This window comes from Cervus canadensis, chromosome 14 (assembly GCF_019320065.1).
Source record: "Cervus canadensis isolate Bull #8, Minnesota chromosome 14, ASM1932006v1, whole genome shotgun sequence".
In the NCBI taxonomy this organism is placed as follows: Eukaryota; Metazoa; Chordata; class Mammalia; order Artiodactyla; family Cervidae; genus Cervus; species Cervus canadensis.
The window spans coordinates 2,322,460-2,394,548 of record NC_057399.1 but is presented as its reverse complement, the minus strand read 5'-3'; the positions used below and the strand labels follow the sequence as shown (position 1 = coordinate 2,394,548).

Sequence of the window (72,089 nt, the reverse complement as noted above, 5' to 3'; positions counted from 1 at the left end):
GGTGGAAATGTAAATTGGTGCGGCCACTATGGAAAACAGTATGGAGGTTTCTCAGAAAGCTAAAAATAGAGTTACCATATGATCCAGCAATTCCACTCCTGGAAAATACCCAGACAAAACTATACTTCAATATGATACATGCACCTCTGTGTTCATTAGCAGCACTTTTCAGAATAGCCAAGACATGGAAACAACTTTAAATGTCCATCAGCAGATGAATGGATAAAGAAGATGTGGTACATGTATACAAATGGAATATGACTCAGCCATAAAAAGAATGCCATTTGCAGCAACATGGGTACAGCCAGAGAGTCATAAGTGAAGTAAGTCAGAAAGAGAAAGACGAATACCATATGATATCACTTACATGTGGAATCTAAAACATGACACAAATGAACTCAAAGACAAAAGAGAAACAGACTCACAGACGTAGAGGACAGACCTGGGATTGCCAAGGGGTGGAGGAGGGAGAGGGCTGGATCAGGAGCTGTGAACCAACTATTACATTTAGGATGGATAAACAGCAAAGTCCCACTGTGCAGGGATTTTAATAACCAGGAATTATCACTCAGCATTCTCTGATAAACCATAATGGAAAAGAATATTAAAAAAGAATGTATGTATGCGTACAACTGAGTCTCTTTGCTATACGGAAGAGATTGGCAAAACATTGTGTATCAACTACAACTTTAAAAAAAAGTCTAAAATAAAAAAGAAAAAGAGAAATCCATCAAGGCAACTAAATTGCAACTAAATTGCCATTTTTTAAACAGTGGTGTGGGGAGGTGCAGCACACTCTGACAAATATTCCGGGCTAAGTCCAACTTCCGTGAGGATCATGCTCGGACCAAGATTCCACGCGCAGAAGTCAGAAGGTTCCAGCTGGTCAGTGTACAAGGACACCTGAAGTGGCTCTCTCCCTTGGGACATTAATGAAGACAACAGAAAGATGGAGTGGAGTCTGACCCGTGGAATAAGGACTGCACAGGTCCCTGTACAGTTAACGTAAATATAATTCTACAAGGGACAACAATAAGAAGTGTACAGCAGACTTCTGATGCTCACTTCCAATCTCCCCTCATTGGAGAACAGGTGAAAAGCCTTCTTCAAAGGTGACGGGAACTGCCTTTGTCTGGTTCTGTGGGGAATTTCTTCTCCTGTGATCCCTGCTCGGCCGATCCTCTGCATCTCAGGCTGTTCTTGTTCCAGGCCATTCTGTGCCGGAATGGTTATTTCCTGATATCAGCGTCATTACCACTAATTTCAGAAAATGTCTGTCTCTTAGCCTCAGGTTTTCTAAAGAGTCTTCAGGTATTGTACTTACAGAAGAGTGCTTGCTTTTCTGCCAGGGCTCTCTGTTGAATGCCTATTTGCCAGCCATTTATCACCACGGGACTGGCTTTTTCTCCTCCATGACTGTGGCTTTCTGTCTCTCCCTGAATACCCCTGTCTGAAACCTCTGGGTTGCCCCCAAAAAAATCCTCAAGAAAGACAGGACATTTAGAAGCTTGCTCCTTTTGATAGGAATAATAATTTTGGTAAATCCACACAGAAATGTTTCTCTTCCCCACCTCTGCAAAATCATTGCTGGCTTGCTACTTCTGGCACACCCTCCTTGCCCACAGTAGCCCTAGATTTGATTCTTTTTTTTAAACATTTTAAATTTTATTTCTTTATTTCATATTTGGTTGTGCTGGGTCTTCGTTGCTGTGAGTGGGTTTTCTCTAGTCGTGGCGAGTGGGGCTATTCTCCAGTTGGCGGCGCATGGTCTTTTCATGGCGGTGGCTTCTCTTGAGAGCGCGGACTCCAGGGCACGCAGGCTCAGTAGTTTTGACGCATGGGCTTAGTTGCCCGCACAGCATGTGGAATCTTCATAGACCAGGGATCAATCCTGTGTTCCTTGCATTAGCAGGTGGATTCTTAACCACTGGACCACCAGGGAAGTCCGCTAGATTTGATTCTTTGACCATTTCACATTCTCTGTTGTGTGAGAACAAATTTACCAGATTTGCCCCCAGCCAAACTGGATTCTCCTTGCATTCTGACTATAGTAAAACACCTCTATTGTATCAAGAACTCAATTAAGAACTGAAACATTTCAGGGATACATGAGCTTTAAAAAACAAATCATATTTTTTTGCCTTTATAGATTTTCACTTTCTAAGGATTGGCTGAGGGTGGGTTACCATAGTTGGAAACTGTATTTGATGATCAAATGTATGTAAATAACAGAACATATTCCCCCTGATTTGGTTTAGATCTCAATCTGAGCAACCTTATTACAAGTTTGGACCCTGAGTCTACAAAACAGCATTTTTATCAAAATACACATGATGGGGATTTCCCTGGAAGTTCAGTGGTTAAGATTCTATGCTGCCAAGGCAAGGGGGGTAGATCCTATCCCGGGTCAGGGAACTAAGATCCCATATGCTGTGTGATGTGGCCAAAAAATATTTTTAAAAAAGAGAGAAACAAAATACATCTGATGTTCCCATAAAAAGGTGAAAGTGTTGGTCGTTCAGTTGTGTCCAGCTCTTTGCAACTCCATGGACTGTATAGCCCACCAGGCTCCTCTGTCCATGGAATTCTCCAGGCAAGAATACTGGGGTGGGTGCCATTCCCTTCTCCAGGGGATCTTCCCCACCCAGGGATCGAAAATGAGTGGATATATGTGTGTATATACATATATATGATTAATTTAGGTGGGCAGCAGAAACTAACACAACATTATAAATCAACTGTACTCCAATAAATTAAAAAAAAAAAAAAAAAAAAAACAACAGAAAAAGAACTGGGCTCTCAGAAAGAAAAGGAAATAATCAAAATGGACATGGCTTGCCAACCACGGAATAGTTCGGCTTCTCTCTTTGAAACATCCAGGGAAGTCTTACACATCCCAGAGAGAGGAGCTGACTTGCCCGCAGGTTCCCATAGGAAACCAGGGATGAGCCCCATCGTGCCTCAAGGGCAAACACCCAGAAGACGCAAAGCCCCCAAATACAAACCAGCTGCAAGGAAATAGTCCTTCAGATGGTGAGATCTAATTATCCAAAGTCTGAGGCAAGTGGTCAAGATCATTCTTCCAAATGAAAAATGTCTTCTCTTTCCAGGCTCAGCCTTTCTGAGGACACGGGCTGGCTGCACAACCATCAGCCAGAATGCTGTCTGATGAGATACTCAACAAATGTTTGCTGAGGACCTACCAGATTGGGGTTTGCCTAGAGAGGTGACATTACCGGCTCCCTTCAGGATTCAACCGGCTTACGCACACAGATGGGGTCACTGAGAACCACTGTTTGCTCTCCAGAGTAAGTTCATTTGTTTCTCCCGGACTGATCCACAAACAGTGGCTCCTTGCAGTGATGAGCAGGGCCTCTGTGCTCCATGACCCAGGCTGGATGCCCTTGGCTCCACCCTCAGAAAGCTCTCATAGAAAGATCTTCAGTGCCAGCCTTCTTTCTCCCTCTGTTTGCCACTGGATCACCAGAAAAGGCAGATGGTGCACTGCAAACACATCCATAAACTAGGCAAATGTGAACCGTGTTGATAATGGAAATCCAGCATTGGGCACACTAGCCCTTGGGGACCGCTGAGTGGGAATGGGAGGCCAGCTTCAGGTCCGCATGAAGAACATCCTCAACAGTGACAAGGATGCCCCACAGAGCCAGCCTCCCCCAGCAGCACCAGCTGTGAAAACTCTCCATGCCTCAATCTCCACATCTTTAAAAATAAATGATGCTTGCTTCATCCTAAGTTGGAGATGAGCATAAAGAGAGATGGATGTTTTAACACAGCGCTTGCCACATAGCGGGGCTTCCTGGATGGCTCTGTGGTAAAGAATCTGCCTGCAAATGCAGGAGACGTGGGTTCAATCCCTGGGTCGGAAAGATCCCCCTGGAGAAGGAAATGTCAACCCACTCCAGTGCTCTTGCCTGGAGAATCCCATGGACAGAGGAGCCTGACAGGCTACATACAGTCCATGGGATCTCAAAGAGTTAGACACAACTGACCAACTAAGCAGCAACAGCTGCAGTCAATAATATTGCAGAGGCGATTCCAACATGGGTGGGGGAGACTCAATTTTACTGACTCCAAAGCCACATTCCCTGCAGGGACTCTGAAACATGGAGTCTAGCTACATCATTTCTTTATGGGCATCTGCATCACCCCATGTCCACTCAGCCAACGTTCACGGGACATGGACCTCGTCCAAAGCATTGGGCACCAAGTGTCAACAGTGGCGGGTTTTAACCACAAAGGCTGGGCAAGTTCATTTATACCCAGCCAGTGTGGCTGTGGCGCTAATGACCCTGGGAGGGGGACACAGAACAGCCTACATGCACTGATCAAATGAAGACTTGTTTTCTGTTTCTGCCTTTGGGGGTTATCTAAGGGATTGGCAGGTCTTTAAACCACTCCAAGCTGCTTGACCATGACGCCAGACCTGCTACCCAAAACACTCTGCCAAGCGTGATGCTTGTTTATCCAAACAAGGTTTTAAAAAATCTTTCCTTCAATTTCCACTCTATTTCCTAATCGAGAAATGCATAATCCCAGGAGAAAGCCAGCTCTCATTTCTCTATCTTTTTCTGTCTCTCTCCCCCCCACCAACCCACTCTGTCTCCTTCTGTCTCCCTTGATCTCCTCCCTCCCTCTTTCCCTCTCCCCACACCCCCTCCAGCTTTTATCATTTTAAGCTGTATGCATGCCATTCTTCAGGGGATTAAAGTCAAATTTAGTCTCCTGCAATTGTTATTACCTACCCCTTGGCTTATGAGATGCATTTGCCTGCATTTGTAATGCATCAATAACTTCCACTCTCCTCCACTTGTAAACAATGCATTATATTAAATAGCCTGTGTCTAGCCTTGTACTGAAACAGACGATAAATTAGGACTTCCAGTTCTTGGTTTTTACTGATTCCTAAACCTGCCAGTTACATGCCTGTCCGCCCCACTGAACATTCTCTCTAAAGCTGAGAATGCACAAAGCCCTTGTTCCTCATTCTCCTGTCTCCATCACTGCTGCCGGCTGTCAGTTTCACACCACCAAGCAGATTGTAATTGGCAGGATGAGGTGCAGAAATAGGGAACGGTTAGGATATGTGGTTCTCACCACACACACACACACACACGCACACACACACAGTCTTTCTGGCTTATGATATTCTGCAAATTCAGGGACGGATATGTGAAGACTCTAATCAGAACCCACAAGGACTGCCCTCATTCGTTAGCCCCTAGGTTGGAAGCAGAGAATGGGAACACGGTGTAATCAACACCTATGCCATCCTAAGCTAGAGCAAGGTCTGTCAGATCCGGATCCCGGATGGATGCTGCTTTGGGAACATGCCCCGCTGGGAGCCAGCCCTGGTGCTTTGTTGGACGGCTGCCCTGGGATTTGAGATCTGCAAGCTTCCTGAGAGGCATAACTGTCTTGCTCATCCTTGAGGGAGGTCCAGGAGCAAGGAGCAGAATCTAGCTTCGGAGAATGCCTTCCTGGATCTTTTCCTTCCCGGAAATGAAAAGTCAACATCAGTCTTCCCCTGAGGTGTATTCCAACACCCACCATTTTTATACAGATCCAAACTTTGCCCAATTGGATCACTTAGAGCAGGGTTTCTCGGGACTTATCCAGCAGTCCAGTGGTTGGGACTTCGCCTCCCAGTGCAGCAGGTGTGGGGTCAATCCCTGGTCGGGGAGCTGAGATCCCACCTGCCTCACAGCCAAAAAAATCAAAACCTAGAAATGGAAGCAATATCGCAACAAGTTCAATAAAGACTTTAAAAATGGCCCACATCAAAAAAATCTTTGAAAGAGCCTCAGCTTTTTCTAGTGATATTCTAAACGAGATAATTCTTTGTAGTGAGGGCTGTCCTGGGCATTTTCAAATGTTGAACAGCATCTCAGGCATCTACTTACTAGACACCGGGAGCAACACATCCTGATTCCAAGACAATCAAAAACGTCTCTAGACCTCGCCGAATGGCCCCTGCAGACAAAATCAGCTTCCGTTGAGAAGCGAGACAACTTACATTTAGTCCTGACATCTGTCCGGAGTTGAAAATTTTCAGACCTAATAAAAACAAGAGAGTTCCTCTACTCCTCTACTTCTCAAAGTGTGGTCCTCCTGATCAGCATCACCTAGAAACTTGTTAAAAATGCAAATCAGGGAGCCCCACCCAGACTGAGTTAAAAACCCTGGGATGAGGCCCAAGCACTCTGTTTTAACAAGACTTCCAGGTGATTCGGGCTAGAGTTAAATGTTGTGGCAGTCTGAACGTGAGCTGGAAAACAATTCCTAGACATGGAATATTGCAGAAAGGAGTGAGTTTACTAAGAACAGAGAGCAGAGATAACTTGGGCGCTGAGAGCCCAGTGGGTCCAACTCCCGACAGATCGGGGAGAGTCACCAGAACACTGTTAGAACAGCGGGTGGCTCATGGAAGAGCCAACGCTTTTCAGGGTTAGTAGCCAGTTTTTATAGCCTCGAGATAGAGAAAATTCCTGCCAAAAGGGTGGCGTTAGGTAACTGGTGAGTACTGGGGGCGGGCATTTTTGACTAATATGGGATCAGGAAACCTGCTGGTGATAATCAGAGGGGCTTTTGGCAACAGTTACAAAGTGGTTCAGTCAGTTCCGGAGATGACCTTCTTTCTGGGCTCAGCTTCTGTGGCCCTAGGGCAAGGCCTCACACTTGTGGCCTTGGCTCAGTTGCTTCACTTATATCCAACTCTTTGAGACTCCATGGACTGTAGACCACCAGGCTCCTCTGTCCATGGGATTCTCCAGGCAGGAATATTGAAGTGTGTTGCCATTTTCTTCTGCAGGGAATCTTCTCGACCCAGGGATTGAACCTCTTACATCTCCTGCTTTGGCAGGCGGGTTCTTTACCACTAGCACCACCTGGGGAGCTCCAGCCTTGGGTTAGGACTCCACATTAAAGTTTGAGAACTACTGTGCTACTTCAACACTCAGCATGTACAGGTAGAAACACTGAGACCCAGAGAGGTGACGTTACTGCCCCGAAGTCACACACTATAGACTCAGATTCAGATCTACTGGAGATTCAGATCTTCTACTGCCCAGACCTTTACTTACTCCATTTGAGAGATTGTCTATTGATTAAGCTGAGATTGGATTCCACTGCTTTTCCGGTGAGACTCCCCTCCTGCCCAGCAGGGGTCTGTGGCAGCGCCCATGGTGTGAGTGTGGGTCTGTGTAGGTTTGCGGGGGATCTCTGTGTTTGTGTCTACATGTGTGCCAGCCCTGTGTGTGTGCAGAAGTCCACAAAGGAGAGAGGGTAAGGTTCCCATCGGGCGGCCCGGCTCGGGCTCTCCGGCTGCCATCTCTGAGCACAGAATCAGTAACCTGTGACAGCCTCTGGCAGCTTGTCCTGCAGTGTGAGGGCCAGTGGCAGGCGTGAATTTTCGAAGGCAGACTTCAACAGGCAGAAACTGACATGTCCCTTCTTTCAGATGGGATGACAATGAAAATTCATCTCTTGGCCTTCCAGAAAACACATATATTAATCCAGGGTCAATAGATTGACTATTTTTGACTGAAATTCAAGGAGCCTTTGTGATTTTTATCCCTCACAGAACCGATCAATTGCTAGGATGAAAAACATTTATTTTTACATCAGATGGACAGAGCCCCTGGCCCCTAGTCTTGTGTAAACATTAATAGTTTGAAAATAAAAATCAGATTTGGGGCATGGGCCACCAGTTCCCCTTGCTTGGCCCTGCAATAAACCTTTCTCTACTCCAATAAATATATGTATATATCAGTTTTTCTAGGTCAGAAGAAGCACTGAACCATTGTCCAATTTAAATCCTGATTTTAGTCAAGCGTAGATGTATTGAGGTGGGGGGCTTTCCTGGGGGCTCAGCAGTAAAGAACCCGCCCGCCAATGCAGGAGATGCATTCAATGCCTGGGTTGGGAAGATCCCCCGGAAAAGGAAATGATAACCCACTCCAGCACTCTTGCCTGGGAAATCCTGTGGACAGAGGAGCACGGTAGGCTACAGTCCATGGTGTCGCAAAGGGCAGGACATGACTTAGAGAATAAACAACAACAGATGTATTGGGGTGGCTGTAGAAGTGTATTCAGGAGACAGGATGGCTCGGGCTGCAAATTCACAACCGTGCTTGGGAGAGAACCTGGATCCCTGACTGCAATAAACACGGTTACCCAGTTACACTCAAAGACTCTCTCTTTGACCAAATTTAACCAGGTTTCTCTGAGACCTCCACTCAGCTAGGCCCAAACTTGGGCTTCCATCTCTGTCCTTACAGATCCAGTTTTAGCAGGAATCCTGCTCCGTCAGTTTGGAGTGAATCCCTACCTTCAAAATCTGATCAAATTTCCTTGTCCCCACCAAGCCCCTGAGTGATATCCGCTCACCCCAGCCTGCCTTCAGCAATGACCCTCTTAGTTCAGTTTAGCAAGAACCCAGCTCTTCCTGATGTTTTCTTTTAGTAATTTTCCTCCCACTGACCTTCCCCATCAACTGTCCTCCTTGGTTAGAAATCTCTACTTCTTCTTGTTTTCAAAGCTGAACCCAGTCTCTCTCTCATCCTGCAAAACCCCACAGTTAATCAGCTGTACCACAATACAAAATGTTTTCGGTGTTAAAAATAAATATATAAGTGGAATTTAAAAAAAACCCACTGTAATAACCCCTTTGAATAAAGCTTTCCTTATCATCACCAACAAGTGTCATGAATAATTTTTCTTTAACAGTTCACATGCCAGTCATGATTTATCCATTGTGAATGATGAAACAGTCTCTTCCTTGATGGATACCTGGGGTGGGGGGAAGGTTGGTCCATGGACTTAGGTTCTGGTAGCAACTATGAAAAGCTTGGCTGCGGAGATAAGATGAGGCCACGCTTCTCTACCCAGGCTTCCCTGGTGGCTCAGTGGTAAAGCACTCTCCTGCCAGTGCAGGAGATGCAAGGGATGTGGGTTCGATCCCTGGGTCAGGAAGATCCCCTGAAGTAAGAGATGGCAACCCATTCCAGTATTTTTGCCTGGAAAATTCCATGGACAGAGGAACCTGGCTACAGTCCATGGGGCCGCAAAGAGTTAGACATGGCTGAGCACACACAGACACAAACACATACACACTTCCCTATCTAGGACTCAAGACTTCTCTGAGCCCCTAGAAATGGAAAGATTCCATTTCTGGGAAAGAAGTACTCAACAGATCAGCTGAGAGAGGCCTGAGAAGAAATGGGTCAAATCTGGAAAACTAAGTAGTACATTGGACCATACAAAATGATCTTCTTATAATCAAAAATGGTAGAAAGTTGGCAAGTTCCTGGGTTCAACGTCTTAGCTTTCTTGAGTCTCTTAATAGTTCACTTGTGAATACCCACTGGGTTTCCAAGGATTCAAGGCATGTCTTAGGAGAGGGAAGGAAGAGGACACAGATGGCGTCAAAGGGCTTAAAATCAAATTCAGGGCTCAGAAAACTGAGTTTGCTCTTGCCTTACTCCTCAGTCAGAAAACTCAGAATGCAGATCTATATTTCCCCTATAGCTGCTGATTTTACAGGGAAGTTTTCTTAACACCAGAAGTTATATCTTGATTTAAGAAAAGAAGAAAATGGTGGTCTCTAGTGATAAGTTTCTGGAGAAGGCAATGGCACCCCACTCCAGTACTCTTGCCTGGAAAATCCCATGGACGGAGGAGCCTGGTAGGCTGCAGTCCATGCGGTCACTAAGAGTCAGATACGACTGAGCGACTTCACTTTCAATTTTCCACTTTCATGCATTGGAGGAGGAAATGGCAACCCACTCCAGTATTCTTGCCTGGAGAATCCCAGGGACAGTGGAACCTGGTGGGCTGACGTCTATGGGGTAGCAGAGAGTCAGATACAACTAAAGTGACTTAGCAGCAGCAGCAGCAGCAGTGATAATTTTCACTTATTAAGTATATTTGTCTATTTTTGAATCATTTCTATTTCTGGCAGGTGAAAGCCATCTATAAGAAAAACAACATTGGAAGGGATAAATGAGGAATTGGAGATTAATAGATACATGATACTATATGTAAAATAAACAACAAGGACCTACTGTTATAGCACAGGGAACTATATTCAATATCTTGTAATAACTTATAATGAAAAAGAATCAGAATAATAGATATGTTTATCTGTAGAGCTGAATCACTTTGCTCATACCTGAAACATTATAATAAATCAACTATACTTCAATTTAAAGAATACAAATGGGGGGGGGGAGAATACAAATGAAAAATAATAAAAGGAAGAAAGAAAGAAATTGGGCTTCCCAGTGGCTCAGCGGTAGCGAATCCACCTGCCAATGGAGACGTAAGTTTGATCCCTGACTGAGGGATCACACATGCTGAGGAGCAGCTAAGCCCGTTGTTGTGGTTGTTATTGGTTAGTTGCTAAGTCGTGTCCGATTCTTTGGGACCCCATGGAACCTAGCCCGCCAGGCAAGATTTCCCAGGCAAGAATACTAGAGTGGTTGCATTTTTCTTTTCCAGAGGATCTTTCCAATCCAGGGATCACAGCCACATCTCCTGCATATATATATTATATATTTTATATATTTATATAAATATATATTTTTTAAGGAATAACTACAGCTGTCAACCAGCTGTACCCAGTCTCTGGAGAGGATGAGCGCCCCCTATCGGAGCAAACAATTACGGACATTCTCCTCCATCAGGCACAGGGCAGGTGGGAGGTCAGAAAAGGATTCCAGAGTTTCCCTCCATTGCTCCAAGTCTCAGATTCTTCCTTAAGTCATTTTCTAGGACTGGCAGAAAGGAAGAAGAAGCTCACCTTACCTGAGAATCTGGACCAACACCTTTACGAAGTGATGCAGGATAAATATTTAAGGCTGATGGAAATGCCACACTTGAGCATAGGAACAAGAGCACAGTTTACAGTGATGGAGGAACTTGACAGATTCCAAGAGCTTCCACTCATTGTATGTGAACTATACACTAAACTGATGTGAGTGAGGGAGGGTGGGTGGGCCCCCTTCAGTAAACAGGTGAAGCTAGTTGGCTCATAGGAGACAGAGGTGAAATGTATTTGCATTATATAAGAATTCCTCTTGATGTGTAGAGGGCTTAATGTTGCTACGGAAATTCTGGGCTCATGAGGTTTGAACCATTCAAAGTGTCCTGACAGCCGTCACATGAGACAAAGATGAGGATACCTGCTCACCAAGAGGGCTGGGTTGTTGTGCTAAACAACCTAACAAGCTTGTGATTGAGATGCTAAAGACTACTGGGTCTCACACCAAATCAAGTGAATCTGAATCTCATGGGAATCAAGCCCAGACATCTGAATTTCCACAAATCACCTTCTCCATCCCATGACCCTAGTTGAGATATTCCTAGGACCATTTAAGACATACCAGGCGGGAATTCCCTGGAGGTCCAGTAGTTAAGACACCACCCTTCCAATGCCTGGTGGGGGGGTGGCACAGGATTGATGGGGTTGGGGTACTAAGATCCCATGTGTCACACCGTGAGGCCAAAAACTAATAAGTGCTCAGAAATTTTAGCTGTATTTGTTTACTATCATTTATGAGAATCCATAATATACAAAGCAAAGAGGGGAAGGGGTGAAAAAAAGAATAGGGAAAAGAACAAAATAACCCCCTACTTTCAAGCAAATTATATCTAGTGAGGTTACATTTAAATTTTTCCTATAAACTGCTCAGGAAAAAAATCTCAACTTTCTTTCTGGGTTCATGAAGGTGCTATCAGCCTGAGTCAAAACCACATCAAAACCCTTGATCTTATTCAGAAGGCAACTTTATAAGTCAGAGGTGGGAAATCAGGGAATATATATGAGCCCAAAAGCTAACCCTCCTTTGAACCAGACTAGGTTATATGAGTTTCTTTAAACTACCAACTGTTGACCAAGAGTTCACCAACCTTTGTCCTATCCCTCACACTGAGCTTTTGCACCAATGTGTTTGATATCAGAAAGCATTACAGCCTTAGGAAACATACAAGGGTGCTCTTGGCTACTGTTTATGGATAGCCTTCAAATTCCCCTTTATGGGATGGTAGCTCCCAGGATCCTGTATATATGCCGATCATAGGAGAGCAGGGGTAAAGGGGACCTTCTCAGACCAGATCCCATCAAAACCCAACCCCTTGGGACTTCCCTGGTGATCCAAGAGTTAAGATTCCCCGCTTCCAATGCAGGGATGCAGCGGGCACGGGGTTTGATCCCTGGTCAGGAAACTAAGATCCCTCACACTGTGTGGTGTGGCAAAAAAAACAAAACAAAAAAAGAACAGAAACAAAAACCCCATCCCCTCTGAAGGAAAAGCATTCTCCAAAGGATCTTCCCAACCCAGGGATCGAATTCAGGTCTCCTGCTTTGCAGGTGGGTTCTTTACCATCTGAGCCATCAGGGAAGCCCACCCACTATAAAAGCACCTCTGATTCTATAAGCTTTCTTGTTCATTCTCTGTGCCAAGGGAGGAATATCATGAACAGCTATTTTTCAAAATTATAGCTGATTCCAAAATCATATCTTCGGGCTCTAACTGCACAATGCTTCAGAGAAATCACTCCATCCAAATTAAGCCAGGGAAAGCTTAAAAACTTTACCCCTGCCCTCAGCTGAACTTCTTCTTTACCTGTATCCATTCTAGAGATAACCAGAGAACACTTCCATAGTTGATATAAAACAACTCAAAGCCGATTTCCCCTCTTTCTGATTCAAAGTCAATTGGAGTTGATGAGCAAGAGTTTTAATTCAAAAGTCCCCTTAGTAAGATTACAGACTTCATAGAGCATAACTATAAGAGAGAGCTACTGAATAAGCTGAAATAACAACTTTATCACCTTCGCTAACTATGTCAAGAAGAAATTTACATCAAGAGTTTCTAAGGAGGAACAATGGGCTTCCCTGGTGGCTCAGTAGTAAAGAATCCGCCTGCCAATGCAGGAGACATAGGTTTGATCCCTGGTCCAGGAAGATGCCCTGGAGAAGGAAATGGCAACCCACTCCAGTATTCTTGCCTGGAGAATCCCATGGAGTCTGGCATGCAGTCTAACTACAGTCCACGGAGTCACAAAGAATTGGAAACAACTTAGTGACTGAACAACAACAAGGAGGAAGAACAATGGTTGGATAATCCATCAGATAAATGGCCACTCTAGAGGAGAGTTAACAGCAGTGCTCTCTGCTGACCTAGATGGGAAGGAAATCCAAAAAAGAGGGATGTATGTGTGTGTGGCTGGTTCACTCTGTTATATAGCAAAAGCTAACACAATTTTGTAGGGCAACTATACCCCAATAAAAATTTATTTTAAAAAGAGAAGAGTTATGATGCCTAATTTGGTACAGTGATTTTTAGTGGTAGTTCTTTAAACTCTTGAAGCCACACCTTACCTCCAGGCCAATTAAATCAGAATTCCTGGGGGTTGGGCCAAGGCAACAGTGTTTTTTAAAAGATTCCCAAGTGGCTCCAGTGGGCAGCCTGGGTTGAGACCTCCTGCCTTGGTTAACAGAATTCAGTTACCTGAGGTAAACGCTGCTTTTAAAACAGTTTGACTTTTTCCCTTGAGCACCAGACAAGTCATGTTGATTAACTAGCATTTTCCAAGCAACGGCAATGACTTACACTGCTGCTAATGTTCAGACTATGGAATTAGACATGACTTGTAGGCATCAGATTCATCTCCCCAGATAGAGGGTTGAACACGGATTTCTGAGACCTAGAGCTTGGCAGACAAGAAGCAGAGACAGGTTGACCTTGGCTGAGCAAGGATCATGAAAGTAACAAGACAAAACTACAAACTCACGTCTACCTTCACTCAAGTATTTATTAAATGTGCTGAACAGTGTGCTAGGGTATAGGGAGTCTGAGATCAAGAGAAGAGAAAATGATGCCCCCATAGGAATTAACAGTCTAACAGGGAGGAAGAATTGTAGACAGAACTTTCCTGGCATGCAATGTGCTTGGGGAGCATTGAGGAGCTAAGAAGCCTTGAGAGAACAGATGAGGATTCCTAGAGCAGGTAAGTATGAGATGAATCTAAAAGGGTGGGTGGAAGTCTGCTAGATCAGTGGGGTCCACAACCTGTGCCCAAGTGAGGAGGTGCATGACCAGTTCTGGAAACAAGAAGAGTGATACATAAAGCTGGAAAGATAGGCAAGGAGCTGAAGATAAAGACCTGTATGTCATCTAAGGATTTGGGGTTTAACTTTGGAAGTGATGGAGTTTTTGGATGGATTTCAAGTAGGAAAGTGGCAGGATCAGGTTCACATTTAGAATGTTCATCCAGCAGTTTATACAGCCTTACCCCTCCAAGCGTGGTCCGCAGGTCGGCATCATCAAGATCACATGGGAGCTTGTTAGAAGTTTAAAAAAAAAAAAACTCCCTTCCCATCCCAACTGTACTAAATCAGAATCTGCATTTTAACAAGCTCCTCAGATGATTCATACGCAAATTAAAGTTGGAGATGGCATAGCTAAAAGGAGAAATTTTCATGAAAAAGAGAGGTAAAACTTTAGAAAGACCAGTTAGGAGATTTTAGTAATGATTTGTTACACCACCCTTCGAAACAGTTATTTCACAAATACCTATGGATAGACCCTCATCCGAAATATCCAGTCAGTAAGTGAAACATTCAGGCAACACTTGTATAGACAATCTGAATTTTTTCTTCAAATTACCTTCATTTCTCACCAGGTTAGCCAGAATCCTAAGGACACAGCCATAGCACTAGAACCACAGGTGTTGCAGTGGGGCTTATTGTGGAATTTCAGGTAAAGTTTCAGCAGCAGGGAGGAAAAGTTCCTTTAATCTAGTTTTGATAATGGGTGTAGGCAATGAGACCATAGTCTTTCTCTCTTTATTTCAAACACCACGTGTAAGGTGAACACTATCTTGGTAGTGGGGAATCAGATACCTAGATGAAAATCAACTGTGAACTTTAAAATTGCTGATCGGCTATGCTGAGAGATATATAAAGAAAGACAGACAGAGACGGAGAATCTGAAAAGAGACGTGAGAGGCTGCAGGTCTTGACGAGGTTGTCTTTGATAGAGATAACTTCCTCTCTTTCATCATGGGAAATAATGTCAATGGGACTAAGCTGGGTCTTCCCCAAGGCACTCCTTTTCATCAGAAAATAGCCCTTCCACAGAAGTGAATCTTGAAGAATTTGAAAGAAGTGTGCTCTACTAGGTAAGAAGTAGCGGGGGTTAGAAGGACAAACAAGCAATTAGTCTATAAATAAGCACAAGTGTACCTCATCCTTAATAATCAGTGTGTTATTGAATGGGGTATACATTTGGACTGGGGTTAAATTAAACCTATTTCAAATCCATTCTGGAAATTTGCTATTTAAAGGAATCCTTTGTAAAGTAGATAATCACCCACTAATGAAGCTTTTGTTCAATCTGGAGTTCTATGAAGGTGAAGTTCCCAAACAGACCGTGATTGGAAAATCACCCCCACAGACATCCAATGGAGGACAGCTTGTCTGTGTGCCAGAGAAATGAATTCTATAAAGAAAGCCTAGGGAACCCACCCTTGAAAGGAAAGAAGAGTCCTGTCCCTGAGGAAAGTGGATCTGTAGATATAATAACACATAACTTGGTGATTAGAAGAGAATCAAAGACTCAAGGGTCAAGTGAAGTAGGTGGAAGACTGATAAGAGTAGATGGATTAGTAGACAGCATATTGGAGGCAACAGAAGAAAGGATGAGTGAACACAAAAAGTCTGAGGGTTGTACCTAAATTATGATTAAATATTTCTCTTACTCATCTCAAGATTTATAGTGCTAGTATCCAGAACGTTTCAAAATCCTCTTAACACAATTACCTGAGGAGTATCTGTGAATTCCTAATTAGCTAGGGAGACATTCTGGTTGGGAGCAATGTAATAGAGAAGCAATTTAATCAAGTGATCTTGTGTATCCTGACTCTGAGGGCTGAAGGGAGATGTTCTTCTGTATTAGACTTCTTGGAATGTCTTCACAGAAAAGATGGAACTTGAATGGTAAATTGAAAGATAGGCAAAAAATAAAAGGTGGGCAAAGTTTGGTAATTTGATAATAGGAAAAATGAAACAGAATTAAATATATATTTCTTTAAAACTCTCTAAGTTATCAAGCATAAGTCATGAGCTCCCAAATAAAAAGATATATCCATTTATAAGCACGGTATAGGACTCCAAGAAAGAGCTCAGGATAAGCAGATAAGAACCAAGGACACTCCTCTTCCCAAAAGTCATCTAGGATCAACCTCAGAACTTCACACTTTCTATAAAGTAGAATGCCCCCTGCCTACAGGCGAAGGGTGAATAAGGAGGAGGTTGGGAGATACAGAAGCACCAGTCCAGTGAATCAAAAAAGAATTCATGGGATGAAAAAGAAATCCAAGAGATGGGTCAGTAAAAGGGTCGGAAAGGGGTTAAGTGGAGTCAAAACAAGTTCCATTTAGATTTCAACCGAGATCAGTACCAGCTATTTCTCAAAAGCTTTTAAGACTTCATGTAACTTAGCAACTGACCTATGTTTGTTTTTTGTTTTGTTTTTATCCAAGTCAGTTTCTCTGTAGTTAATATCAGCAAAAAAAAAAAAAAAAGAAAGTGCTTAGGATTGTCCATTTACTGAGGGATGAGAGGTAAGGGGAAAAAATATGTGACAAGACAGGAGAGCAAAACTGTTGAGCAAAACGTCTAATTCTTGGAGTCCTGAAAAGAAAAATCAAAGCCTGGAGGCTTCTCTGACATCCAGATGTGCTCTCAGGAGAACTGCCCCAGAAGACCCTTGATGGGACAGTTCCTTGGGATACTTCAGAATTTTATTCCTCACTTACCTGAAAAAGCAGAACCAAATCACGTGATCAGTCTTCCTAGATCCCCTGTGGTGTCCCACATTGAACCAAGTGGACTGGAAAATAAGTTAAGCTCTTTCACAGTTGACCTGGGGTCCCACAAGAATGCTTAGCCCTCCATCCCCACCAGATCCCTGTTCTCTCTTCTTAGCAAAGAATATTTGGACATGTCATGGCCAGTGAGTTCTCCCAGCTGTCAGGCATGAATTACTGGAATGGTAGACATGCACATGTTCACACAGACACACACACGTTCACACACACACACACACACACCTTGTCCTCTCTTTTTGCTGCTGCCATGCTGTGGCAGTTGCAGGCACAGCACCCAGTTTTCTCACTAGCTCGGCTGCATGACGTGAAGTATCAGCACCACCCTGGTGGACAGCTCAAAGCAGGTTGCTCTGTGGAGCTTGTTCTAGTAATGCATTCAAAATTCTCAATAAGGCAAAGAAAGCAAATGTCCTCATATGCTCAGCTGCCCCTTTCTGTCTTCCCTGAGACAGAGCCAAGAAGTTCTGTGATCCCCTCTTGGCTTAAGGAGGGCTCTTGCAACTCCCTCCAAGATGTCCGTAGAGCTTTTTCATTTTAAAGTTTGACACCTGGAGGTAGATGGTTATTTTTGCACTGGGTTAGACTTCAGTGATGCCACCAGCAATTCTGAGTCTATCTTTCCATTCTGCCATCCTTGGCTTGTTGGTTTTTTGTCATCTAACGGTCTCAAGATAACTGCACCTGCTCCAGGCATCACATCTGCATTCCAGAAAGACAGAAGGGAAAAGGGATGAAACTACAGTTCGCTTTATTAAGAGAACAAGGGTTTTCCTTGAAGCATTTAGAGATTCTCATTCAGGTTGATCAGTACTGTCAGATGACACTTCTAGCAGCAGAGGAGTCTGGGAGAATGAGTGTTTAGCTTTCTCTACCTTTTATAGTCAAAGGAGGCAAGACAGAAGTTAACATGTCTGCCGTATGCAAAAAACATAATCATATAAGGCAATTTCCTCACCTATAAAATGGAATAATTCTAACACCTATTTCATAGACATAGTATGAAGCTATATGGCATGGTTCCCATAGAATACAGGACAAAGAGACACAGCCCATTCCAGGACAGGCACTAGATATTTCACAGTCATCATAGGAGGCACACAAGCAAAACTCTGGGTTACTAAGTGATGCTGATATCTATAAAGAACTTTTAAGACAAGAAAGGTACACATCAATATAAAAGTAAAAAGGGGTTTCCTTGGTGGTCTCACTCCAGTATTCTTGAGTTACTCACTCCAGTAGTCTTGGAGTCTGAGTCCCTAGTGGCTCAGACTGTAAAGAATCCACCTGCAATGCAGGAGACCTGGGTTTGACCCATGGGTTGGGAAGATCCCCTGGAGAAGGACATGGCAACCCATTCCAGTATTCTTGCCTGGAGAATCTCCATGGACAGAGGAGCCTGGTGGACTGCAGTCCTTTGGGTTGTAAAGAGTTGGACATGGCTGAGCAACTAAGCACAGACAGGTGGTCTAGTGATTAAGAATCTGCCTTCCAATCCAGGGGACATGGGTTCACCCCCTGATCCAGGAAGGTCCCACGTGCTTCAGGACAACTAAGCCCAGGCACCACAACTCCTGAGCCCACACACCTAGAGCCTGTGCTCCAAAAAAGTAGGTCCCTCTTGCTGCAACTAGAGAAAGCCCTTTGGCAGCAATGAAGACCAATGCAGACAAAAATAAAAATATAAACAAATACACCTTAAAAAAAAACAGATATTCTTTAAAAACAAAACCCCATTTAAAAAAAGTAATAGGAAACTTGAATCTTCATGGCCTCAGAGTACGAAACAATTTCTTTTTCAAAAGGTTGATAAATTTGACTGCAATAAAATTAAAATTATCCCTAATTTGCAGAGGAGAATCTCAAAGAGGCTAAGTAACTTGCCCAAGATTACATAATTAACAATATTCATGACAACAGTAGCCATCACCATGGAATACCTGGCGCATGCATCCTCAGTCGCACAGTCATGTCTGACTCTTTTGCAACCCCATGGACTGTAGCCTGTCAGTCTCCTCTGTCCATGGGGTTTCCCAGACAAGAATACTGGAGTGGGGAGCCACTTTCTTCTTCAATGGAATACCTAGTATGGACATACATTACATGTAATCACACCACAATAACCCCTCAAGACTGGTGTCATTATCCCTCCTAAGCTAATCTGGCTGATAGGGCAGGAAAGCCAGTGTGGGAACCAAGGGCTGTCTGGTTTCAAGCTCTTCCTGTCCCACCTTAATGTGGTCTGTACAGGGCACTCCTACTTCTAGAGATGGGACCTAAGGAATGATCAAAAAGAATGTTCAACCAGGTCAGTTCTGGGACTTGCACTTTCAATAAACAGATCAAACTAGTGCAGCTGAGCCAAGAGGGCTATTCAGCCTAAATTATGATGAGGCAAAAACTTTGATACACCCTTGCCTAGATCAGTTGGTAAAGAATCCACCTGCAATGCAGGAGACCCTGGTTTGATTCCTGGGTCAGGAAGATCCACTGGAGAAGGGATAGGCTACCCACTCCAGTATTCTTGGACATCCCTTGTGGCTCAGCTGGTAAAGAATCTGCCTGTAATGCAGGAGCCCTAGGTTCAGTCCCTGGGTTGGGAAGATCCCCTGGAGAAGGGAAAGGCTACCCACTCCAGTATTCTTGCCTGGAGAATTCCATGGATTGTATAGTTCCTGGGATTGCAAAGAGTCGGACACAACTGAGCGACTTTCACTTTCACTTGTCTGTCAGCCCACTGACAAACAAGCCGGGCTCTCAAATCTGGAGCCCATCCACCCACCACTGATGCTTGGCCAACTCCCCAGTGTCCTGCAGCTTCTTCTCACCCCTCAGGAAGAATCCTCCTACTCAAAAGACACCCCCTCCCACCACAGTCCAACCTAGTGTAGCACCTGAGATACCCCATAGAGGGGACCTTGAAAAGTGGCCATATCTCTGGGGGATGTCATTTATGCTAAGTTCATTAGAAATTAACTTGATTCATCCCTTTTTTAAGAAATGATCATTTAAGAACACAAAGAAATGGAACCTTTCATGGGTTGCATGTTTTTAAAAGAAGAGGGGCACTAGATAAAGTGAAACAGGAAGAGCACTGGGTGGAGAGTCCAGAGCCCTGGGTTCTGATTGCAACTGTGCTTCTCTGTGGATTAGTTAGCTGGGTAAGTCTTTTCAGCTGCATGAGCTTCAGGGTTTTTTACATCTCAGGTCCTGGAGTGGCAGTGTTGCAGGAAGGGGGACCTCTTCCAGGGCCCAAGAGTGGGCTCTTATCTAACACTCAGAAATGAACTATCCAAGAAGACACATGTACTGACAAAGGAAGAGACTTTGTTGGGAAGGATTGTCCAAGCGGAGAGCAGGAGGATAAGTGAATCCAACAGGACTGCTCTCCCATGTGGCTTGCAGTTTCAGGTTTTTACGGTGATGGGATTAGTTTCCGGTTGTCTCTGGCCAATCATTCTGACTCAGGGTCCTTCCTGGTGACACAGGCATTGCTCAACCAAGATGGATTCCAGGGAGGATTCTGGGAGGTTGGTAGGACATGTGGTATCTCCTTTTGACCTTTCCCAAATTCTTCTGCTTGGTGGTGGCTTGTTAGTTTCATGTTCCTTATGAGGACCTCCTGTTGTAAAATAACTAATGCAGATGGTTACTATGGTATCTGGCCAGAGTGGGTCATTTCAGTGTTTCCCGTAACAGCAGTAAGCAGGTCTGGAAAGACAGCTTTCTGAAAAAAGGGGGGTTAGGATCTTGCTTAACCACTAGGTATTATAAGGTCTCTGATGGAAATTTTTTGAAAGTGAAAGTGAAGTTGCTCAGTTGTGTCTGACTCTTTGCAACCCCATGGCCTGTAGCCTACTAGGCTCCTCCGTCCATGGGATTTTCCAGGCAAGAATACTGGAGTGGGTTGCCATTTCCTTCTCCAGGAGATCTTCCAGACCCAGGGATTGAACCTGGGTCTCCTGCATTGTAGGCAGACACTTAACCACCTGAGCCACCAGGGTAGTCCTAAGTGAAAGTTCTGAGTCCTAAGTGAAAATTTTTAGGGCAGTCAATTAGGGGTAGAAGTAAGTGGATGAATATGTAACGCAGGGAGCAACTATCAACACTCACTGAGAAATTCAGGAAGACTACATTCATGTGGCTTTCTAGGTGAAGGGGAAAGGGCTGTCCTTGTCTTTGCAGACATCCAGGCCCCGGCTACCCTTCCAGGCAGTGATGTGAGTGGCCATGGTTCCCCTTCCTCAACAAAGAGTGCTCTTAACTGAGAAACATTTTTTAATAGCTTGCTTGCTGCTTTAGTCAAATAGAATGAAGCACCTCTATTCAGTCAAGAGATTGAATGCAGCATCAGCTTCCTTCAAGGCACTGTGAGTGATGCAGAGAAGCCTGAAAGAAGACACACACAGAGAAGAAAACTTTCCTTGAGCTCCAACTTGTGTCAAGTCCAATGCTAGGAGGTCTGCATCCACTGTCTCACCATTACAAAGTGGCCAGAAACAAATTACATGAGAGATGCAAATGACCATGATGATAATAATAGTCATTGTAGACATAATACACTTCATCCCCCTCTCCACCTGTCTCAGTTTTCCCCTAACTGTCCTGGCTTATGTTTCCTGAGCTTCCTTCCTGCTGTGCAGGGCCTCTGAGCCTGCCTTTGGTCTTAGTCATAAAGTGATTCTGGGAAAGAGAAGAGATTGGTCTCAATAGGCTGAGATCCCCAGGGTGACCTTGACCCAAATGGAGACTTCCATGGAGAAGAACAGGAAAGAACAGTTCCCGGAGGATGGTGCATTAAGGAAAGGGCATCCCCAGGAAGTGATCCATCACCCATGACATTTAAAATGAATCTGGGAAGAGCCAGCGGACAGGGACCCACAGAAAGGAGTTCCCTGACTAATGCCCAGAGGAATGAACTGGATGTGTCCCTTCCAGGACTCATCTCTCTCTCCCCAGCCTCTACCCTAGAGTGGCACCACCTAAGGACTCCAAGTTTAATCCCAATTAGATTCTCCATTTACTGCTTGACCTTTGATCTCTTAAGTAGTATCTACACAGCCCCAAAACATCTTATCAGTTGAATCAGAAGATTTTGCCAGTCATTTACCTAGAGTTCTGGGCTCCAAATTTCTGGACCAGTTTGAAAGGATGCTTTTATTGAATTGATTAAATTGGCCACATGTTTTTCCTTCATTCTGGCATGGCCTCAGGTCTATATCTGGTTATAGCACTAGAGCCTAGAGGAAGGATGAATGAGAAATGAATGTGCATTTTTTTAAAACCCACAGTTCTGCTGACTGCACTTTGCTTGAAGAAAGTAGAGTGGGTATACTAGGTTTCCATGAACCAAATCTATGGAAAGGGCCCCCTCCCTGTTTGATGACCCTTCTTTAGTAACAGTTATAATTCACAGGGCATTTGACAGTTTATGAAACACTGCCACATTATCATTTCATTGACACTTGATGCATAATAAGATATTCTTTTTCTTATTTCACAATCAAGAATCAATATTCTCTCACCCATAGGAATCACCTGCCTCAGGTATAACCTAAATAAAATTTGGCTCTCCTGTGCCTGTTATCAGGCTCAATTCTTGGGATCTGAGATTTGGGGATCATTCACACCCAAAAGGAAGCAAATCTGACTCCAAAAAAGACTTGGAGTCAAGATGATGCAAGAAGTTCAAAATCTGGCGGACCTTTCTGCTCCATCTATATAGTGTTAATAGATAACATGATCTTAGGGAAAAACTTAAAATGGATAGCTTGACTCGGAAGTCAACAAATGTTCCCATGCACTATAGATGGAACAGAAAAATGGGAGCAAGTGTGAGCAGGGTTAAAGCCAGAGCTGCTGGTTCCAGTGTCCAGGGGCAGTCGTGGGGTCGGGAAACTCTGCTCCAGTAGACGTTGGTCCAATTGTGAGTGAGACAGAGGACCCCATCTGGGATTATTCTAGAAGCCACAAGCAGCATGGTGCTCCTTTACTTCCCCAGCCCCTTCCACCTTGCTCTTAAAAAGAGGTTTTAAAAAACACTGCTGAACAAAAGATTTTTAGGGCACTGAAAGTACTCTGAACGATACTATAACGGTGGCTACCTGTCATTAGACATTTTTCCAAAGCCGCAGAATGTACACCACCAAGAAAGAGCCCTAGTGAACCTTAATGTAACTCCCCAGACTTTGAGGCATAATGATGTGTCTGTGTACTTTCATCAGTTATGGCAGGCGTATACTCTGGAGTGGGGTGTTGATAATAGGGGAGGCATGCCTGGGGCTGGAGGCAGGGAGTCTGTGGGAAACCTCGGTAACTCCTGCTCAGTTGCTGTGAACCTAAGACTACTCTGGGGGAAAAAAAAAAAGCCTATGTAAAAAAAGAAACAAAACCTGCAGCTGAGAACTCGTTTGTGCTGTGCTTAGCCGCTCAGTCATATCTAGCTCTTTACGACCCCATGGACTGTAGCCCACCAGGCTCCTCTGTCCATGGGGATTCTCCAGGCAAGAATATTGGAGTGGCTTGCCATGTCCTCCTCCAGGGATCTTCCCAACCCAGGTCTCCCGCACTGCAGGCAGATTCTTTACCATCTGAGCCCCCAGGGAAGCCCGAGAACTCCCTTATTCTGTGGTTATCCTCATCTGCAGGTCTGGAAGCCTGGAGTCGCTGTAAGGACCCAGAGGCAGTTTCACAACCAGGAATTAACCAGGGCAACCACTGATCTGCTGGGTCAAAGGTTGCTTAGGGACGAAGAAGATGGGACCTCCCTGTCTTCTGTGCTGGCAGCTCTACACCTTCCTAATCACTAAATATTGGAGTGCCCAGGAGGCTCTCTTCAACCTCTTTGGACTCTATCTATACTCACTCTCCTAAAGCAGGGATCCCCAGACTCTAGGATCTAATGCCTGATTATTTGAAGTGGACCTGATGTAATAATAAAAGAAATAAAGTGTACTATAAATGTAATGCACTTGAATCATCTGCAAACCACCCCCTGCCATGTCTGTGGAAAAAAGTGTCTTCCACAAAAGTGGTCCCTGGTGCCAGAAAGGTTGAGGACCACTGCCGAAAAGTGTTTCCACTGCTTGATGCTTCCCAAATTTACATGTGTAGCCTTGAACTCCCACTCTGAGCTCTAAGCTCATATAAATAAATGCCGTGAGGACAGAGACTGTCTTCATTCAACTGTCCATCATCCCTCTTGGTACCTGCGGCAATACTGACGCAGCAGGTATGGGTGAGAGATGCTGCATGACATTCTCTGCTTCCCAAACACAGAGGTGAGACCGGTCACGCAGCCTGGAGAGTCCAGTCCTCATGGCTGAGGCTCGTGGTTCCACTCTCAGGACGCTTGAGGGTGACTTGTCCCTGTGGCATTCCAGGGGTCTGTCCATTTTCACTCCTACATGAGCGCCACACTCCTCCCAGGCTTGACCAAAATACCAACACCAACACAGATTTTTCAGCTCCCACACAACTGGAGACAAAAACATCAGAAATTATTCAGCTCAATCAGAAAAATTTCCGGAACAAATCCAAGAGGCTCTTGGAATAAGACATAAGGGGATTTCTCTGAGACTCAGCAGAGACAGTTGATGTAAGTTACCATTGGAATAGTATACCCATGTGGTTGGTAGGTAGCCTCTAAAATAACCCCCATGCATCCCCACCCTCGGTATTCACACGTTTGTGTAATCCACTCCCTTTGAATGTGGGCTGTATATATTGACTCACTTCAAATGAATAGAATATGGCAGAAATGATGGTACACCACTTCCAAGATTTAGCTATAAAAAGACTATGGCTTCCTTTGGAGGCTGTCTCTGCTATCTTCAGAAGAAGGCAGCTGCCACGCTCGAGGCAGCCCCACGAAAAGGCACACGTGGAGAGGACCTGAGGCCAGCTGACAGCCGCGTGAGTGAGGGTGAAGGCAGAGTCTCCGCCAGTTGAACCCAGAGCCCCAGCTGACAGCCTGACTGCATACTAAGGGAGCTTGAGCCAGAACTGCTGTTTAAGCTGCTCCCAGATTCCTGACCCACTTAGAACTGTCAGATAATAAACATTCGCTGTTCTCAGCAGCTCTACATGTATTAGAAAGCAGAGACATCACTTTGCTGACAAAGGTCCATCTAGTCAAAGCTATGTTTTTTCCTGTAGTCATGTATGGATGTGAGAGTTGGACCATAAAGGAGGCTGAGCGCTAAAGAACTGATGCTTTCAAACTGTGGTGCTGGAGAAGAGTCTTGAGAGTTCCTTGGACTGCAAAGAGATCAAACTAGTCAATCCTAAAGGAAATCAACCCTGAATATTCATTGGAAGGACTGTTGCTGAAACTTAAGCTCCAGTCCTTTGACCACCTGATACGAAGAGCCAGCTCATTAGAAAAGACCCTAATGCTGGGTAAGGTTGAGGGCAAAAGAAGGGGTGGCAGAGGATGGGATGGTCAGATAGCATCACCGACTCAACAGACATGAATTTGAGCAAACTCTGGTAGACAGTTGAGGACAGATGAGCCTGGTGTGCTGCAGTCCATGGGGTCACAAAGTGTCAGATACAGCTTAGCAACTGAACAACAACAACGTTTTGGGGTGACTTATAATGCAGTGATAGATAACTAATGCACCAACTTTAACATGGATGGACCCCACAGCTACGGATACCAATTTAGCCGTTTCCCATTGTTGTTTAAATGTTAACACACACATTCAGTTGTGACACATATGTTCAGCTCAGTTGTTAGGTGCATGTTGGTATTTCATTTCATATATTTGGATGCTAAACACAGTACCGAAATACAAAATATGCATTTCAATGCACAGGAAAGCTCTCGGATACTGCGTTGCCTTGGTGGGTCCCCAAGAGAAAGCCATCTGAAGCAAATCTTAGGTGTCAACACGTTACCAGCAATGCAATCCCAGGACCACCAGGGTTAGGCAGGGGAGGGAAAAGATGAGGGGATGGATGGAGACAAATGCAAGGTGGTAATTACCAAGCTGGCTTCAACTTCATCCGACAACACAGCGAGCTGCTCATTCACACCGGAAGTCTCCAGAAAGACCATATGGAGTCAGGGCACCTGGAACAGTCTAGGAGGGGGAGAAAAAGAGAGTCATTTATTTGTTGCTTCCTTCCTGTCTCTCCCTGTGGTCAAACTTCATCCAATGGGACATTACATCCTCCCTAAACCTGCAAGTTATGTTAGCCAGCTCCTCTAGGGAAACCAAGTCTCTTGCAGGGACCTAGGGCTTCCCCTGAAACCAAAGCCTCCATAGGTGCATCTGGTCACCCTTGGGCACCAGAGCTGTGGTGGCTACCACCACGGCAGATGCAATGAGGCTTTGCCAAAGTCTGGCCGTCACTCTGGGGAGCTGGGACAGATGGCAGTGTTAGGAGACGAGGTGACAGGGGAAGCAGCTGGGGTTCTTCGTTGATCAGACAGCCAAGAACTGGAGGGTAGGTGAGGCTGAGCAAATCAGGGAGAAATATAAACTGGGTTTGGAACAGATGTACACACAGATGAACACCTACTCATGAGGATGCTACTTTTATATCCGAACTGTGTATATATATAATATATATACATTATATAGAATGTGCATATACATTATATAATATACACACGCTATATAAAATATATAGTATATATAGTATATATACATTACATAATGTGTACGTGCTATATAAAATATACACATTTTATATACAATATATGTACATACATTCAAGGGTTACCTGTATTGACTCAGACTTTATTATTTGTCCCTGAGGAAGAGCCCACCCTATACACGAGGCTTAGGGAAGAGGTTGAGTGTGCACATGTGTGTGTGTGTGTGTGTGTGTATGTGTGTGTGTGTGCACATGTGCTGTGTGCTCTGTGCTCAGTAGCATCCAACTCTTTCCAACCCCATGGACCGTAGCCCACCAGGCTCCTCTGTCCATGGGATTTCCCAGACAAGAATACTGCAGTGGGTTGTCATTTCCTCCTCCAGGGGATCTTCCCGACCCAGGGATCAAACCTGCATCTCTTGCATCTCCTGCACTGGCAGCTGGGTTCTTTACCACTAGCACCACCTGGGAGAAAGAGGTTACCCATTTTATAAATATTTACAGATATATATTACACATAATACACATATATGTATATATACACATTAAATATATTTAATGTATATATAGACATACACATTCAGGTATTACTTTATTGACTCAGACTTTATCATTTGTCCCCAAGAAAGAGCCACCCTGTATAGGACGCTTAGGAAAAGCTCCTGTGACTCTGAGCAGTTTCATTTCATGGAGACATCCTTATTCCTCTGGAGAATTCCACTTTCCTGGAAACTTAATATTATTTAATTCCATTGTCTGGTTTCACATCATGATGTCACCAAGAACACAGGAAGGTGGGAGCCGACCCAGGATGAGACTGCAACTGAAACCCCAATCAAGCCTACACAGCGCTCTGGAGCTAAGACGGCCCTTCAGGAGTGGTCCCAAGGTGAAGACCAGGGGCCCAGCCTTCGTGTCCCTGTATTAGCCAGGCATGGGGCAGGTCGCTCCCAGAGGGGACTGGAACCTTGGACACCTGCTGCCACAGCCAATTGCAACAAGAGACACAACCTTGAACCCTTCAAAGCCAGTGTTGCTGGTGACCAGGGTTGGGAACTTCAGCCCCCAAAAGGGGCTCTAGGGACTTCTCTAGAGGCCCAGTGGTTAAGATTTCACCTTCCAATGGGTTCAACCTCTGGTTGGGAAGCTAAGATCCTGTATGCCTCAAGGTGGATCCCACATGTCTCAAGGTCAAAAAACCAAAACATAAAAAAACAGAAACAATACTGTAACAAATTCAACACAGGCTTTAAAAGTGGCCCACATCAAAAAAAAAAAAATCTTCAAAAGGGGGGTGGTATCTAGGTGGGATGCCAGCATATCCATGAGAGTTGGTTACTCTCTTGACTAACCTTCACATGATAAGAATTACAACTTAGTCATCTCTGGTTTTCTTCCCAAAATGAGCACACTGATTCACCGTAGACTTTTCTCCAGAATCAAAAAGGCTTTCCATAGTTGTCATAAAATATTCTCAAGAAGTGTTGAGAATGACCACATGATGTTTCTTTCTAGCCTCAGATGATTCCTGGATTCATCAGAGTGACAAGGACAGGAGTCAGGCCACAGGTAACCCCCAATTCCAGGAAGCTTTGCCTTTGCAAATACTCTGAAATACAAATGTACCTTTCTTAATCACCATGCTGAGATTTCCTTGTCCCTCCTGACCAAAGGATAAACCCAGCTGTGTGCTCCAGATGAAGAGACCACTGTCCTTTTGCCTCCTTAGACTCAAAGAAACTAGTAAAATCTAATATAAACTCACTCCTAGCTCAGAAATCTCATAACCCTCCCCCCACCGCAGGTATGGCCAGCCTTTCGATTCTCCATTACCTACCCCCATGCTCCTCCTTCAATCCCTGCTGCCACAAAGATCGTAGGATCCTGTCACTGTGCCCAGGTCCTCAACCTTCACTTACTCCACCAGCCTCCATAACCCCATAGTTCCCCAAGGCCACTGCTTCTCAAAGTGCAGACTGAATGCTTTAGGGTCTGACACAGCAGGGAATGGACCCCTACCCTGACGTTTTTCAGAGCGGCTGCTTTGTTTTTTATTTTGTTGTTGTTGTTGCTTTTAATCTGTCTTACACACTGATCTTTATGTAAGATGTTTTCTCAAGAAAGGTCAAGAAAATCAATTTGAAAGTCTCTTTTCTTGTTCAACCTTGAAGTGTTTAGCATCAGTGACATCAAATTGAACATCAAGCTGACCTCTGTTTCAGTGACCAGGCTTCCTCTTTCTGAGCCCAGACTCCCATCTCTCTGACACTTGCAAATTTCCTACTTTAGCTGAGAAACTGTGGACTAGAGCCCTTAGCTGCACCTAGCTGGCATTGCATAACTTTTTTTCTTTCCTCCGTCATGTTCCCTCTACAGTCGCCTTCTATTGTGGCAAGCAGTATTTATTTACACCTCCATTTCTGGCATAAGATTTTCATTTTTCAATAAATACATATCAGGTCTCCAAGCAAATAAATTTAAAGAAAATGATGAAGTAAATAATATAGCAGACTCACACAGTTATGGCCAAGAACATGAAGGTGGTCCAGGGATGAATGCCATCCTCCACGGAACAGTTACCTCTTGCTGGGCATCCCATCTGTGGTCCATCACCACCATCGTCCAAATGCCGCCCAGCAAGAGCTCTCCACCTGATTCTGCATAAGAACCAGAGACTCTAGTTCAGTACATTGGAGGTGGAGCCCAGGAATCTGAATTCTTAACTGGCTCCTCAGCTTACTCTCAGCTTATTCACCAAGACTTCCCTGGTGACTCAGATGGTAAAGAATCTGCCTCCAATGCGGGAACCCTGGGTTTGATCCGTGGGTTGGGAAGATCCCCTGGAGGAGGGCATGGCAACCCACTCCAGTATTCTTTCCTGGAGAATCCCCATGGACAGAGGAGCCTGGCAGGCTACAGTCCATGGGGTTGCAAAGAGTCGGATACGACTGAACGACTAAGCACAGCACACAGCTTGTTCTGGCACCTGATGATCCCCTCTCCAGCATATTAATTCTCTAGGTCCACCAGACCAGGAGTTCTTCAAGGTAAAAAAGAAAATCAACTCTCTCTTACATTTAGCTGGGCTTAAGACATAGTCCACAAATAAATGTTTGGAGAACAAAGTCTGACAGGTAGGGCAGAAATGACATGAAATCACAAAGTGGCAAGCTGGAAAAGGTCTTTCCATTATATTGGGTTGGCCAAAGAGTTCGTTTGGATTTTTCCATGACATTGTATAGAAAACACCTGAACAGACTTTTTGGCCAACCCAAAACCAATAGGTGATGAAGTTCCCAGAGGTTGAATTCCTTGTGCACAGCCCTTGGCCACAGAGAAGGCCAAATACAATATCTAGGCTCCAGCTCATAGTTTTGGCCACTGCCTCTTGAGTTGGCCAGCTTCTGGGACTGGACTAGAAGTTGACAAAAACTTAGAAGATTACAGGTACATACTCAGTTAGTTTAACTCACTCTGTCCCACTGTGTAACTGAAGCTCTGAAGTTTTGCAAAAGCATAAGGGATAAAACAGCCTGGAAAGATTTGCAGACTGCAAGGAAAAGAACAAGCAAACGTACTCGAAGGAATCTGTAGCAACTTCTTCAAATGCAGATGTGAGCCATTAAGGCAGCCCTGGAGCCAAATGAATGAGACGCCTTAGTGACATCAGCAAGTTGAGCCCTCCCCCCATGTCAAAAATGTGAGATCTTGTGTGACCATCTGTATCCATCCCTGTGTCCTGACTGTCTTGTCTGGATACACAACTCCACTAAAGATCTCTCTGGGAGTCAGTTTAGTGCAGTAGTTAGAGCATCTGGGCTTTAGAAACAGATTCCTAGGTTCTAATCATGACTCTGATTTTTTTTTTTAATCTTTATAATCTTAGTCAATTTATTAATGCTCTCTGTACCTCCATTCTATCAACTATAAAACTGGAGTACTAGTACCTCTCCCTTCACAGAGCTTTCACCCACATCAAAGAGTCAGGACAGCACTGCCTAACAGGTAGTAAACATTCGGTAAGTGTTAGCAACTCTTTTTGGCTTCCCTGGTGGCTCAATGGTACAGAATCTGCCTGCCAATGCAGGAGACTTGGGTTCAATCCCTGGTTCAGGAAGATCCCCTGGAGAAGGGAATGGCAACCCACTCCTGTATTCTTGCCTGGGAAATCCCATGGACAGAGGAGCCTGGCAGGCTACAGTACATGGGGTTGCAAAGAATCAGACATGACTTAGTGACTAAACAACAATAGCAACTACTCTACATTTTTCAATAATCACCAATCAAAAGTACCTATGGTAAGCACCATGAAAAATACAGAGTTGCCCTAGAGGTCTGTTCTGGACTGAATGTTTGTGTCCCTCCAAAATTCATATGTTGAAACCTACCCCTCAGCCTGATGGTCTTAGGGGGTGGAGTCTTGGAGAGGTGATTAGGTCATGAAGGTGGAGTCCTCATGAGTGGGATTAGTGTCCTTATAAGAGACTCCAGAGGACTCCCTCTCCCTTTCTGCCTTGTAAGGACATAGCAAGATGGCCATCTGTGAACCAGAAAGTGGGCTCTCACCAGACACTGAGTCTTCTGATAAAACTTGGTTTTGAGCTTCTCAGGCTCTAGAACAGTGAGAAATAATTTTTTTTTTTTTTTAATAAGCCACCCAGTCGATGGTGTTCTGTTGTAGCAGCTCAAAGGGTTTAAGACAAGGTACATGCAATCTGATAGAGGAGATGCAAAGTGTACTGTTACTCAAGGAGAGACCAGAGAGTCATGGGGTTGTGCACATAATCAGATATCATGTGGGAAGCATCTACCTAGAAGATGCATACTCCAATCATTCCCCTTTGACCAGCATTGGGACTAGGGTGGAGAGTGGCTACTTCATTTGCCCAAAATCACACAAGAAATAAACAGCAGAGTCAAGCTTTGAGGACCACCTTCTCTTACTACAAAGCCTATCTTCCTAACAATATAGGCTGCCTGATAACAAGCTAAATTACAGAGCCAACAAGGCCAGGGTTCTAAAAAACCCCACAGCAATAAACTAACGTTCCTCAGCGCTAACCTTACTGAAGCTAATAAATTTCCACTGCATGTGCTAAACGGTCTCTAATTTAATTAATGACTTACTAGGTTAGTGGATTTACCAATGCATTAATAAGCCATTAATATCTAATTATACATATGGATACCAGCCTAATACTAGCACCACTGTGTGTGTGCATGCTTTGTTGCTCTGTCGTGTCCGACTCTTTGTGACCCCATGGACAATAGCCTCCCAGGCTCCTCTGTATCATTAGGGTGGAAATAAATGCTCCACAGACAGGGGCCCCTGAACAAAGACAGATGGATGAGAAGCATATAGAATCCAAAGAAAACAAAAATTCTGTAGCAAGGAATGTTTCAGTACAATTAAGAAAAGTAGGATAGGAATCAGAGATGGAGCCACCTGGCAAAAGATAAATTAGAACAGGTATGCAACCACTGGCCCATCGTTCCTCTTTTTTTCTTTCTTGTTTTTTTGGACTGTGCCTTGTAGCTTATGGGATTTTAGTTCCTCGACCAGGAATTGAACCCAGGGCACTGGCACTAAGAACGTCAGGTCCTAACCACTGGGCCACTAGGGAGCTCCCCCCACCTATTCCTCTTCTATGGTCTTTAGCCTACGTGAGCAATGCAGCTTACATTCCTACCAGCTGGTACGCTCACTGGGGAAACTATCATAAAAAGTCTTATTTTAGAATATGGCCGCCTTCCCCTGTCTTGTAAGGAAAAGTCTCCGCTCTGTTCAACACAAGCTCGAGTGGACTGGAGGAGGCAACAGGCATGAAACCAAGGGGAATTGAGGATCTCCATTTCTATGCAAGGAAGCACCAGTGTGGGCGTGGAAGAAACCAGCTGGAAGTGAAGGGCTCCCAACAGTGATCAAGTAAGATGGAGCAGTCAGGTGCAGGAGGCTGAAATGGCAAACAGTTCCTGGGGCTCTAGAACAATCTGCAGGAAGATGTGAGGCCTCCAGTGGCCAGGAGAGATGATGGAATGAGCCAGCTGTTCTAGGTGCCTGTTAGTTCATCCAGGTTCACAAAATCAACCTGATAGAGTAGGTCAGCCAAGTGGAATTTTACATGTATTTGACTTCTGTATCAACCAGAGTCCTGGCAGGATATGGATGGCAACTCAAGCCAAGTAAAAGAGGAGAGACAATAATAAGAGACTATTTATAAAGCAGTGGTCAGGATAAGAAGAAACTAACCAGGGATGGCGTGGTACCCCAAGGCTAGAAACACTGGGAACCCATTACCATTCCTGGACCCAAAAGGAGAAGAAGTATTAGCTGCCTCCAGGAAAGTAACTATATAAAGAGATGCTCCCTCATAGGAGCTGTGGCCTTTGGTACAGGGTCACAGCCATCCGTAGCAAGGCAGCAAGGAAGAAGCCAGGGAAACAGACACCCTGCCACTCTTCCAGGTGGTGCATCCTGAAGCCAGAGGGCAAGGGTGGTCCCAAGGCACAAAGCAGAGTGAAGGATGAAGAGCGGATTGGGGTGGGGGGCAAGGGGTGGGGGCAGATGGAGCAGGTTAATTTCACATGCCTCCCAAAAGTATTCTCACCCTTCTCCATCCTACTTTCTGCTTGTGTGGACCATATCGAAGGCTTCCCATGATCTCGGGCTTCTAGCTGGGGTTAGCCATTGGCAAAGACAAGGATGTGAACACAGTATTTATTTTTCTGGTCATCTCGGGCTGTGTGCGTTCCTCCACAAAGGGAGGCTGACTTTACACAGCTTTCCCTTCAGGCTCTGGTAACGCTCTCTCCACTTGTCTTTTCTGATTATGTCACTGTCTCCTGTGGCCACCCTACAGCCCCACACCTTTGTAAAGAGCTTTTTCTTTTTTTTTTCACGTCCCTTTGACTTACCCAGTTCTAGTGTGTTGCCTTTTTCCTGTTGGGACCCTGACGAATTCACTTTATAAGGATGATTTTTCTAAGGTGGCATTTTTCTACAGTCATACAACTCCAATTTTTTAATAGAAATTAATGAGAAATTTGAATTTATTTACCAGAAATCCATTTTTACATTTTACAAACTCCTTCAGAGTATATACATCCCACTACTTACGGGATACCTGGACAAGGAAGAGTTCAAGAGAATTATTTTCTTATACAAGTGGGGAACATAAGAGATGAGGACCTTCCTTTCCTCCATGACCTTGAGACTCTGCTACTGCTGGTTCTGAACTTCAGCATAAGAAAATGTCTCCCCATGCTAACATGAAAAGCAAACTGACCATTTAGCTTAACTATTCAGGAAAATATGGGCTTCCTGGGTGGTGCTAGTGGTAAGGAACCCACCTGCCAATGCATGAGACTTAAGAGACACGGGTTTGATTCCTGGTTCTGGAAGATCCTCTGAAGAAGGAAATGGCAACCCACTCCAGAATTCTCGCAGAGAGAATCCCATGGACAGAGGACCTCGGTAGGCTACAGTCCATAGGGTTGCACAAAGTCAGACAAGACTGAGCAACTTAGCACACACACACACATCCAGCAAAATATAGATTGAGGGGCTGTTAGTCTGAAGAGCTAGAATTCCAATTGTGTCTTTCCTGCCTTAAAAAAAAAATAAACCATAATGGTAAAAAAAAATGTATAATATACGTACAACTAAATCCCTTTTTGTACAGCAGAAATTAACATAACACTGTAAAACAACCATATTTCAATGAAGAATTCTATGGCTCTCCATTATGTATAGAATGAAATAAAGCCCAAGGCATACACTCCAAAGCCCTTTGAGATCCACCCCCAAACTGTTCTCTTCTCACCTTGCTCTCCAAGTGAATAGCCTTCATTCCGTCTACCCCAGACTGCTACAACCCTGTTCCCTGTCCACCTCTTGCCTTTGCTTCTCTGTGACCTTTTGTCTGAAATATATTTTCATCTCCAGCTGTCAAAACCTACTTGAAATGCAAAGACTTGTACAGAAATCTTCACAGACGCTCAACTTTTAATAGCCACAAACTGGAAACAATCCAAATGTCCATCAACAGGTGAATGGATACACAAATTGTGGTATATCCATACAATGGACTTTACTCGGCAACAAAGAACACACTCTTGACCCATGCAGCAACAGGGATGAATCTTCAAATCATTACAATGAGTGAAAGAAGCCAGGTGAAAAAGAGCACATACTGTATAATTTCATTTATATAAAATTCTAGCGATTGTAAATTAATTTATAGTAGCAGAAAGGGGATCAAGAGGCTGCCTGGGGATGAAGACAGAGAACTAAGGGGTTACCAAGGGCCTCGAGAACTCTTTGAAAGTGAAAGTGTAGTCACTCAGTCGTGTCCTACTCTTTTTAACCCCATGGGCTGTAGCCCACCAGGCTCCTCTGTCCATGGAATTCTCCAGGCAAGAATACTGAAGTGGGTTGCCATTCCCTTCTCCAGGGGAATCTTCCTGACCCAGGGATCAAACCCAGGTCTCTTGCACTGCAGGCAGATTCTTTACTGTCTTCCCTTGTGGCTTCCCCTGTGGCTCAGTTGGTAAAGAATCCGCCTGCAATGAGGGAGACACGGGTTCGATCCCGGGTTGGGAAGATACCCTGGAGAAGGGAACGGCTACCCACTCTAGTATTCTGGCCTGGAGAATTCCATGGACTGTATAGTCCATGAGCTCTCAAAGAGTCAGACATGACTGAGCCACCTTCACTTTGGTTTTCACTTTCTTCACTATCTGAGTCACTAGGGAAGTCCGAAAACTCTTTGAAGGGTGATAAAAATATGTTAATCTGATTATGATGATGGCTTCACTGGTTTATACCTATTTCAAAACTCACAAAATTGAACATTTTAACTATGTGCAGTTTATTGTACACAACTATACTCCCTAAAGGGCATAAGAAAAAAATACAACAAAAAAAACTTGAAAAATTATTGGCAGCAAGTCAGAAAAAGAGTATTAGTCACAATATATTAAATGCCTTAACAAAGAAAAAATATACAAATAAAACAATCGAAAATGGGTACAGAGCACAAGTAGGTGATTCAGAAACAAAAACAAATGACAAACATGCTTGCCTGTAAGTGTTTTGCTGGAACAGACTGTAAAAATACACGCTATTCACCAAGGAGTCGGAAGGACCAACATCTGTAAAGATCATCAGTGAGGCATGAACCTTCTGGCAGGGAGAGGACTTATCCCCAGCATCTTAACAACATTCTCAGCCCTTTGGCCTTCACCCCACCAGGCTCAGCATCCTGAGTGTTACCCAACATGTCAGGTCACCAAATTCCTTATGTGAAACTGAGGCCCATCCCATATTTAAACGTGTCCTTCAACTGTACGCTTTCAATCCAAGTCATCCTTGGAATGTGAACATATACTGGTCACAGTTACATTTACTCCAGTGCAATACCTAGAGCGGTGGCCACTCGTCCTCCGGCCAGGACAGACCTTCCCCCTGGCTTTAAAACAGCCTGCATTCTGCCACCGGGAGTGGCACGCCTCCCCGCTCCTCCCCATGGGGAAACACAAACCCCCGGAGGTCATAGGTGGTCTCCTCATCACTCTTCCCCTGGGAACCCAGCACAGAGCCGCCTGCTCGGCATCGGGAAGAATACCTTGAGATTTAGCACAGCACCTACCAAAGCCCTGTCTTCTACTTTTAAAACTGATCTCTCACAAGAAGCCTGAGCTAGTATGATGATTAATCTGGCATCATTACCCTTACTCTCGGTCTGAAGAAGCAGGGGTTCGCCGTGGAGCGCCTATGCTCCAGGTGGCCCTCTTGCTCAGAAAGGAGAGGAGATCATCACCGCTCCCCCCGCCCTCCCCGCTCAACTGCAGTCCCCAGCGCCGCAACCACTTTGAAAACGCGAGCCGAACGGAATTTCCGCCCAGGCCGCGGCGGGGGAACGCGCTATGCGATCTGACTGCTCAAAGGCTTGCCCCTCGTCTTCTCCCCCATCCACCAGCTTGTTCCAGTCGGTTTGCCCTCATCGGACTGAAACGGGCAGGCTGGCCAGGCAGCTAGAGCAGAGCGGGATGGGGGGGGAGGGGTGTGGAGGAGGGGCGAGGCCGGAGGAAGACTCGAGATGGAAAAATCCCAGGTGACCAGGCAAGAAACAAGAGCATCCATAAGAGGAGGGAGACAAAGAGAATAAAAGTTGGACAGCCGGGGACACCCCAAAGCTGCCGAAGACTTCATGAAAGAAAAAGAAAAAGGATGAACGGAGGATGGCCCATTTATTATTAACAAACAACTAGCACTAATGAATATCATTATTAAAAAGCATTTTGTGGATATTAAATGTAGTTATATTCTAAATATTGCCCTCCCCTTGGCCAGCCTGTATCTATCAACTATTTTAATTATTACCACTGCCCTCTATCTACAAACCCCACAGTCACAACCTTGATTTCGTATCTCTTCTAGTCTTTATCACCAAGAAGACATTGTTAAGATATGATTTTCTACCTTTATTTTTTACTGTCTGTCTCCCTGCACTAGAGCATATGCTTTACAAAGACATGGATTTGTGTGTTTTGTACACTGATGTGAACAAGTACCGAGTTCACCATAGGTGCTCAATAAATATTTACTGAGAAAATACAGTAATACTAAAGGAGAAAGGGAGAGGGGGGCCCTTCAATGCACCACGCCTGCTTCCTGAAGACTTCCTCTCCCCATCAGCTCTTTCTTTCCTCCATGGCTTGTAAGATAGGCGAAGAAAATCACACGAGAGGCAAAGAAAACCTCAGTTCAAGCCATGATCTTTGCCTTTCCCTTTGAGCCGACTTCTAGCAGTGGAGAAGCTAGAACTGACAGCCCCACCTTGGAGTTCCTGGCTGCTGCCCCCTGGCCCTGGGAACCCAGGCAGCATCCTCCCATGTAAGCACATAATCAGAGCAGCAGAGTTGAAAGGATCAAACCGTCTCATTTTACAGATGCGGACTCTGGGACCCAGTGAGATGGAGCAACCTGCCCAAATGCATGCAGTGAGCTTCTGAGTCCCTCTAGCCTCTCTCCTGATTCATGGGGATTTGTTGGTAGGTGACCAATGGCCCAGCTGTTGACAAAATGCCCGAGGCAGAGGATGCAATGGCGTCTAGCAGCTTTGGTTTTCTATGTACCCGTCCCTCCTCACCCCTGCACGTGGCTGTCCTTTTCCAGAGCTGTGGAGAGATGGTGATTCAACTAGAGATTGCACTTGGCCTGGCAGACACCACCCAATTTGGCGTAGCCCAGGGGAGGAGGCTCGGGCAATGGGTTACAGGCTTCAGGAACCCATGTGACAGAGCAGATGTTCAAAGCCAGTGAGAGGAAATGACTGGCCCAGAGTGTCTGTGTGTGCCAGGGCGGGAGGAATCCAGATTTTCTGGTTCCAGTTTCTCTGCCTACAAATTTCTTTCCCCTCCATCATCATCACTACTTGAGCAGAGAAGAGCTGGGTGTACAAGGAGAATGTCAGGCAGGTTTTTCCTGATCCTCCCCGAGCTAAGTAAGCCTGACATATAGGAGCTTGATTTTACCCATATGCTTCCAAATGGATGGAACCACATCTTCAGAGGCAGCCAGAAGAGCACATGGCACAAGAGCTAAGAAATTAACACTTAAAATAGGCCCCAAGGACTCCTATTTATTGAGCATCTAATAAGTGCCAAGCACCCAGTGATTTATCCTCTGATATAATCCACATGACAGTCCTACACACAGGCTCAGAGAGGTTAATCAGCCTGCCGGGTGTCACACAGCCAGTGCGACAGAGCTGGCATTCAGCCTGAGAGTTGCATGACACCAGAGCCGGTCAACGCTTGTGCCTAAAATCTTAGCCACAGAGGACAACGTCAGGATGAAACAAAGGACCAGCTTCCCATCCACCTTCAGGATAAGGACTCTCTTGTCCCTCAGAGGCTGGCTTTTCCACAGGGTCCTTTTCCATCCCACGATTTCAGGTTCGGTTTTCCACATCTCCTGTTGCCATGGCAGTAGGGCCTCTCAACACCATTCAAAAACCCAGAAGAGGGAAAGAAGAGGACTCAACTCTTTGATTCAAGAGCTGACCAGTTCTTTTAAAAGATAAACTCAATCAGGTCTTTGAATCAGGATTCGGAATGGAAGCCAGATAATGGCACTTGTAGGCATTGGAGTTATTTAGCTTCCTGCTCCAAGAAGCCCAGTTCCTTTTTCAGACATGATCTCATTCTTCTCTGCAGGACCTCAGAAAAGAAACCGGAGAATTGACCGGGGCAGTTCTCTGCGGGGTGAGACCAGAGGGAGGCTCACGGCCCCCGCCCATGTGTCTGAACTTGTTCCTCTTCATTTTTTTCCTACCAGCATGGAAGATAAAGATGTCACACCATTGGCAATGTTACATGAAAGTGGGAATTTATGTGAGGGCCGTGGTTTGCCCCATCAAGTTTAAAAGATGAAGAAATAAATATGCTGCGAGGTTTGGAGACTATTAGAGATGAGAGGGACTTTACTGTTCTGAGCCCCGTTCTGACCTCCCCGCCTCTCCAGCACCTACCCCGCATCTTCCAGAGGAGCAAAGAGAAGCCCAGAGAGATGAAGCAAACTGGAAGGAGCAAGCTTCAGCTCCTCACCTTCAAAATAGCCTCTGGAGACTGGGACTACCTTTCCTGTGGCCAGGAGAGAAGCAGTTTCTACCCCTTCCAGGATGCTCAGAGTATGTTTTGTTCATCACTCACTCTTCTGGGTCTTTGGATTTCCTTCCTGACCACTTGCTCTTAGCACATTGGTATAGTGGAAGGAGGGCTTCCCTGGTGATTCAGACAGTAAAGAATCTGCCTGCAAAGCAGGAGACCCGGGTTCGAACCCTAGGTCTGGAAGATTCCCTAGAGAAGGGAATGGCAACACACTCCAGTATTCTTGCCAGGAGAATTCCATGGACAGAGGAACCTGGTGGGCTACAGTCCATGGCGTCGCAAAAAGTCAGACACAACTGAGTGACTAACACTTTCATAGTGGAAAGAACATGCATTTTGGAATCAGACAGACTTGGGTTTAAAGCTCAGCTCTTCCTCCACTGAAAAACTGTGTGATTTTAGACAAGTTACTTAATAGTCTTTCCATCTTACTTATATAAGGTATCAGAAGGGTCCAGATCCTCATGTGTATGCCTAGAGCTGATTCATGTCGAGGTGTGGCAGAAACCAACAGGATGCTGCTGTTGTTGTGTTGTGGGCTCAGTCGTGTCTGGCTCTTTGCAAACCCATGGACTGTGACCCATCAGGCTCCTCTGGCCACGGAATTCTCCAGGCAAGAATACTGGAATGGGTTACATTTCCTCACCCAGGGGATCTTCCCGACCCAGGGATCAAACACACATCTCTTGCATCTCCTGCATTAGCAGACAGATTCTTTACCACTGCACCATGTGGGAAGCCCAACCAATACAATATTGTAAAGCAATTATCATCCAATCAAAAATAAATTTTAAAAATAAATGAAAGTTCATTCTAAGATAAAAAAGAGCAGGGACAGGAGAACTTCTAGGAGTCGCTGTATCTAGAAACAAGAATATATTTTCTTTACTCATCTTATATTGCACCTGACAGAATACAGGGGCTTCCCTGATAGCTGTTAGTAAAGAATCCACCTGCAATGCAGGAGACCCTGGTTTGATTCCTGGGTTGGGAAGATCCACTGGAGAAGGGAAAGGCTACCCACTCCAGTATTCTGGCCTGGAGAATTTCATGGACAAAGGAGCCTGGTGGACTGTAATGGGATCGCAGAGAGTCTGCAAAAGACAGAATACTCAGAGGGGTTTTTTTAAGTGCAATGAAACTAAATAAAATTTTAAAGCCCTTAAACTAAAAGAAAAATGAGCCCAGGTCCTTGTTTAATGTTTCAACATCCTAGTGCTTGCATTCAGATGTTTTAACATTCAGTTCTGGATTCCATGTCTCAGTCCTCCAGGATTTTATACTTACACTCTATGGTTTAAGTTTTGTTGGTCTGTTCTCCTACAGAAGGATCTGTTGGGAGTTCAGAACTCCCGACAGATCAATTTCTAACTTGGTTAGAAATTTCTAACTTGGTTAAGCCACTCAGGGATGAGAGAAGAGACAGAGTCCTTTCCTTTGTAGAGCATGCTATTCAGTAACCAATTTCCTTGTTTGAAGGTAAGGCCAAGGGTGTTAAGCACTGTTTGTTTAGTCATCTATGAATCATCTTTCTCAGCTCTCAGCCCACACTGCCAAGGAAATTTTATTTGAAATTTCCAACAGTCTCAGCCTTAGGCAGCACATAAACATAGAAGAGAGAAATGGACAAAAATGCAATTCTAGAACTTCCAATATCTCAGTACACTGGAAAATCGAACACTCTAGGCACTATTTAGAAAGCATTCATTCAGGAATTCATCCTCATATTTAAACTGAACTATCTACTTCCTTGTCTTGTCAGAATTAGTCTCAAACTTAGTAGGACTTGGGAGGCTAAGTAATATTCCATTAATGCCAGAGTTGCAAGCATTAACAAATCCTTGAGTGCCCAATAGGCTTGAGTTCAAAATCCTTAAGCAACAGACTTCACTGGTAGTCCATTGACTAAGGTTCCATGCTGCCAATGCAGGGGACTGTGGGTTTGATCCCTGGTTGGGGAGCTAAGATACCACGTGATTCCTGATTAAGGATCTAAGATCCCATATGCCATGAGGTGTGGCCAAAAGACTTTTTTTTTTAATTCTTAAGCAAAAGTCTCAAGAATCCGGGGAGAAATGGGGTTAATGGATTTGTGGTTTCTTTTTACAGTGATGAAAATTTTCAAAAATTGTGGTGATGGTTGCATTATGGTGAGTATTCTAAAAAGCATTGAATTGTATATTTTAAATGAGTGAATTGTATGGTATGTGAACTACACCTCAATGAAACTGTTCTTAAAATTCCTAGTCATCTAATTCTCAGTTTCATTATTACAAAATGAGGACAATACCTTAAAATGCTAATGTAGACACTAAGTGACTATAGTGAAGTGTCCAGTATCGCTTTACAGTAGATGCTCAAGTTACAGAATATCTTACTGTCAGAGCAGCAGTAGTCATAGTAATTATGATAGGGATGATATTGAAAGTATTCTCATATCCTTCATAGTTTCTTAGTCATTGTAGCCCAAAATTCCCTTTCTTCTCAATTGTTACCTATACATTTCATTTGGAAAATTGAAAAATTAGTGATCTATCTTTTTGTGATAGCTCTGTTGTCCAGAACAATTATTCCTGTTTTCTTTTTTTAATTCCTGTTTTCTATTCAGCTAGTTTTACAGCTAAAAGTAACTTTTTGCTTGTTTATATCATCTTTTAGCTAGACTATGAAACCCCAAGGATAGAGAAAGTATCTCAGTGCCCCTTCTCAACAACACTTGCACTTGGGAGGCTCTCGATATGATTTTTTGACTGGGTTGTATTAGTGCATCTGTTGGGAGGATGAAACTAATTTCCTTACAGCTTCTTGTGTCCCCCCTATTTTCCCATCTGTCTTTCTGTCTTAATTTCCATCTAGTGGCTCATCAGTCATCTATCTATGAGTGTAAAGAATCAGTCTTTAAAAATGGCTTCCTCCAGGACTTCCATGGTGAACCAGTGGTTTAAACTCCACACTTCCAATGCAGGGGGTGTGGGTTCCATCCCTGGTCAGGGAACTAAGATCCCTCATGCTGCATGGCATGGCAAAAAAAAAAAAAATTTTTTAATGGCTTCCTCCACTTTCTACCATCTCTGTGAGTCAGACAATACACAGAGCTGAGAAGAAGAAATCATTGTTGCAACTGACAGATTGTCAGCTGAAGAGTCTTGCCTAGAAGGGTGGGCATGATACCCTGTTAATATGGTCCTTCAAGGAAGATTAACAAATATGGCCTCCAGAAACCCTTTATATATAGAATCTTGGGCTCCCAAACTGGCGTCTAAGGAGAAAAGAGTCTTGCTACTTGACAAATATCTCCTTCCCTGGTAGGCTCCTTGTTCTGTGTAACCAGAGGATATCTCTCCTACTCAAACAAAAAAAAACTATTACATCAAGCAGTTGAGTTAGAAGATGAGGCTTGGCATCCAGAAGAAATAGAATCAGCTATGATTAAGAACAAATCTGAATATCTAAGAAAACAGAATCCATAAACTCGCAGAATATGTCTCCTAACGCCTGCCAGCTTACATCATTGGAAACACGTGGCTGAGATTGGCAGGCGCAAGTGAAATGCTGTTGGTTTAAGAAGCTCAGTAAATTCATCTGGAATACTGTTTGTGGAGCTCAACAGCAGGTCAAGTGTGCACTATATCTTTTACAAATGACCTAGACTCATCTCCTGACCAGCAACTGAGTGTATTAGAAAAGAATACTTTTAGCTGCAAGTAACAGAAACCCCTGCCCAATCAGTAAAGAACTTGACTATCTCATGAAACTGGAAGGCCAGAAGAAATGCAGGCTTCAGAATTGATTGATTCGGTAGCATGGCAATGTCACCAAGAACCTAGGTTCTTTTCATTTCTCTGTCATCCATGCTGTTGGCTTTAATATTAGGCAAGTAGCAGTTTGGCAGCAACAGTTCTCAGCATCTCATCCAGACATGTCACCATCTCTTAGAGGTAAGGAAGCCTTTTGCAGAGACCTCACAGCACTAACCACTGGCACAGGGGAGAGGACAGTCAGGCTTACTCTGGAGCTGGGGGGCGAGGTCAGCTTTCTGCAGATACATGGCTGCATGGGGAATGGAGGATACGTGAACCCAGTTGCAGCTCTGTTAGAAAAGATGGGGACGTGAAGTCAGCCTTAGGGCTTACCCTCTCTTAGAGAAAACACAAAGTAATCTTTCTTAGGAACTCCATAGGAAGGTCATATTATCTAAAAGATGTGGCAGCAATGAGTGGAAGTGACATGAAGGTAGCTGAGGGGTGGATGGGAGCATGTGGGCAATGACAAATAAAAACCCACAGGTTTCTGCCAGATTCTGGGATGTGTAACTGCCAGTGGGAAGTGAGGTGGAGGCAGGGATGTGTCACTAGCTGTTTCCAGAAGCACTGTGACTGTCTGATAAATCGAGGGTGTCAGTGTGAGTTCCCTGACTTATTAAGTTAATGAAAGAAAAAAATTCAGATACAGAAGGGACTAGAGCCAAGTTCACAGACAATGGCCAACTCAAGGTAGAATGACAAGTGTCCTTTTGAATTGTCCTGGCATCACTATCTGTGCCTCTCTGACAGGCATTGTTTGATATTCTCGCAGCCCACATTGGGGTTTGGAAACCAGAAATGCCTATATCTTCCTATCAATGGTTTTGCAGGGACTGTTATTATTAATTATTGGGTAGTACTCTGCAGTTAACAACAGGATTTCTCATGAATGATCCCATTAATTTTTACTTAAGATGGGTTTTTGCTGTTATCCTCTTTTTATACTTAAGGAAACTGAGGCTCCAGGAAGTTAAGTGACCTGTTCTAATCTTCACAGTTGGTGAAAGAATTAGATCTATAACCAGGGCAGCCTCAGTGTGCCTTTTATCACATTCTTTGTGGCATCTCTGAGACCCTGAAGATTCTTGGAGAATATCTTCTACCTTGGCCTGAAATTGAGCCTGAAATCCCTACTAATGGGAACATACCCATTGATCTAAGGCACTGCAAAATGTCCATGTACCACCTGGGAAAGTGGAAAAGAGATAGGCATTCTGCTGTCTTGTCAGTTATACTTTAGTGCCTATCCATGCTTTCCCCAAAATCCAGGGTAGTTTAGACAACTCTTGCATGGAAAACAGCGAAGGGTTCAAGGAAAAAAAGAGCATACTTAGACCAGAATGAACCAGATTAGTTATGGGGATGGGGAAAGAGATGGCGTAGGAGTCCATCTTCTTCCTTTCTGATAGAATGGGGAAGAAAAGATTAGATAAATGCCTCAAGCAGCTGGAAAAAGAAAAGAGATCGCAAAGAATGCACTTTACGGGAATCTGGGTTAGTTCCTAGGATTCTGAGCCTTCCCCAGATCCCAATCTTCAGCACAGCTTGCCAAGAACACTGAATCAAACAGACAGAAGTCCCCAGTGTAAACAGCCACAGAGTCCCAGCTCAGTGTCAAGGGGCTCCCGAGGCGCTGTCTTCGGTGCTGAAGTAGCACAGCCTGGCGCAGGGAACTCGCAGAGGCAGCAAGACTGATGCCCAGGCTCTGCGTCTGATTTCACTCTGGAGTCATGCGGCCCTCGAATTACTTGTTTCAGATCTGGGACAGAGTGCCTTAAATACCCACCTTTACTTTTACTCTCACCACTCAAGCCAGCTTCTTGCAAGCCCAGAAAAGGGCTTTTTGAAGGTTTAAGACTAGTACCAGGCAAATAGCCAGGTCAGATCATGCACCTCCTGAGAATCCACTTTTCATGTCCTCATTCTTTCCTTCTGTGGTTCTTCCTCACCCTGTCTCAAGTGCAGATCTTCCACAAACTGCTTCCCAAGCCCAATCTTGGAAGAGAGTCTGGGAGAAATCTTTCACAAACTAGTGAATTCGCATTGGTGTGGGACTTAATTTGAAATCTTACATGCCTTGAAATGAAAGTTTACACTACCATTTAAGGAAAGGTGTTTTGGGGACTTCCCCGGTGGTCCAGTGGTTAAGAATCCACCTCCATGCAGGGGACATGCGTTTGATCCCTAGTCTGGGGAGATTTTACACGCGGTGGGGCATCTAAGCCCATGCACCACAGCTCCTGAAGTCTGCACGCTGCAACTACTGAAGCCTCTGCTACTCTCTGGAGCCCGTGCTCCCCAACAAGAGAAGCCATCACAAAGAGAAGCTGGCACGCCGCAACAAAGCATAGCTCCCGCTCGCCGCAACTAAAGAGAGCAGCATGCAGCAACAAAGACCCATAACAGCTGAATTTTTTTTCTTTTAATCATGTAAGAAAGGTATCTGGGAGGCAGTAAGAAAAGGGGAGTCCTCCAGGTTTTCACACCCAAAAGCAGCTTCTTATTGTCTCGACAGATAGCTGCTCCTTGTTACCATTATCATGACACAATGGGAAAGGTTTTGGTGCTATAGAAAAAAAAAACACACTTAACTTATAAACCAGACTTATTTAATCATAAGGATGGCTGAGAAACAGACTCTATTCTCAATGCATTTCCAATCCAGTTGGGAGAATGGGTGGCATATTACAAACCAATTATTTATACACCAACACATGAGCCAAGTTTCATGGGTGCTCAGAGTCCTGCCTGGAGGATCTAGGCATGGATCTAGAGAAGGTATTTATTAGATTAATGAAAGGGAAAAGGAAAAAAGTGCAGATTTTGTGGTTAGAAGGTGTGGATTCCAGCCCTAATTCTGCCCATTATGATGTGTTCTTAGGATAATTGCCTGTCACATGAGAAGAAAAATATCAGACTTACTGAGCTATTTTATTCTATTTTAGCCTGGCCATGTGGCATGAGGGATCTTAGTTCCCTGACCAGGGATCAAACCCTTGCCCCTGCGTTGGAAACAGTCCTTTTTAAATTTTTTTAAAATTAATTGGAGGATAATTGCTTTACAATATTGTGTTGGTTTCTGCCTTGCAACAATGTGAATCAGCCATAAATATACATATATCTCCTCCCTCTTGAGCCTCCCTCTGACCTCCCCCCATACCCCATACCACCCCTCTAGGTTGTCACAGAATACAGGGCTGAACTCCCTGTGTTATATAGCAACTTCCCACTAGCCATCTATTTTACACATGTCAAGCCTACTGTCTCTATTCATCCCATCCTTGTCGTCTCCCACTGTGTCCACATGTCTCTTCTCTACGTCTGAAGTGCAGTCTTAACCACTGGACTGGCAGGGGGTCTCTTACTGAGTTATTTTAGAATTGAATTGAGTTACTATAAAAACACACTTCCTAGACTTCAAAGCACCATGAAATAAAAAGCTTAACCATTTTCTGACTGAGTGACAGTTTGCATGTAAGTGCCATGAAGGCAAGGCCGGGTCCTTCTCTCTGAATACAGTGCCTAGCACAGAATCACATTCCCAGAGGGAGTTATCAAGAGCATCTTGATTCCAAAAGAGCTCTGACTTGGGGAAGAAAAAACACAGTGCTTGTCCTCAGTGGCCAGTTCTGCTCAAACCACCCCTGGGGTGCAGGGCAGAGAGGCGCAACGGAAAAAAAGACGGCTCTCACAGGGGGAGTTGGCCTAAAACATTAGCTCCAGATGGAATTTCAGCTGGAAGCATACAGCAGCAGCTAAGCTCAAAGAAATGACTGAGGTTTTCTGGACCTACTCTCTGGCTGGTGGATGAGATGAATCAGGAAGGAATAGAGGACAGGTGGTGTGGGCAGAAGGGAAAGGAGGAGAAGCAAAAGAGAGGTCATGATGGAGGTCACATTCCAAATCTTTTGCTTGGGTGGAAATTTTCATCGAATACAACCACCACTGGATATAGCTAGAGCGTCATAAAAAGATACTTTTAAGAAAGAAGATAACACAGATTATTAATGTTGGAATAAACCTTTAAAATGATCTAATCCAACACCTTCATTTTACAGATAAGATTAGGGTCAAGAAAGGTGAAATTCAAAGTAAAAAAAAAAAAGAGGTCCTGGAAAAAAAACAACAACATAAGATTCAGGTCTTCTAATTCTCAGGTCAGACTTTGTTTCTCACTAGCCAATGAGATTGGGCTTCCTGGGTGGCGCAGTGGTAAAGAATCCACCTGCCAACACAAGAGATGCAAGTTCGATCCCTGGGTAGGAAATATCAACCTGCTCCAGTATTCTTGCCTGTAAAATCCCGTGGACAGAGAAGTCTGGCAGGCTACAATCTATGAGGTTGCAAAGAGTCGGACATAGCTGAGCACACATACACACACACAGTAATTGAATTAAGGTTAACTTTGAGGTGCTGCAACAAATAAACCCAACACTGCAGAAACTTAAAGAATATAATCCTGTAGCCGCCTAAACTTCCTTCTTCCAGAGCATTCTCTTTTTTTGTTTCATTTATGAAACATTTTTAAAATTTATTTTTAACTGGAGAATAATTTATAATGTTGTGTTGGTTTCTGCCATATACCAACATGAATCAGCCACACGCCCTCCCTTTGAACCTCCATCCCAGGCCCCACCTCACCCCTCTAGGTCATCACAGAGCACCCAGCTGAGCTCCCCATATTACAAGAGTAACTTCCCACTGGCTGTTTTACATATGGTAATGGGTATGTTTCAATGCTACTCTCTCCACTCCCACCCTCTCTTTCCCCTGCTGTGTCCACAAGTCAATTCCCAGAGGATTCTCTTAGGTCTCTAGTCCAAGGAGTAAGAAATTGAGATCTACGCTCAGGTGCTTCTGTGCAAGAAGCATAGCTGGGGTCCAGAAGATCCAGGTGTGCCTGTTCTCACTGGTGAGCACCAGTGGGTTCATCCTTCTTGGAACAGTGTTCAGAAGTCCTTAGAGTTTTAGGTAACAACAGTTCTACGTGTGAAGACATTCTTCCCTGAGTGTGCATCCTCACTGTTGCTTTCCTGTAGTCTGTTCTTGGCAGCTTACAAAGCACATTTACATCCATCAACTCAGGAATTTCCAAACAAGGGTACAAACAGGGGCTTCAGACAGGACTGAAGTGACTGAGCATGCACGCAGGAGACATGCAGAGCCATTCACTGAAGTGCAGGAGAGATAATATCAGAACGTCTATTTTGTCTTAAATGTCAGAAAGAAGTTAAAAGTAAAGTAAAGTGAAAGCTGCTCAGTCATGTCTGACTCTTTGCAACCCAATGGACTGTATAGTCCATGGGATTCTCTGGGCCAGAATACTGGAGTGGGTAGCCTTTCCCTTCTCCAGAAGATCTTCCCAACCCAGGGATGGAACTCAGGTTTCCCTCATTGCAGATGATTCTTTACCAGCTGAGCCACAAGAGAAATGTTAGAAAGAAGTTAATTTTTACTAATATCTGTTATATGGATTGACCTTGATGACTTTTAGAAGCCCCAGTGTCACTTACTGGAAACACGTTATCCTGAGGAAAGAGTGAGAGTTCCATATGTGGAAGAGTTAAGTGGAGTTGCAGAGCAAACCATTTTAGTTGTTTTGTTTTTTAAAACTTTTTATTTTATATTGGTGGATAGCCAATTTAAAGTGTTATGATAGTTTCAGGGATCAGCAAAAGCACTCCGTCATACACATACATGTATCCATTCTCCCCCTAAACTCCCTTCCCATCCACGTTATCAAATAACATTGAGCAGAGTTCCTTGCGGCTTCCCCGGTCCCTGCAATGCAGGAGACCTGTGTTCAATCCCTGGGATGAGAAGATCCCTCTGGAGAAGGGAATGGCAACCCACTCCAGTGTCCTTGCCTGGAGAATTCCATGGACAGAGGAGCCTGGTGGGACACAGAGTTCCTTGTGCTGGACAGTAGGACCTTGTTTGTTATCCAGACCATCTTATTTTTAAACTAACCCCACATGCATAGAGTGGATGCTTGGTTTAGAAATATTCCCATGAAGAAATCCCAAATGGAGATGAATACTCACAACACAAACAATGAGCAAAGGTGAAGCTGATACTTTTGGTCCTAATAAGAGATCAACCATGCTACAACCATATTCATAACCAGAATAGAAGATCAAAATAATGATGACTTATCCAGATCCAGAAAGAAGTTGGCCAAGGTTTTTTGAAATTATCACAAGCATTTGAAATATCATTTAACATCCACTACCATTAGTAATGAACCTCATCTTTAGCGTATATTGTGACTTGAGGTGTTAGCTAATAGCATGTCTGTTATATAATTTACAAATACATAAACATACCTACACTGGGGGTATACTCGCAAATAAATTTTTCCTGATAGAGAACACCCTCAAGATTTGGAGACCATTGCCGTAAATCATGTAAATTCTTCCTGATCACCCTGTGGGTGGTGTTATTTTGCAGATGAGAAAGCAGAAACTCAGGATGGCAAAAACTCCCAGAGCCCATCAGCTACAGAATTTATGGGGAAGCAAAGACTAGTCACCATTGACACTGATGAATCTATTTGTAGGGCAGCCATAGAGATTCAGACACAGAGAACAGACTTGTGAACACGGCAGGGGAAGGAGGGGGTGGGAGGAACAGAGAGAGCAGCATGGAAACATATACATTGCCATATGTAAAACGAGAGCCAGTGGGAATTTGCTGTGTGACGCAGGGAGCTCAATTTGGTGCTCTGTGACAACCAGGATGGGTGGGATGGGGTGGGGGCGGGAGGGAGGCTCAGAGAGAGGCGACATATATATATCCATGGCTGATCCATGTTGATGTATGGCAGAAACCAACACAGCATTGTAAAGCAGTTATCCTCCAGTTAAGAAATAAACAACGTTTTTTAAAAAAGACTAGCCATCAGTGAAACTGGCACCCCAAAAGCTGAGTGAGGAATTCAGGGAGACATCTGTGGAAATTAATAAGCAAACTCCACCCCCATAGCGAATGAGTTCCAGGCTCTGCCCTGTTCTGTTCCCAAAAGATTATGCCAAGAAAGCCAGCACCACAAAGCATATCTCATCTTATCAGACTGAGTGAGGTCTCCTGGAACCCTGGCAGCCCACAGAAACATTACCCTTTTAGAAAGAAAAGCCAGGCCTTTCCCCTAGCATTTAAGGATGCTTAAAGACCCTGTCACCGTCCTCATCCACAAACACCAAGATCCCTCAGTGCAAGTCTGGGGCAGGAAGCAAGATCACAGTCTCCTGATGACTGACTCTGACTCCACAAGGGAGGCTTGATCTTGGCAAAAGCCAAGGTTTTTCAGAGTCATCCCTTTGAGGAGTGCAAGGTTGAAAAGTAAATATCCTCCCACCACCCAAACCCACTGGGCAGAAATAGCCCTTGGAGGAATGGCAACCCAGCTTCCTCTGCAGCAAGCCAGTCCGCCCTCCAGTGCTGAGAAATGTGCTGTGCTCAGCATTTCTTGCTGCTGCTGCATCCATGGTCGAAAAGGCGGGCGGCTGCAGCAGCCGTAGCAGCAGTTGCTCTAGGGGTTAGAAATCAGATCGCAGCATTTCTACCTCATTTGGCAGCAGAAGTACTGGGTCACAAGGAAGACGAAGTCCTAGTCCAGAAGCTGCTGGGCTTTGGCACCCTGAAGGTGGTGAGTAACGTGGCTATTCACTGGGGTGTTAGGTTTTTGCGCTTCCCTAGGTGACGATTCTGGATGTAAGAAGATGTGTGTGTGTGTGTGTGTGTGTGTGTGTGTGTGACTGTACACATGTATCGACATTCATATTTTCAGTGAGCAGCAATACTTGGAAAGCTGTGAGTAGAATAAATAAATAGAATGTAGTGTGGTCGAGATGGAGAGAGACACAGAAATCATGTACTCCCAGCCCCTTGGTTCACAGAAGAGGATCCTGAGGTTCAGAGAGGTGAAGCCCTTTGCCTGAGGTCACAGAGCCAGTAAGCGGCCAGGTCTAGAAGCCAGCATCCTGGCTCCCAAGACGGGAGTCTTCCCACCGCTCTGTCTGGGTATACGATGACTCCCCTCTATGCCCAGTGACCTCTGTCCCTGAGAATGGACTGAAAACCTACAGGCACAGCCCTCACGTCCCGAAACCCTTCTGGATGTTTCCAGGAAACAGGGGAAGCCATTTCCAACTAACTGCAGCCTGGGGCAGAAAAGCAAAAAAGCAGCACTTGTTTGCTACAAATTGCTTCAGTCCTAATGGCTACCTCCGCCCCTCTAGGTTATTCTTTGGGTCACACTGCAAACAAAGTGTCTACAGAACCAGCAAATCTTCCCAGCAGGGTCAAGTGGGCTGCTGATAGGAAGGGAGGGTATGCTTCATCAATAATACCTCCCTTTGCTTGGAACAAATATTTGCTGAACAGCATCCACATGCCAGGCACTGCAAAAGCGATTGTGACATTCTTTATCTCATTTAATTCTCACTGCTGCTTCTTGAGTATTATTATTTATACCTGACAAGTAAAACTGAGGCTGGATGAGGTGAAAATGTGCAGGCTATTTTTGGGTCTTTTAAAAATTCCTAGTTCTTCCAAGAATTACGGTTTTAAAAATAGTTATTTTCTGTGGTCCTCCTTACCAGAATGACCATTGCCCCTGAAATGGTAGGAAATGTTCTCCCCTAAACAAAAAGCAATTATCTGCAACATTCTGGATCAGATATGTAGTCAGAGCAGGAAAATGTCACCGAACATTTGGAGACTTTGCCTCTAAAATTAGGCATTGCCTGGACCTTTCGGGTTTTCTCAGGTTTTTCTCCTGTTTTTCTGGGTTCTGGTTCAAGTTAAGATTACACCATATGCTTAGGAACTTTGGCTTTTTTTTTTTTTTAACGCAACTCTCCCCCAAACTGTGTGATCTGAAAACAAGTCACTACTTTTCTGAGCCTCAGTCTTCTGATTGATAGCTTGACAACTAAGTGAGTTCTACTTCCCAGGGAGCAGTGAAATGTTTGCGTATGTTTCATTCATTCATTCACTTATTTGTGCGTTTCTTGAGTTCCCACCACACTCCAGGTGCAACGCTAGTGGTGGAAGGAGTTTTGGAGATAACCTCCCCTAGTCCCACAGCTTTGAGACTGGAGAGGGTACTTGTCACCAGGTGTGATTCTAGAGCAGCCCCATCAAGACCTTGTCCATCAGGCTTTCCTGAACTATCCTTCCCTCAAGTCGCCCTCCCAGCTCTAGAGGACGTGAATTTCCTCTGCCCTTGCCCTTTTCTATAATAACATTTGTTGACTACTTACCCAATGAAACACAGTGCCAGGCACTGTGCTAAGCAGTTTTCATGCATTACATCATTTAATCCAGACAGTAATCCTATTCAATAGATAATATGATTAGCCCTGATTCTCAGATGAAGAAACTGGCAAAATTGCACAGTTAAAAGGGAATGGGGATGAAGTTTCTGTTTGAGATCATTATTGGAAAAGTTCTGGGAATACATAATTGTGGCAGTTGCTCAGCATTATGAATGTACTTAATGCCACTGAACGGTACTGTTTAAAATGGTCAAAGGGGTAAGTTTTATATGGGTATCTAGCCATCATAATAAAAGAAGAGGGGAACTTAAAACTAAGTAGCATCCAACTCTAAAACATTTTACCCCTAATCACTCATTCATCCCCACCACAGACAGGAATCAGAAAGGTATGTATTCCTTCCCCAATGGAGAGTTTAGTATTTTTTTTTTCTAAGTTTCTTAAGAAGTCTCAAAATCATGCCCAGGCATCAGGAAATTTCTTTCTGTGCTGAAGGTCATCAGTAGCCTATTCTGAATATGATCAGATTCCCAAGTCTGAACGAATCAGAAATCACCCCACCTTCCTCCTTCCATTTCTCTTCCAGCCTATAAGCTAATGCTCTCTCTACAAATTCAATACAACTTCAAACACATTTAAATATCGGGTGGCTCCTTTTCACAAGTCCTTGCTCACAGGCTGTGGAGGAACAGAGTTGAGAAAGATCTAGTTTCAGCCTCAAAGAGTTTACAATCCAGCCAAGAGAGTAAATAAATAACTCCAAAGGAAAAGTCATCGAATAGGATTGCTGAGCACCTAAGCTAGATATAAAGCCTACAGAGATGAACAAAACATGGTTTTAGTCCCTCCACTGTAAAGATGGTGCAGATTCAGTGGGAAGGGTCTTTGGGGGTAGAGAGATTATGCGATCCTAGAAGGGATAGGTATTGTCAATGGAATGATGTTTCTTGACTGTAAAGTAGCTATGGACCTATTCCAGATGTCACTAGAGTCTGATTCTCATCACTTTTTCCTCCATTATTTTTTTTCTTCTTCTTTCTTTGGGCTTACTCTGTTTTTCTTCCTTTTTTTTTTCACCTCCTCTGTTTGACATAAAGATTATTAATCTTTGGTCTTTCTTCTTTACTAATATAAGCATCTTCAGCCTATGTGTTATCCTTTACTCATTTCTGTGATTGAAAGACATGAAATCTTGATAAGTAGAATTTTAATTCATTATTTAATTATCATATGATTTCTTCTTGAAGCAGTGAGTTATTTAGAAATGCCTTTCCCTCCGCCCCCAAATGTATGGAGAGAAGCAGGTGGATTTTTCTCTTTTTTTTGCTAAGATTTCTCACTACATGATACTGTGGTCAAACAATACAATCTGTATGACATTATATCACAGCATTTGTTGGGACTTCATTTCTGAGCTAGTACATGATCAGATTTTCTAAGTGTCCCACATATACACAAAAAGAATGTGATTTTTCTAATTATTAATAAGGGCAAGCTTGAGAATGTTTTGTTCAAACCTTCTACATGATCCTTTCTGTTTTTATCAGTTATGGAGAAAGGTACATTAAAGTATCTTACTATTACTTCCATTGGAGGAGGAAATGGCAACCCACTCCAGTATTCTTACCTGGAAAATTCCATGGACAGTGGAGCCTGGCGGGCTGCAGTCCTTGGGGTCGCAGAGACAGACATGACTGGGCAAGCTTTCATATCATTTCCAATTCATCGTTTTCTCCCTGAAATTGCTTCACTTTTTGTTTTTATATTTTGAAGCATGTTTCTAGGGGCATATAATGTTAGAACTATTCTTCTACTTAAATGTCCTTTTTAAATTGTTCATCATGTGAAGACCATCTGTATCACTAGTAATGTCTGTCTTCAAGTCTATTTTATATTACATGAAAATAAGTCTATTTTATATTACATTAAATAAACTATGTCTGTTTTCTTTCCTACTATTTCTTTTCTCATCTTTCTCCTTTTAGCTTTTTTGTTTCATGTTTTGGATGCTACACTTATGAATAGCATATAGCTAGGTTTTATCTCTGGTCCAGTTGTATTTATTTCCTTCAAACTCTACTAGGCAGTTAAAAGAATATTCATATATCTTATCTAAGATTTTTAGGTGCTAATTTTCATGAAGTTTTCAGGTTTTTCATTGCCAGAAATTAAGGGTCTAGGACCCTGCTATGTAAGAAGATGTCTTTTTACAAAGCCTCCCTTAGGATGCTAAAAATTGACTCTTTCACTCAGTCTGTGCTGTTCCATCACATCACACAAGTCCTAAATTTCATCTTGTGTCTCTCATATATCCCCAAAGAACTTCACATCCCCAGCTAAAGTCTTCAAAGTCTCCTTGTGCTCCTGCTAATAGATAGTACTACAGGTGAAACGATGACAAAGTAGATATTGTAGGCCCCTCTCTTTCTTGAAAACAGACCTTAACTTTAACACTCAGGTCTCCAAAAGAAAGAGAGTCATTTAGACCCTTGGAAAATGGACTGACAATTGGCCTTCTCTGCCATTAATGGTGATGTCATTACCAAGGGGAACTTCCCTGGCTTTTTCACTAAGAAGAAAGCCAAGAACAGTAACAGTTTTCCTTGGCCAAGAGCAACATGGCTGCCTTTTTTTTTTTTTTAGTTAAAAAAATGTCTTCAGCTAATGTGACTGAGCCCGTACTATGACAGGCATTGTGTTAAGCATCTATTGTACACTGTGCCATTTTATCCTGATTACCACTCTCTGACGTAGGTATAGCTATTACCCGCCTGAAAGAGACCCTCAGAAGCTTGCTGTTCTGCCAGAGGTGTGCTCAGGCCCAGTGAGGAAACAGGTCCCCAGCTCTGCAGTCACCCCGCCCCGCCCCTGCACAGAACTCTACCTCTTCACGTCTGTGCCCTCCACTGCCCCTCCCCGACACATGTGCAAGCCCTGTCCTCTTTGATTCCAGTCACCTAATGATAACTAGGGAGCCAAGGGAAGGTGTTTCACTCCTCTGGCTCTAAATTTCTCTTCCATCTCTGACCACTCCACACACAGTGCGGAGGGTAGGGGGCCGGCAAGATGTCTGGTCATCTCAAGAAGGCAATGACTCCCACCTGCTCCAGCTCCATCCACGTGGGAGCTTCTGAGACCCTCAGGATTCCAAAAGGTTCCCACCAGGATTCAGGAGGAGTTCATAGCTGTGTTTCTCCCTATTTCATAATATGTTGTTTTCAAATTGCTTGTTCAGTGACAGCATGGTGGATCAACTACAGAACATGAGTCACGAATTCAACCCTCCCCAGGTCCCCCTTCTGCTCAGATTGGGGCCAGCCGTGGACCTCACAGCACGGGCCATGGCATTTTCCCCTGCCCACTTCCCTGCCTCCTCTTTTACTGGGGAGGCACAGGGGATGGGAGGAGCAGAGATCATCACTGGCCCCCTCCTGCCTTTTAGAGAGAATGCAGAGAGTGAAGCCCAAAACTGGCATTTACGGGATTTTCTCTCAGTAAATACTAGCCCTGTGAGGTCTGCCTTATCATCATTCACATATTGCATGTGAAAAACTAGCCAAAGTCACCGAGCAAGTAGGTGGTGGAGCTGGTATGTGGTCTTGCATCTGTCTGGGCCCCCAGACTCCTGCTTGTTCAGAGTTCACCCCCTATGGTGGAAGAAGACAAGGACCCACGCACACCTGATATAATTTCAGAAATGCCAGTAAAGCCTCCTCTGTCTTCCCTAGCTATCCTTCACTGGCTCAGGGGTTCCTAAAATCTCCTGAGGAGATGAAGGACTTCCCAGGTGGCGCTAGTGATAAAGAAGCTGCCTGCCAAGGCAGGAGACATAAGAGACACGGGTTCAATCCCTGGGTTGGGAAGATCCGCTGGAGAAGGAAATGGCAACCCACTCCAGTATTCTTGCCTGGAAAATCCCATGGACAGAGCAGCCTGACGGGCTACAGTCCATGGGGTTGCAAAGAGTCAGACACGACTGCAGTGACAGCATGCCCATATGCACGCATGCATGAGAAGAAAGGTAGTGAGGTGGCGGTTTCAGCATTGGAACGTCATCCTGCAAGCATCAGGAGGGAGCCCTGAGAAGTGGGGACCAGAACAAATGCAGGTTGGAGCCCTAGGTCCACCTCCTGCATCCCCCCCGGGGGAAAGTGCCTTGTCCAAGGTCACTGCAGCAAACCAAGAACCCAGGCCTCCTGGCTCCCAGACCAGTAGCCCACCCCATGCAGACAGCATTCTGTGGGCCCTCTGGCTGCTTTACCAGACAAGGAACTCTTGGTAATATCGTAACAACGATCTGTAATATCTTTGACATATGACAAGTTAAGGAATTTGAAATGCAATGTGATCGTTGCCTGTTCCGGGGCAGCTCAATAATTTTAAAATATGTATTAAACAGAGAAACAAATCCCATAAAAACTAAATTCCCATCATTCCTTTTTTTATTCCCTCCTACCTTTTCTCTTTTTTATTTATTTTATTTTTTATTTTCACCTTCTGCCTTTTCCATCACTTGCTTCAATCGTGTTTGGCTTTTTCCTCTTAATTTTTTTTCTTTCTTTCTTTCTTTCTTTTTTGGTGGTGGTGGTTGTTTTTTAGGACCAGCTCAGGGTATCTAGTCACACACCGAAAACAGGAAACATCTCTGCGGAGCAAGGCTCTTGCTTATCAGGCCTGCCTTGAGGGAGACAGGAAGCGGGAGACCTCCCAGAACCAAATGGAAGTACATTCATCTTGATTCACAGTCCTCCACCCCAAGAATTCCCCCAGGTACTCTGGGAGCCCCTAAGTCCTTTTCTATTTTCCAGCTCCCCTCCCCCACCCTACCCCAGGTGACGAAAAGCTGTGATTGTGAAGATGCTGTCTGGATGGAGGTTATTATCACTACATATCATCCAGATAGGCTTTGGTAGGTTGTACTCAGATGTCAGAATGATGCAGGCCAACATTTTTATTATTTAGGATACAGTATACTAAGTTTATGCTGATTACTCCAAGTATCATCTTTGAAAGATAACTAGCCTGAAAGTGTTGATCATGTTCCACTTTTGCAATCATATTTGCATAGTGTACAACAGAGTTTAGCAGGAGAAATTATCTTAAGTGGTGTTTCTCATCTGCTCTGTCAGTCTCATGCTGCCGGCTCCAACTTGGTACAGGAAGCAGGACAAACGCTTACCAATTTTTCTTTTTTTTTTGGATCAGCTTTACATTATATAATGTCGTTCTTGTTTCTTCTGGGAAGCCTGCAGCATGGAGTCTTAGAGGCCGATCTTAACTGGATTCCAATTCCAGTTTATGCACTTGACAAAGTCATTTAACTGCTCGGGAAAGCAGTTACCTCTTCTTTTAAAATGGGGTTAGTAAGGCTGTGAGATTTAGATCACATAAAGGAAACACCTAAACACACTGTGCCTGGCCCGAAGCTGCCTGGCATGCAGCGGCCCTTTGTTTCCCATACAGTGTTTTAAACGCCTGTCTACCGCATTTGGAAATTAAAGATGGGTAGTAAACCGACTTTGCCTGTACTGCGCTGCTCACTGCGGATACCCTGGCCTCCCAGCAGGGTTTCTATGCAGATAACCTGCTTGATGCTGCTCAACACAGAAGGGACACTGATTTTATTTTATGAACAACAGTTGAATGTCTACTCAGTGTCAGCTACTGGGAAATAAATATTCTAAATTTCATCTACTCATTCATTCATTACAAACAAGCCATCCTCCAAACGACCCCCTCGATCTTCCCTTTCCCCTTTCCTTTTTTTCCCTCACATTCCCCCAGGCCTACTACAGTCTTTTTGCCCAATTGGATGTTATTTTTCATTTTCATCTTGTCACCACCTAATGTCCAAATTTATTTAAATCATCCTCAGACAGAATCCTACAAGATATGAATCACATTTGGTTTTTTTTTTTTCCTTCTGACTTGTCAGCTGTCTCAGTTGTGATTGACACGATTTCCATTTCAGTAATTTCTACTAATTCTGCTTCAAATCTGTATATGTAATGAACACACCAATTGGCATCTCATTATTAGTCAGGACCATTTTTCCAAGGGTAACGCGCTGGTTTCATAACTTACTGGGTAGCTGCCTTGAAATGAAACTCAAAGAAAGCCTTGTCCAGTTTGCATTAAAACAGTATCCGGCATATGAATACCAACATTCTTTCCTCTCCACGACCAGATCCTTTATGTATAAGAACACTGTTTACGTGCGTACTCCTGTCAGACTCTTATTAAACACAAACAAGGCTTTCCTCTTTGTAAAGGTATGTTGAATTGTGTATCTCTGTAGAAAGACGGAAAGAAAAAACTGTAGTTTGCCTGCACCAAAAAAAAAAAAAAACCAGTCCAAATTCTCTAATGCAAACACAATCTGACACATGCTAAAAATTGCCTGAAGCACTGGCAAGTTATAGATCTCCCTGGGGCAGATAATTCATTAGGAAATAGCCTCATGCCCTATGTAGCAATTTGAACAAAAATATTTACTTGTGGTAATATCAGATGATAAGGATAACAGGGTTTCTTTCCGAACAAGGGGGAGGGAAGACCCTGCCTGGATGCCCATCATAAGCATTGCAAATGAATCATTAGTCTTCATCCGGCAATCTAGGTCAGGATGGAGCTGAAGGGAAGGGCTTTTAAATCTGCTACAGGGCTCAGCTTGGATCTGCTTATGAGAAGGCAAAACAGGCAGACAGTTCCACTGTGGCAAGGGATTCTAAGAGCAATAGAAAAATGCTTTCACCTGCTAAAGGGACCTTCTCCCGACCCAGAGGGTCATCAAGAATAAAGAGCGTTGTACCTTCAGATGAATGTCATTGAAACACACATACAACCCTCCTTAAAGCTTTCTAGGTTCAACTTTTCAGGACCAGAATGGTATCTTAAGAACGGTATCTAAGAGTAGATCTTAAAACGGAAACAATACTTTCCAGACTCGGGAATATGTGGATTTTCTGTTTTTTAAACAACAGAATCAAACATTATTGGTATTGAAAGCACTTTAGAAATCATCTACTCCAAGTATCTCCTGTTGAAGGTTTCATATCCTCTATGATAGAGTGACTCACTCGCCCAAGGTCACAGAGGTCATCTTCACCACACCACAGTTTCTTTCACTTTCGGGGTTTTTCCCCCAAAGATCCCTTTTTTTATACACTATGAATAATTTATTAAATAATGCAGAAACAAAACAAACCGACTTCAGAACTACCACCTGATAAACTAGGTCTGTATCAGGAACTTGTCACATGCCTTATCCTTTCTCCAAAATAATTATGAAAGGATGCTGTTTGCCAGACCTCTGTCCCGGGGTCCTTCTGCAAAACCTCCAGCTCTGACTTTATGTCATTATCTTCCAGGCCTGTTGTGGCACTTAATTCACTCTACCACATGCTCGGAAACTTTTGTGTGGCTCTGGCCTTTCCTTCCGGGGCCACAAGAAGTTGGCAGTGTGTGTGTTCCTAAATTTGTTCTGAAATATCCATCAAACTAGACAATCTAAAGAGAAAAACTTGAATTTCAAAATTAAATCCCACCCACACACAAAAGGTACTTGCTAGGGTCAGTGGGTTGTTACTTACAAAATCCTAGGAAAACCTAAAGTTCAAATATGATAAGAGAAAAACATACAGGCAAAAAATGTACCGGTTTTGTTTTTAACTTTATCACTGAATTTGCTACCAACCATCCACATGATATCTAGAAGCAATTTTTCCTTCTCTCTAGGCCATGCTTTCCTCTTCTATTCGAGTAAGAAAGAAACCAAATGATCTCCAGGGTTCCATCATTAGCTATGCCACTCAAATAATATCTCCAAAATTGCTTAATTTTTTTAAAGCCACAGTCACTGCAGAACTATCTGGGGCTATTTCCAAAGATATGAACTGACATTAAAGGAACACTTCAGTATCTGTTAAATCTATACAAAGTTTTCACAAGATGCAGCTTCACTACTGAAATAATTTCTCCAAAACAATGTTGACTGACTTTGGACTCAGAGTTTATTAATGTAATCCTCTAACCAGTATCTCTTCTCCCATTTCACTCTCCAGTTTGATTCGTGAGCATTTTTTTTTTCCTTTCTCTTATTTATTTTAAAATATTTAAGGCCTGAAGAGGACGCAGCACACGAATGCACACATAGATAAGTAAGAACAGGCCTGTTTCTTATCTAGCCTGCACACTTCAGTAGGGACAGAGTCTTATATTCAATTTCTCCAGCCACCACAACTTGAAGGTTATAGAATATTCTATTTCAGGACACTTTTAAAAACGAGGCGCCCGTTTTCAAAGTACTGCAGAGAGTTATTTTGATTTCTGCCACAGGATGAATCACTCGTCCTGAATGCAAACACCAGCAAAGAATGCGTTAGAGGATCCGCCATCATATTAAAAATTAAATCCGGCTGCATTTCATAATGGGCTTTCCTTTTTAAAGCAAGGTTTCAGCTTCTCACCATGGAAATCGCGCTCTGATGGCCGTTCTTTATGGTTAACACTGAGGCATTGGCTGAGGTCAGAACCCCACTTCTCTGAACAGGGAACCACAAATGTCACTAACAAATAATATATTTCTTCCCAACCTCCTGTGTCTTCAGTTTGCCTAAGATCATGCCTGTGGTAAGCTGGAAAGAGAGTTTATTTCTCAGGGTCTTCTTCCTTCCTTTGGTGGGACCAGCGGGAGGCATGCAATTTACAATGAATTCAAAAGTACACCTCTTGTGATTTTTGTTGCTGTCTTTATTTTAACCTCCAAGAAGAGAGAGATTTAACTCAGTCTTCACCCCAGGCTAAGCTAATACTTAGGTCATGTCTGAGCTCTCTGGGGAACCCCCGCTTTATACCATCCGAGGGGCAATGGTGTCTTTTCACGTGGAGTTGCACAGCTGTCCAGCCATATGGGCCCCAAACAGCCCCGTCAATCGGATTTGGGGAGGTTTTACAATGTAATTTCTTAACGTGTTAGTATTTGGGGTGAGTTTGATCAGGAGAACAGACAGCTCTTAAGCCCAAGGGTTTAGGTTTTAAGAAGCCATCACAAATGTCCCAGCATCTGATGAGACTGTTTAAAAACAGATATGAAATCTGTGACTGGGGGAGGGGAAAGGATTCGTGACCCCCTCGTTGGAGAAAGCCCCAGGGATATGCTCTAACTATTATTTCAGCATCAGCTGCTTTTTCTTTCTGTTTTTCCTTCTCTTTCCTTTTCTTTTTAAAACCAGGGCTCACCGTTTAAGGCGTTCCCACTCAGGCCTGCAGAGCCTGTTACAAAACCATCTCTCTGCTCCCCTCCCCCCATGCCGCAAGATGAGAGAGCAAATATCCTGCATTGCAGCAACGGGCTCAGAAGGACCGCACTGAAACCGTTCTCAAGTGAAACAAAACCAGGCCTTTAAGAAAGCCAAGGGAAGGGCAACAGCAGTGTGTCCCGCAGCCCTTCAGTCAGTGTTACCTGGAACTCGGCCCCCATCCCTCCACGTTGCAGGGCTTCAGGAACTGCTTGCTTAAAGGAATTCTTAGTAAATAGGAAACACATAGTCCTGAATCTAAAACCCTCATCAAAATGGTGGAAGTCTTGAGCCAAGCAACCGCCAATATAGTTTTTCCACCACGAAAGTATTTTAGTTTGCGGGCAACGTTATCAGAATGGTAAGTTTCCCCGGAGAGACATCCCAGATGACGGCTCTTTCCCACAAACTACAGTCTTCAGAAATTAGAAATCTACTACAGGAGTGTTTTATATTCTTTTCCGCTCCTCTCTGTTTCTTTCTCTCCCTGTCTGCGTCTCTCTCTCTCGATTTTAAGAAAACTTTACGCTTTTTAGAATTTACAAAAACTGCTTATTTTTATGCTTCTCGTGGTACATGTTAGAGGCAAAAAGCCAGTGCTAAGAGGTTGTGCTATTCTTCTTTTAATGGGGCAAATACCCAATAGTTGGCAAGAACCGAAATGGCCTGGAAGCGAACCGGGCAGAGCCCAGGGTCACCACGCATTGGGACAGTGCCCGCGCGGTGGGCGCGCATCTGCCGCGACCCCGCAGGACCAATCCCGGCCGCCGCGCGCGGGCCATCTGATTTAAGGAGCTGCTTTTAGCTGTCAGGGGCTTGTTCTTGCTACCCATCGCTCGTTGCTCTGAATCCAGCGCTGCCCGAGGGACACTTAGAATTTTCTTTTCTTTTCTTTTAAAGTCATCAAAGAAGAAAAGCCGGAGTAGGGGAAGCAGATGGGACCTACATGTGCGGACATCGCCGGGGTGAGGGTTGGCTCCCGCGGCTGCTGAACCGGCTCCCGGGAAAAGACCGAAGTTTCCTCCTTGCTGGCGCTGGGTTTCTTGTTGGGGGTCGGGGTGGGGGTGTCTTTGGGTTTTTTTTCTCACGGGCAGATTCATTCTGAGCCCTTCCTTAAGGCCAAGCTAACCCAGCGCTCCCGAAAAACACTCCACACGGGCACAGCAGCACAACAAAAGGCGCCTCCCGAAGTGAGTCTAAAGGTTCGCGGGACGGGTGGCGGCCGGACGTGGGGACGCACTTCTGCGCGCTCTAATCTCGGGCGTCCATCTGGCCCCGGCGGCGCGGGCTGGCGGGCTGGCTGGAGGGCGCCGCGGCCCGCGAAGCGGGGGAAGCCAGGAGGGGCGCGCGCACGTACCCAGAAGCGCGGGCACGCGCGCCCGCTCTCCTTCACGTTCACCTTGACTGCAGGGGGGCGGGGATGGGACTCCCTCCCCCCGGATGACAACCCCTCTCCCCACCCCCGCCGCTGTCCTGCCCAGACGCCGGCTCCGGCTGCGGGGAGGGGGGAGGCGCGAAGGCGCTGCGGTTGCTGCAGCCGCGGGACAGCCGCGCGGTCTCCGCAGTGATGTCAACCTCATCCTCCATAGGGCCCCCCCCACCCCCAACCACCCCGCCCCAGGCCTTGCCCGCGCCGCGGCCGGCGGAAACCCTCGTCCCGCGACCCCTGCCTAGGGTTAGAAGCAGAGGGCGTGCGGTACCCTGAGCCCCCTACTCCATTTGCCAAAGCTAGAGAGACAGGGGGTGGACCAACCGCGGGGCGGCGGCCGCCGGGGCGGAGGACGGGGAGCCGAGCTGGGGGCCGGGTGTAGGATTGCTGCCGGTCCCGGAACCCGTGCGGCCAGGGTTACGTGAGGGAGGCGGAGGGCACGGACCACTGCAGGTGCCGCCCGTGTGGGCACGGCGAAAGCGCCCCCTTCTCCCAGCATAGAAACGGATAAACGGAAGCGCGTGTGAATGTGGGGGTGCGAATCGCCACCTCCCGACTTGGCTTTCCCGCTCTTCCGAGCGCTCCCACTTCTCACTTTCCCCAAATCCGCATTTTCCTTGGCACAGCTCTCCCCAAGCAAGGAGGAGAGGGAGGTACCCGGGGGCAGTGAGAATGACGTGTGCTGGTGCAGAGAGAGGGTGGAGGGCTGCGGGCCCGGCTCTGTGGACCGGCTCCTAATCCTCTTGTTTTCGGTACAGTCAGCAGATGTGGCTTCTTTTAGCTGAATAATCCGTTAAAGGAATAACAATTTTTAAAAAGGGGATCGACCTCACCCAAAGAGGACGGCGAGCGAGATTAGGGCTTGGTAAGGATAAATGAAAAGGTTCCAAATTCTCTCTGTCCCTCTCTGCCTTCCTCTCCCCTCCTCCCCCTCCGTCCTCCTCCCTCCCCTCCCCCCTCTCCTTCCCCATCCCCTGCAATCCGCGCTCGACGCGAGTTCACGCGGAGGGCTGGATTTCCAGGCTCAACCGCAACTTGCGCTGCGCGTTATTATTATTCATCTGAGGGTGCTGCCGCCGCAACCTTTGCCTCCTGCTCGGCTCGCCTCTCCTTCCCCCCGGCCGCCGCCTCCGCCAGCAGTGCAGACCTTCCTGCACGCATGCTCTGGCTCACCAAAGGGAGATTCTGAATTTTTTTTTATCCTGCTCATGATCATCACCATGATGTTTCTTATCATGGTTATCATTTCCTCCTGCCAGGGAGAGCGACCACCAGCGCCTTCTCTCCGCCCGCCCCGTTCCCCAGCGAAGGCAGCCACTAGGGCCGGGCCCTGGCGGCCGCTCCCTACATGCGGACATCCTTCGCCTTTCCGCATCCCTCCTTCATTCATGTGCATGTACATTTTCTTGATCCCTTTTTATTCCAGTAGATCTACTGCCTTTCGTTGGAACGCTGCGGACTGAGACCAGTCCCTCAAGAAGAACAAAAAGACGAAGACCTGAGTGGACCTCCCCCCCGCCCCCCGACCCGGACAAAGCACTTTGGGCTCGGCGAGAAGGGACGCGCAGGAGCGCTGGTTCGGGAATACGAGTGATCTTCTGTCCGCCGGGCGTGCGGACCTCCGAGGGGACTCGAATTTTATTTAGCCTCTTGGTATGATTGAACAGTGTCATTGTTGGGGACGGGTTCCATTTGCTGGTTTGTCTGGGTACGGGAGCGGAACTGTGGGAGATCGGATAGACTTAACTTGGCTTTCCTGCTCCCTGCCTCACCCTCTCGAGATCTGGGCGTTGAAGAGGAGACTGTGGAACAGGAGGCTTAGCAGAGTCGAAGCCGGAGATGATGCCGAAGGGCTGAGGGGATAGTGTGAGTGGGGATGGGCTAGGTGGAGGAGGGTTGCGAAAAGAAGGGGTCTCTTTGAACCCCTCTCTGGGTTCACAGGATGACTTTTGCTGGGGATGAGAATACTGGTGTCTGTTGATAGGAGATCTGAGAAATTGATGGAAAATTGGTATGTCCATGTACACACTTAAGGAAGAGAGAGGTAGAGGAGGGTATAGAGGGAAAGGCTGAAAATAATGTCTTATTATCCCTTTGGTTTTGGGGACTCTCATCCTCTGATCCTCTCCCCCCCCCTTTTTTTTTTGGACCCAGGGATCCAGCGCATTAGACAAGAGTGACCTTTTAAATCTGTGTCCACCCTTCACCTGGTAAAGCCCGTTGACAGTTTGGGGTGGGGTGGGGTGGGGTGGGGAGAGTGGTAGGGGTGTTTAGAAGACATATATTCTCTCTCCCCTTCGCTCGCTCTCTGCCTCCTCCCTCCCTTCTTCCCTCCCCCCCTCCCCTGCGTCTCCTCCTCCCTTGCTGTGCCCCCCCCCACTCTTTCTCTTCCTCCCTCCCACCTCCCTCGCTCCCTCCCTCCCTGCTGCATTTTGCATGAGCTATCTAGGTCATTAGCATTTTAGCGTATGCAAGACTTGACAAAGCTGTTGAGAGGCCAGATGGGCCTCGGTCTTATGGGTGGGTTTTTTTTTTTCTTTTTCCTCTTTTTTTTTTTTTCCCTTTTCCTTTTTCCCCTCCACCACTTGGGACCTGAGCGAGAGGACTGCAGCAACCGAGTTCTGGAAGGCTGATTCCCCAGATTCTGGCCCCGGACCCCGGCAGCTCGCCCCTGCGGCACGCCCGGCCGGATTGCGCCTGGACTCAGCAAGCTAGGTAAAGGCGGTAGCGGAGCGCCTGCTGCCCTGCGGGTTCCTTCCCCTCGTCTTCCCCCTCCCGGCCCCCCTCAGTTTCCTGGGCAAAGCTGAGGGAGAAGTGGGTGGGTAGGATTTGCTGCGTTAAGGCGAGGTGGGGTTGGTGGGTTTTTTTTTTTTTTCATTGTCTGGGGCTACAGGGGAGGCGAGGTGCGGGGAAGGGGCGCGGGGAATCGGGTAATTAAAGCGGGGGGAGGCACCCCTCCGTCTCCCACTTCCACCCACACCCCTCAACCCACCACTCCCTCCGCTTTGCAGGAAAAAGCCTGGATTCGAAAGGATGGGGGAGAACAAAGAGCCTTTGCAAGACGTCGCTGTTATCTCATTGTCTGTGTGACTGGGGGAGCTGCGGTAGAGAGGATGCTGTGGTCCTTTCCTCCCGGCGCTCCCCCACCCCCACGCCTTTCCCCGCTGTCAGTGCGCACGCACGCGCGCCGCTTTTTACTTGTTTTTCCCGTTTTCTCATTCCATCTTCTCCCCAACCGCCCCCCTGCTTTCTTCCACCTTTCCTTCCTTCCTCCTCTCCTTCCTCAGGAGAAAGGCCTCTCTCTCCGTGTTCACAGCGGACCTTGATTTAAATGTCCATACAATTAAGGCACGCGGTGAATGCCAAGAATGGGGCTGGCTGAGCACCCGTCGGTCCGCGAGGGCCCTGCGAGGAAGGAGCCACAGAGCCCAGTCGTCCTCCGCAGAGCTCCGCGCCGCGGCTTCGGGAGCGGGTGGGGGTGGATGGGGGGCGGGGGTCGCGGGCTCGCGCCGGCTGGGCTGCCCCAGCCGAAGCCTTTGGGGTGGGGAGGTGTGTAGCTTGTGACAGACAGGGGCTTAGAGATGCAAACAAACTCAGAGAAACAGAAGCTGATTCTGTGACGGAAACACAGATCTGTGCAAGCACAGATGGGGGCGGGAGGAGGCTGTGAGCGCATTGCGGAGTGCTTCCGTGTGCAGATTTTTCTCTGGGCTCCGGGTGCATTGTATGCGGGTCGATACCTTCCTTCGTGGCTGCGTTTTTGCTCTGGTTTTAGCTTTTGGTTTACCCTTTAAACAAATAACCGGGCATCCAGAAGACTGGCAGATTGTGCCAGGGCTGGGGCTGCAGATATATTGGGTTCTGCTTGTGCTTGGGGTGGGGGTACGGGAGCCCGCTGGGAGGGAGTAGGGAAGGGATTTGTCCCCCTTTGCTGTGGAGCTGTAGTTACAGGCTTAAGGAAGTCATTGAGATACAGAGGGGGAAAGCATCAAACTCCTGGACCATTCTCAAGCTCTGTCAGAGCCGAAAGTCTGGCTAGGACTCTGGGGAGCCACTCACTTCCTCTTTGCGGCTGTGATTGCAGTTGTAGGCAGAGATCTGGGAGATGATGAGGGGGAGAGGCGCAGGAACCTACCTAGACCCAAGGAAGGGAGGGTTCATGCCTTTTAAACATCTGAACAGAAGGAAAACCAGAATGTGTACAGGAGGGGGTCTGAGGAAAGATTATTTTTGAAAGAGACCATTCAGGGAATGCAAAGGGTTAACCTGCCCTCCTCCTGAAGAACCTGCTACCCAAATCAGCCTGTCTCTACATCACCAGACCTAGAGCAGCAGTTGGTCCTACGGATCCCCCTGCTCTCCACAGGCACAGCCCCATCCCACCTCCATCTCTGTATTAACCGCCTCCACCCCCACCTTGAGCTTCAGTGGATGGTGGAGACCTAAACTCATTAATTTCCAGGTGGAGAAAATGGAGGCGGGGCAGGTCCCTGCAGGGAAAGGAGGCCAAGAACTGGATCTTCCCACCCACGAAGGCTGCTCTGATCATCCCTTTCTTTCCCCTGCCCTGGGCAGAGGCCTGTCTCTACAAGGCCAAGGCCATAGGGATGCTGAGGATTGTATTTGATTCCTGACACAGTAAGCAAAACCTAAAAGAGTGTCTCTACTGAAACTTGCTGAGGAGCTCTTTCATCTCCAAAGCCTCACCCTCTCCCATTCAGTCAATTAGTATTCATGGACCCCCAGCCTTATTTCCTCCTGAATATTTTTTTAGTACCTACTATGTGCCAATCATTGTGTAATTGTTGTATCTTAGATTCTTCCTTTGCCCTCCTAAGGGAGTGTCTGGAGTCAGGTGAGATTAAGTTCACTGCACCCCATCTAGACACTTCCAGAACCTTCTCTGGGTCTGACAGAAATGCACCAGAACCTGCTCCCCCCTGCAGAGAGAAGACTGCAGTCCACATCATGTAAACTGCAAGCACAGTGCTGTCCTTCAGATCCCAGAAGGCCAGCCTGGCTGGTGGACAGAAGAGAAAGCAGCTTCTCTAGCCCCTGAGCCTTAGCCAGTGTTGTCTTAAGAGGCACCCGCAGCCACCGCCTTCAAAATAATCCTCCCTCTAAACAGTCCCTCTTTGGCCCTCCTCTCCTTCCTCTGAGGGCTGTTCTGACAGTTCTTTGAGGCTGATCTAAGCCTCTGATGACCAACCCTCGACCCCACAGTTGTTCACATAAATGAGCTTTATCTCCCTAATTGCTTCCCTGTAATTCCATCAGATGTGGCCGTGCCCTCTGCTGATGTGCCTGCTGCCAGCATCTCCAGACGCCTTTCCCAAGTAATGTCCCTCTAAGGTGGAAACCTAACACGCTTCTCCCTGAGAGTTTAAACCGCAGGCACCATGGACCAGGCCTTCCGGCTTCCTGCTGCCGATCATTAGGAGGGAGGGGCATGCTTTATTTTATTACTTATGTAAACTCTTGTTCCAGAAAGCTCTTATGTGTGGGGGAGTGTTCTGGGTTTGTTGGGGCTTTTCCGGCATTCACCAGGTCTCATTATGAAATGTGTTTGGGGCTTTAATGTGTAAAGGGGCTTTAATGGCTGAAATGGCAGCGATGAATACACCACTCTGCCCCCTGGGTAATTTCAAGGCCCCTTTTGTGTGCACCAGATAGAGGTGTGGGGTAAAGGTCAGTCCTGGCATCTTCCTTTCGGCTCTGTTAGAGGCTTGCTTATGCCTGGCGATACCTAGGTAAGAAACCTAACTATTTCTGCTCCTTCAAGGCATTTTTTTTTTAAAGACTTTATTGAATTTGTTACAATACTGCTTTTGTTTTGTTTTGGTTTTTTTGGCTGGGAGGCATGTGGGATCTTGGCTCCCCACCAGGGATGGAACCTATACCCCCTGTATTGGAAAGGGAAGTCTTCTTTTAACTCTCCACATCATCTTCACCCCTACCTATTTGAAGCCCCTCTCATTACGACCTATGGCTTAAATGAAAGAAAAACTATTATTTTTTTAAAATGTGGGACATGTTTGAGGCAGTTTGCCAACTGAATATGATCTGAAGACCCATGCCATCGTTCACACACACACCACCATCATTATGGTCCTCATCGTGATGGCAGCTCAAAGGTTTCTCAAGGAGTCAGCATCACATACTTTAAGATGGATTTAGAAATGTATCAAAGGAAAAATTGGTAACATTCTTCTTTCCCCTGCCAGAGACCCTCCAGGCTCAGAACTCTAAGCAGAAAAGCAACTGAACTTTTAACAAAGGCAAAGGTAAATTCCAACTATCATCACTACATTCCTGTTGCCCGCAGGGTGGGGAGAAGGGACAGTTTTTGTGGGCTCTTGAGGAGCCTTAGCCAGAGAAATAAATATTTGGGAGTAGGGGTAATTTCTCAGCAGGCATATGCTCATATACACATATAGAGATTTTTCTCACACAGTCATATCCATTGCTAGTATTTATAGTGACTCCATTGTGAGTCACACAAACACACACACACGCAATCCATCCACCTATCCTATCTCTGCAGAGAAATAATTTTCTCTTTCCTTCTACTGAACTTACATAATATCCCCACCCCTTGTTCCAGCCTTAGAAGAGAGTCCTCGGGGGCAGCTGTAAAGCCTTCTTCCTAGGACAGATGGAGCCACCCTTCCTCAGCTACTCTGTGGGTGGGTTTAGTGAGTCAGTAGGGGCTGAGGGATGTGCTGGTGGCTTGTGTTTGTGGCTTGCCTGGGTGATTCACGGTGCTGAGTATGTCAACAATTATGACAATTTTAATACCTAATAAAGATGTTTTCTTCCAAGTCCCATCTACAATTCTTTTATTTGGGTGTTTTTGCCAAGTCTTATCAATTTGACTTCAGTTTAAATATATATAAAAAATACATAATTGCATCTCCCATATAGGCATAGAACAAGAAAAAGACTTCAAACGGGATGCATTCCTGTCCACCTGTGCTGCTATGAGCCACTGTCTGCGGGTCTGCTGGAGGCCTGGAGAGAACTGCGCCAAATTTAGATGGCCTCAAAAAAAAAAAAAAAGATCAGACTTTATTGAGAGCAAGGAATGTTCCAGGGGTCAGAAATGAAGTGTCAGCAACTCTCACTGGATTCACCTTTTCATTTTCTAATCCTTCCATTTGTCTTAAAATGGAAATGTTACCCCCCAAAATGAGGACCTGGGTCAGGGCTGCATAAACCCAAAAAATTAAACCTTGTGGATCACTAGGGACTTTCTCCAAATTAAAGCTGGGGAGAGAGGTTTATTTGAAACTAAAATCCAATCTATTTATTTCTTAAACATACACAAATAAAGAGACCTAGGAGGCTGGAGGTTCCATTTGCTGCTTCGTGCCACGTTCTTACTATTCAGGGTTAGTCCCTCTCCAAGAGCTGCAGGCTAGAGGTGGCGCCATGCTAGGCTCGCAGTGACCCTCTTGCCAACACGTTTGGCTTTTTCTGCTCATGCCCTGAGACCCCTAAATTGAGCCAGGCGAAGATGAACAGAGTTGATTTCCTTTTTTGTTCCTGTTTTCCTGACTGATTTTTTTTTTTTCTCCCTTGCTCAAATCAAGTAACTTGGAGACCCAAAGACCTAGGTCCACACTCATTTCCTGAAGCTTTCGGACTGATCCGGGTAGAAGTGGAGGGGGGCAGAGCACCCTCTCCCCACGGCTCCCAGTGGGACAGTCCCCGGAGAGGCTCCTTTTCCGCGCACCTCTGCTCTCCATTTCACAGACGGACACACAGTGGTCAACAGAGACGATTACAGAGTCCGGACAGGAAGGGAGGGCGGGGATATACCTTCAGATTCGAAGACAGCCTGTCCTCCCAGCTCCCCGGCGATTCCCGGCCTGGCCTTTGCGCTGGGACGGCAGGGTGCGGTCCCCTCGATACCTCTCCCCTCATCCTCTTCCGGGCCTCCTCCTCGTCCACCCCGCGCACTATGGCGCCCACCAGCTCATCCCTCACTCTAGAAAGCCTCGGAACCTGGCAACAGGCTGGGAGAGGACCCGACTGGAAAGCCCTTCTTAGCCATCCCTTTGGCCTCCCACCAGCCGAATGCAAGGGTTAAAGTCTTTGGCGAGGGGTGGTTTTGGGGTGGAATCCTCCGGACTCCCCTTTAAACCCACCCAGCCTCCTTCATCCTCTCCCCAGGGCACAGGCTTCTTCCCCCAGGGCCCAGCGATCCACCACCCCCAGCGACACGCCCTGGCCCTCCCTAAACACCCTCCTTCCCCCACCCCCACAACCCTCTCTAAAGAAGCCAAAACAGCAGCAGAACTCTCAATGCAGAAGAAAAAGATACATTTCTCTTGCAGCCTTCCTGCCAGTTCCAGGTCTACGCCAGAGGGGACCCCGCGGCTGAGAAGTGGGTCTGACTTCCTCTTGCTGGCTCTGGGACCCTCTAAACCCCAGCCCTCTGACCCAGACAGAAAGAGATAGGGCCCTTCCAACACTGGACCTAGTTTCTGTTTTTAAGAAAACTCAATTCTTCCTTTTTCTCAGCTGCTGGGCCCACCCGGGTGCAACCTTAGTGATGCAAGTCTCCATAGGATTAACAGATCAGTCCCTTAGAATAATCTTCAGAGTCCTGCGGTCAAGGTGGCGTGCCCAAGGAAAGGGGCCGGTCGACCACCAGAGGCCACACACAGGTCAGGAGCAGAAGAAGGTGCCTGACAAAGGTCACAGCACGGATAGCCTGCGACACACGGGGAGACGCACCTGGACATCGTCACCCGGGGCTTCCCTTCAGCCTGTCACACGTCCCCAGATTGATGTGGCAATATTTATTCCCATTTAATTGAGACACTGGTTTAATTTCACATCGCCTCGGTTTAAGGCCCAATGGGGTTTTCTACAGTTCTTTTCCCCAGTGCCTCTACAGAAACTAATTGCTGTTAATATCCAATTTTGGCTTTATTATTCGTTAGCCAATTATGTAGCCCATAGCCCGGGCCCCTTGCTGCTTACGGCCTCTGCTGGAATCAGCGAACACTAGGCCCGGCTTCTGCGTTTCTTCCTTGCCTCTATTCAAACCCCTCCCCCACCCCAAGATGATTTACTG

The 72,089-nt window shown here is 45.4% G+C and overlaps 1 long non-coding RNA gene across 2 annotated transcripts; it reads left to right on the top strand.

The window, feature by feature from the left end:
• The first annotated feature begins 63,724 nt into the window (after nucleotides 1–63,724).
• Nucleotides 63,725–69,825, top strand: LOC122453362. 2 transcript variants are annotated; one of them, XR_006273016.1, is made up of 5 exons: nucleotides 63,725–63,869; nucleotides 64,434–64,657; nucleotides 65,159–65,214; nucleotides 65,602–65,719; nucleotides 66,016–69,825. It is a non-coding gene; the product is annotated as an uncharacterized LOC122453362 (long non-coding RNA). The 2 variants fall into 2 exon arrangements; XR_006273015.1 differs by having other exon boundaries at nucleotides 64,431–64,657.
• The last annotated feature ends 2,264 nt before the right edge of the window (nucleotides 69,826–72,089 follow it).